This window comes from Tachyglossus aculeatus, unplaced genomic scaffold (assembly GCF_015852505.1).
Source record: "Tachyglossus aculeatus isolate mTacAcu1 unplaced genomic scaffold, mTacAcu1.pri scaffold_152_arrow_ctg1, whole genome shotgun sequence".
Taxonomy (NCBI): Eukaryota; Metazoa; Chordata; class Mammalia; order Monotremata; family Tachyglossidae; genus Tachyglossus; species Tachyglossus aculeatus.
In genome coordinates, this window is record NW_024044875.1 from 118972 (window position 1) to 191060 (window position 72089).

The following is a 72089-nucleotide window of genomic DNA, read 5'->3' on the forward strand; positions in this document are numbered from 1 at the left end:
TAGTCCATCTGTCAATTGTATTTATTGTGTCTTTACTGTATGCAGAGCACTGTACTAAGCACTTGGGAGAGTACAATATAACAATGCAGCAGACACATTCCCTTTCCACAATGATTTTATGGTATAGAGGTGGGGAATAAGGGAATGCCCGGGGAGGGAGGGGGGTGGGAAATAGAATCCGTTTCCTCTGACTCCCAAGCCCGTGCTCTTTCCACTAATCCACATTAGTTATTGAGCACTTAATTTATGACAAACACGCTGCTAAGCACTTGGGAGTATTAACTAAGGTGAGGTGGGAGAACAGGTTGGGTAGGTAAGAGGGAAAGGAATGATGGAGTGGCTCAAATCACAAGTCAAGAATTTCTGCTGGATTTGGAGGTGCGTGGATCACCATTTAAGGAGGAGGGGGGAATGCATGCAGAAAGATGCTATGAAAAGATTATCTGGGCAGAAGATTTATGCAATTACTGGAGAGATTGAACAATTTCAGACTAAGTAGAAAACTGATCCAGTATTCTAGCTGGGGTACGGCTAGTGTCCAGACCTGGGTGGTGGCCATTTGGATGGAGAGTAAGGGGTGGATCTAGGAAATATTAGGGAGGAAAAACCTACTGGATATGCCAATGGCCGGGATGCGAAAGCTGAAGAGGAGGGAGAAACCAAATATAATGTCAGGGTTGTATTCTTCTGAGACAGGAAGGAAGGGGCTGTTGTCAACTGTGCTGGGAAATCTAGGTGGAGGACATGATTTGGGAGGGAAGATGAGGAGTTCGGTTTCTTCTTTTTTTAATGGTATTTGTTAAGCCCTTACTAAGTGCCCGGAACTGTACTAAGCACTGGGGTAGACATAAACTAATCATATTGGACACGGTTCATGGGCCATAAGGGGATCCGTCTTAATCCCCATTTTACAGGTTAGGGAACACCTGTAAAAGAGATGTGAAGTGACTTGGGAGGGGGACTGTGTCCTACCTCATAAAGTTGAATCAACTCCAGTGCTTAGAACAGTGCTTGACATATAGTAAGCACTTAACAAAATCCAGTTTTTAAAAAAGAGCAGGATTTGAGGAAGGCTCTGAAGGCAGGGAGAACAGATATTTGTGGGGGAGGAGTTCTAGGCAGGTAAAATAGGAAGCAGAAGCAGTGTAAAAACACGGGCCTGGGAGTCAAAGGACCTGGATTCTAATCCTGACTCCACCATTTGCTTAGTTTGTGACTTTGAACGTCACTCAGTTTTTCTGTGCCTCTGTTTCTTCACCTATACAATGGGGATTCAATACCTGTTCTCCCTCCTACTTAGATTATGGGCCCCTCGTGGGACACGGACTGTGTCCAACCTAGTTTTCCTGTACTGATCACAGTTCCTGGCACAAGGTGAGCACTTAACACATACCACAATGATTATTATTGCTTGGTTTCTCCTCCTAGACGTAGGGTTAAGTCCTCTGCTCCCTAAACTGATCTCCTTGTCCCTATAAAGAGAAGTAACTGCTGTGCACTCAGAAGGTGGAGAATAAATATCATTGTAGTAGAAATAATACTGTCATTATTGATCCGTCCTGGATTTTCCACCCAGGTATTATAAGGGTTTGTCACTCTCGTTCCACATCCCGGAAACCCTCCCAGGCCCTCTCTCTATCTACCACTTTCACCCTGATGCTAAATTGGTTTCTGCTACTCTCTTTACTTTCCTTTGCCCTCCCTCTCTGCCCTGGAATTTCCTCACCCTTAAGAATAATAATAATAATAGTTAAGTGCTGAAGCAGCGTGGTTTAGTGGCAAGAGTCCGGGCTTGGGAGTCAGAGGTCGTGGCTTCCAATCCCGGCTCTGCCATTTTTCAGCTGTGTGACTTCGGGAAAGTCACTTCATTTCTCTGTGCCTGTGTGACCTCATCTGTAAAATGGGAATGAAGACTGTGAGTTCCGCGTGGGGCAACCTGATTACTTTGTATCTACCCCAGCGCTTAGAACAGTTCTTGGCACATAGTAAGCGCTTAACAAATACCATCATTATTATTAGTATATACCAAACACTGTTCTAAGGTCTGGGGTAGAGACAAGTTAACCAGTTTGGACACAATCCCTGTCCCCCACGGGGCTCACACTCTTAATCTTCAGTTTTTACAGATGAGGTAACTGAAGCACAGAGAAGTGAAGTGACTTGCCCAAGGTCACACAGCAGACATGTTTTGAAACTGGGATTAGAACCTATGATCTTCTGACTCCCAGGCCCGTGCTCTATCGACTACACCATGCAGCGTCTCTTGTATATATTCCATACCACCACTCTCCCCAATTTCAAAGCCTTATTTAAGGACACATCTCCTCCAAAAGGCCTAGCCCGATTAAGCCCTCTTTCACCTGATCTCCTCTCTGTTCTGATTCACCCTTGCACTTGTATTTTCTCCCTGTATTCACCTCACCTTGAGCCCCCCAAGAATTATGCTCACAACCATAATGTATTCATTCATATGAATGTCTGCCTCCTTCTAAAGAGTGTAAGCTCCTTGTGGCAAAGAAATGTGTCTGTTTGCTGTTATATTGTACTCTCCCCAGTGTAGTACAGTGCTACCCCCAGTACAGTACAGTGCTCTGCACACAGTAAGTGATCAATAAATACGATGGACTGGCTGATTGACCTGTATTGTACTCTCCCAAGAGCTTACTACAGTGCTCTGCACACAGTAAGTTCTCAATAAATACCACTGATTGATTGATAGATCGATCATCTAGACTGTAAGCTCATCTTTAGCCACCCTATTTCCATATCTGTTTCCTGACTGATAATCTCGATTCTACTTCAGTACTTAGCACTGCTGAAGAGTAAGTGGTTAATAAATACAATAACCAACTGAACGGTTGCTTTTCTGGTCCTCTCGGTTCTTCTAGCATGTTTCCCTCTGTCTCTTATCCCCAGACCATCTTTCCTAGTGCTCCCTGGTCTCTGGTTCATTGCTTTCTTGCACTTGAGAAGCCACATGGTCTAGTGGATAGAGCATGAGTCTAAGAAACAGAGGACCTAGGTTATAATCCTATCTCTACCAGTTGTCTGTTGTGTGACCTTGGGCAAGCTGCTTAACTTCTTTGGGACTTAGCTCATCCATAAAACGGGGATTAAATTTGGATGCCTCATTTAGGAACAGCTTGTATCTGCCCCAGAGCTTACTACAGTTCCTGGCACATAGTAAGAGCTTGACAAATGCCATAAACATCCCCTACCATAAAATACCCAAAAAACAAAACAAAAAACCTCATAAAACACTGCAGGCTCACTGTGGGCAGAGATCATCCCTACCCACTCTTTATTGTTGTAGTCTCCCAAGCACTTAGGACAGTTCTCTTCACACAGTAGGCAGTCAACCCAAACTAGCTCTCTTCCTCCCTTCAAAGCCCTACTGAGAGCTCACCTCCTCCAGGAGGCCTTCCCAGACTGAGCCCCCACTTTTTCCTCTCCTCCTCCTCCTCCCCTCCATATCACCACCCCTCCCTACCCCCTTCTCCTCCCCACAGCACTTGTATATATTTGTACATATTTATTGCTTTATTTATTTTATTTGTACATGTTTATTATATTTATTTTATTAATAATGTGTATATAACTATAATTGTATTTATTCTGATGGTATTGACACCTGTCTACTTGTTTTGTTTTGTTGTCTGTCTCCCCCTTCTAGACTGTGAGCCCGTTGTTGGATAGGGACCGCCTCTATACGTTGCTGATTTGTACTTCCCAAGCTCTTAGTATGGTGCTCTGCACACAGTAGGCACTCAATAAATACGATTGAATGAATGAATGAATGAATTGAATAAATGTCTTGCTGGATCTATTGATCGAGCAAGGCAGAGAAGCTTGGGGGTTGGGGGGAGATTTGTGCAGCAAGCAGTGATGCCAGGATCGATTTTCCTCCTCTTTCTCCTGATTCCCTGGACCCAGTTAACTATCTCTTCTCCCAACCCCTGCAATATCAAGACTCACTGCATCTATCCCAGATTTGGAGGGGGCAATCTCCACTGTTCTAGGATGCCTCCTTCTGCTCATCAATGTATTGGAGTTCCTGAAGAAGCTGGAAAAACGTCTTCATGAGGACGAATTTACCAGGACACTTTGCCAAGAAGTCTCCATTTTTCCCTAAAGAAAAGCTACCATTGTGTCACGGGAGGAGTTGAGTACCCCGGTGTCTCCAGTGCTTTTTTGCTCTGTGTCTCCCGAGGCTCCACATGGATTAATTGTTCTTCCCCATGAGATTTCCTTCTGGGGTCTGCTAATCAAACCAATGAGCTGATGTAATGGCCTAATGTCAAAGAGCAGAATTGTTCCAGTCCCAGCTCTGCCTTTTGTTGCCTTGGTGACCTTGAACAACTCACTGTATGTCTCTGGATCTCCATTTCTATCAATCAATGGTATTTATTATTATTATCCTTATTAATAATTACGATAATAATAATATTTGTTAAGCTTTCCCTACGTTCCAGGCACTGAATAATAATAATAGTAATAATAATAATGTTCGGTAAATATTTATAATGTGCCAGGCAGTGTTCTAACCACTAAGGTAGATAAAAGCTAATCAAGTTGGACCCAGTCCCTGTCCCACATAGGGCTCATAGTCTTAACCCCCATATTACAGATGAGGGAACCGAAGTCCATAGAAGTGAAATGACTTGCCCAAGGTCATACAGCAGACAAATGGCAGAGTCGGATTAGAACCTGGGTCCTTCTGACTTCCGGGCCAGGCTCTAGGGACAAGGCCACACTGTTTCTCATTTTATTAATAATAATAATGGAATTTGTTAAGAGCCTACTTTGTGCCAGGCACTGTTCTCAGTACTAGGGTAGATACAAGGTAATCAGGATCGACAAAGTCCCAGTCCCATACAGGGCTCACAGTCTTAATCCTCTTTTTACAGATGAGGGAACTAAGGCACAGATAAGTTAAGTAATTTACCCAACGTCATACAGCAGACTAGTGATGGAGCTGGGATTAGAACCCAGGTTCTTCTGGCTCCCAGGCCCATGCTCTTTTTCCACTAGACCATGCTACCTTTCATGCTACATGGGCTTGGGAGTCACAAGGACCTATGTTTTCTCTGCCGACACCTTACACACATCCTGCCTCTAACCTATAATGTCCTCTACTTTCATATATGAAAAAAGATCACTCTCCCCACCTTCAAAGCCTTATTAAAATCACATCTCCTTCAGGAGGCCTTTCCTGGCTAAGCCCTCATTTCCCTTACTCCCTTTCCCTTCTACATCCCTCTTGCACTTCTATTTGCACTCTTGGTTTACCCTACCCTCAGCCCCAGAGCATTTTTGTACCAATCTGATTTTTATTTCAATGTCGGTCTCCCCCTCAAGACTGTAAGCTTATTTTGGAGAAGGAACGTGCCTACAAACTCTATTATATTGTACTCTCTCAAGCACGTAGTAGAGTGTTCTGTAACTAGTAAGAATTCAATAAATGCCATTGATTGATTGATTAATTATCTGCATCCCCCTTCAGACTGTGAGCTTCTTGTGGACAGGGAATGCATCTACCAACTGTTATACCATACTCCCTCAAGCACTTAGTACAGTGTTCTGCACCCAGTAAGTGCTGCATAAAGAACATTGATTAAGTGATTTCTTTGCCTTCCCTGGTGGCCAGTCTTCCCTTTCTCATCTCTCATTTCCCCTCCCCTGACTTCCTTGACTATGGTGGCCTTTTGTCCTATTTCCTACTGAAAAGTGTGAGTCCCATGCGGTCATCATTATTATCATCAATGGTATTTATTGAGTACTTACTGTGTGCAGAGCACTGTATGAAGTAATTAGAAGAGTACAATACAACAGAATTGTCAGATATGCGCCCTGCCTTTAGTGAGTTTACAGTCTATAGGGGGAGACATCTCTTCAAATTCCATGGAGTAGTCTGCCATTAGGTCATTCTGGTATATGTATCTGTAGATTTTTCTTGGTAAAGATACGGAAGTGGTTTACCATTGCCTTATTCCATGTAGTAAAAACTTGAGTCTCTGCCGTTGTCTTTGATCAACATTTTGATCACTTGGTCATCTGCCTTTGACTCTTTCCCACGTCACTGCTGTCTAGCACAGGCGAAACGACTTTGACACTTTGGCTTAGACCTTGCCCTATGTGGCATAGCTCTGCGCTTCATCAGCATACACAAACTCTCCTGCCACGATAAGATGTCGATTCATAGGAGAGATGGGAGAGACATATTTTAATTAATCAATTAATAGTATTTATTGGGTGCTTACCGTGTGCAGAGCACTGTATTAAGAGCTTAGGAGAGTACAATACAACGGACTTGGTAGACACATTCCCTGCCAATAATGAACTTACGGTCTAGATAGGGAGACAGGAATTAATTAATTATTTAATCAATCAGTCAATGGTATTTGTTGAGCACTAACTGTGTGCAGAGCAGATGATGAAGTTCTAGGAAGAGTACGATACAACAGTGTTGGTAATAACAATAATAATTATAATGATTATGGTATTTGTTAAATGCTTACTATGTGCCAAGCACTGTTCTAAACAGTGGGGTAGATATAAGAAAATCAGGTTGTCCCATATAAGGTTCACAGTCTTAATCCCCATTTTACACATGAGGTAACTGAGGCACAGAGAAGTTAAGTGGCTTGCCCAAGGTCACACAGCAGACAAGTGGCAGAGCTGGGATTAGAACCCACATCCTCTGTCTCTCAAGTCCGTGCTATTTCCACTGAGCCATGCTTCCTTCCCAACTCCCTGCCCACAACTAGCTTACAATCTAGAAACCATTTTAGAGTCTAGAGTCTAGCCCCTACCTGGTGTGGAGACAATGGTGAGGGAGATGGAGCTGTCCTAATGGGGATGGGCAAGGAAGAGGACCTGGCAGATTGGAGAGGGAGACTGTAAGCTACTAGACCAAGGAAGACTGTTTCTTACTGAGCACCCCATCATCGTGTGACCTTGGGCACACTACTTAACATATCTGTGTCTCAGTTACCTCAACTGTAAAATGAGTATTAAGACTTTGAGCCCCACGTGGGACACACTGATTACTTATATTTACCCCAGCACGTAGAACTGTGCTGGGTGCATAGTAAGTAGATGTAGATGTATTGCTGAATTATACTTTCCCAAGTGCTTAGTACTGTGCTCTGCACACAATAAGCCCTCAATAAATTCATTCATTCATGCACCCATTCATTCATTCATTCATTCAATCGTATTTATTGAGCGCTTACTGTGGGCAGAGCACTGTACTAAGCGCTTGGGAAGTACAAGTTGGCAACATAGAGAGACGGTCCCAACCCAACAGCGGGCTCACAGTCTTGAAGGCAGAGACAGACAACAAAACAAAACATGTGGTCAGGTGTCAAGTCAACAGAATAAATAGAATAAATAGAATAAATAGAATAAATAAAATTAAAGCTAGATACACATCAATGACAAAATAAATAGAATAGTAAATATGTACAAGTAAATAAATAGGGTAATAAATCTGTACAAACACATATACAGGTGCTGTGGGGAAGTTAAGGAGGTAGGGAGGAGGGGATGGAGAGGGGGAGAAGAAAAAGGGGCCTCAGTCTGGGAAGGCTTCCTGGAGGAGGTGAGCTCTCAGTAGGGCTTTGAAGGGAGGAAGCGAGCTAGCTTGGCGGATGTGCGGATGGAGGGCATTCCAGGCCAAGGTGAGGATGTGGGCCGGGGGTCGATGGCGGAGCAGGCGAGAACAAGGCACAGTGAGGAGGTTAGCGGCAGAGGAACGGAGGGTGCTGACTGGGCTATAGAAGGAGAGAAGGGAGGTGAGGTAGGAGGGGGTGAAGTGATGGAGAGCCTTGAAGCCGAGAGTGAGTTTTTGCCTGATGCATAGGTTGACTGGTAGCCACTGGAGATTTTTGAGGAGGGGAGTAACATGACCAGAGCTTTTCTGGACAAAGATGATACGGGCAGCAGCGTGAAGTATAGGCTGACGTGGGGAGAGACAGGAAGATGGGAGATCAGAGAGGCGGCTTATGCAGTAATCCAGCGGGATAGGATGAGAGATTGAACCAGCAAATCGAATGAATGAATAAATATGTGTATGTGTGTTTCTGGATCTATGTGCAAATTTGTTGGTGTTTTTGTGTGTCTGTGCAAACATATGAATATATTTGTGTGGTTAATAGGAGGTGTTTACCTATGAGTGAATGCATCTCTGAGATCATGTGTTTAGAGCAATGTGAGTATGAGTTGGCGTTGTGTTCATCTATGTAGGATTGTGAGCAGAGGAGGAAGTGAAGAAGTATGCAACTGCGAGTGTTTATCTGTATTCACAGAAGATTATATCAGTGAATGTTTTTGTATATATGAGTTAAGGTTGTGCCTTAATGGAAGGGAGGCAGAGCACTCTAGCAGAAAGGACCCAGGACTCTTTTTTTAATGGTATTTGTTAAATGTTTACTATGTGCCAAGCACTGCACTAAACTCTAGATTAGATGCAAGATAGTCAGGTAGGACACAATCCCCATTTTACAGACGAGGGAAGTGAGATCCAAAGAAGATAAATGATTTTCCCAAGTTCAATCAATCAATCAATCAATCAATCGTATTTATTGAGCGCTTACTGTGTGCAGAGCACTGTACTAAGCGCTTGGGAAGTACAAGTTGACATCATATAGAGACAGTCCCTACCCAATAGCGGGCGTTCACACAGCAGACAAGTGGGGGAGCCGGGATTAAAGCTCAGGTCCTTCTGACTGCCAGGCCCATGTTCTATCCACTGAGACATGCTGGTTCTAATCCCAGCCCTGCCACTGACATAGTATATGACTTCAGGAGAGTCACAACCTCTGGAGTGTAGGTTTCTGCATTCTTAAAAAGGAGATTAGGTTCAAACATTTAATACAGTGCTTTGCACCCAGTAACTGCTCAGTAAATACCATTGAATGAATATACCTATTCTCTGCAACTCTTAGATCGTGAACCCTGAGTGGGGCAGGCAATGTGTCCAATCTGATTACCCAGCACCAACCCCAGCTGTTGGATAAGTGCTTTGGCATGGAGGAAGCACTGAATAAATAATTATTTATCTGTGTTAATGTCAATCTTCCCTTTTAGGCTGTAAACTCTTCGTGGACAGGGAACATGTCAACTGAGTCTTTTGTATTGTACTCTCCAAAGCACCTAATACTGTGTTCTGCATAAAGTAAGCACTCAATAAATGCCATTGATTGATTGATATACTAGAGTTTTGCATTCGAGAACACAGGTGAGCATGTGGGACTTCAGCTATCCCTGATGGGTCTATGGATTTGCAGATACCCATTTGCTAATACACCTTTGTGTAAGCCACAGTCATACATAACATTCCCTAAAATGTGTACTATCACAGAGCCATTGTGATGTGCACAAAAATGATCATTTCAGAAATGCAGAAGCAGCATGACCTAGCGGAAACAACACATACCTAGGAGTCAGAAGACCTGGATTCTAATCCCGGCTCTGACAAATGCTTGTTGTATGGCCTTGGGAAAGTCACTTCACTTCTCTGTGCCTCAGCCCTCCTCTTCTCCCTCTTACTTGGACTGCGATCCTCATGTAGTACAGGGACTGTGTCCAACCTGATTAGCTTGTACCTACCCTTGTGCTTGGAACAGTGTTTGACACAGAGTAAGTGCTTAACAAAGCCCATAAAAATGTATTTACTGAGCAGGTCACCAAGAGACTATGACCTCAGATACCATTCTACAACTCTAAACCTCCTTAGATCCCTGTAAATTCTGAATGCTGATTTTGGGGAGCAGAAGCCAAGACAGACGAAGTCTGGGTGCTGAAACCAGAAGTGTTTTTTTTTATTTCTTTCATATTCCTTTCTGTAGAGAGGAAAGGAATTTCTTTCCGTAGAGAGGAAAACAGTGACGAAGAGGAAAACAGTGACGACAGTGATATGGGGCAAGCTGGTGGATAAAGCCTTAGCCCGGCCCTTGGTGGCCGGCATCCTCAGCACGGCCCAGAAGATGTGGATGTACGAGGTGACGATGGAGACAAAGGAGAAAGGAGAGTCTTTTAGACTGTGAGCCCACTGTTGGGTAGGGACTGTCTCTATATGTTGCCAATTTGTACTTCCCAAGCGCTTAGTACAGTGCTCTGCACATAGTAAGTGCTCAATAAATACGATTGATGATGAGAATAACGTGGCTCAGTGGAAATAGCTTGGGAGTCAGAGCCACTTGTCAGCTGTGTGACTTTGGGCAAGTTACTTAACTTCTCTGAGACTCAGTTACCTCATCTGTAAAATGGGGATTAATGGGGTGAGCCCCATGTGGTGTAAACTCGGTGTTGGCAGGGAATGTGTCTGTTTATTGTTATGTTGTAATTTATCAAGCTCTTAGTACAGTGCTATGCACACAGAAAGCACTCAATAAATAGGATTGAATGAATTTTTAAATGAATGACAAGAACTGTGTCCAACCTAATTACATTGTATCTACTCCAGCACTTAGAAACAGTGCTTAGCATATAGTAAGCACTTAGCAAATACCATAATAATTGTCATTATTACTATTACTTCTCTATTTTTGTGTTTCACCAGTTCTCCTCTCCCCCATTTTATACTTAAATTCTGAGTCCCTTGAGGGCCGGAGCCACGTCTAATTCCCACCTGAATACTCTCTCCCAGTCTTTTATAATGCAGTGCACAAAGTAAGCACCTAATAAATACTATTACTATGACTACTAGCATTATTCCAATGCAGTGCTTTGGCACAGAGTAATGGCTTATTAGCAATGCCAATAGTAATAGTCTTTATGATAATTGTCACCATTGTTGAAGTTACTATGTATCCTGAAAAATGTCTTTGTTTTCCTTCAGAATCTGTTATCCCTTCGTTTTAATTCACTCTCTTCAAGGATGCAACCAGGTAGTTGGTTATCTATGCTGATTCCTCAGGCTATGAGTCCTTAATAAGATTCAAGGGCCAGGATACGGGTTTAGACATGAAAAAAATGAAGGTTTCTACAGAATGGCCTAGAGGATAGAGAATGGGCCTGGGAGCCAGAAGGTCATGGGTTCTAATAATACTTCCACCGCTTGTCCGCTGTGTGACCTTGGGCTACTCACGTAACTTCTCTGTGCTTCAGATAACTCATCTTTAAAATGGGGATTGAGACTGTGAGCCCTACATGAAACAGGGGCTGTATCTAACCCGATTTGCTTGTCTCCACCTCAGTGCTTGGTGTAGTACCTGGCACCTAGTAAGTACTTAACAAATACAATAATTATTATTACTTTTATTATTGCACACATGAGTACTTCTGATCTCAGCCCTTTTCCTCCCCACATATTAGAATGCTGTGTGGACTAGAGAAGCAGCATGGCTGAGTGGAACAGATCAGAGGATTTGGTTTCTAATTCTGGCTCTTCTTAATTCCTTGCTGTGTAACCTTGGGCAAGTCCCTTCACTTCCCTGTACCTCAAAATGGGGATTCAATTCCTGTTCTCCCTCCTACTCCATGCTCCTGTTTCCCACACGGCTAGACTCTCCAGAAACTCTCCGAGGGAAGTGGAATTATGTGTCCCTTGCTCCCATGGGAATCAATTAATCTGTCATATTTATCAAGTGCTTACTGTGTGCAGAGGACTGTACTAAGCACTTGGGAGAGGATAATAGAATATAATTAGTGGACACATTCCCTGACTACAACAAACTTACAGTCTATAGGGAAGAAAGTGCTCTCTCTTTGCAGCATTGTACATCTCCCCAAAATGGCCCTCAGGAGCTGCTACCAAGATCCCTGAATCAATCAATCAATCTATCTATCACTTGTAGTAAGCACTTGGGAGAGTTCAATGCAACAGAATTGGCAGACAAATTCCCTGCCCACAATGAGCTTATAGTCTAGAGGGGAAGACAGACATTAATAGAAATGAATAAATTACTGAAATGTGCGTAGGTTCAGTGGGTCTGAGGGTGGGGTGAATATCAAGTGCTTAAAGGGTACAGATCCAAGTGATGAGTGACACAGAGGGGAGAGGGTATTGGGGACAAGAGTTAGTCATCATTATTGGAACACCTCTTTCCCTCTCCTCAGGGACAGGAACTGTATCTAATTCCCATCTATGTGTTATCTCCCATGGTTCATTATAGTGCTCTTCACACAGTAAGTGTTTATTAAACACTGTGTGAAGAGCAGTAAGTGTTTAATAAATATTATTACTACTATTAAAAGAGGGCTTTATCGGGGAAGACCTTCTTGAGGAGATGTGCTTTTAATAAGGCTTTGAGAGTGGGTAAAATGATTTCGGTTGACTATGAAGAGGGAGGGTGTTCCAGTCCAGAGACAGGGCATGGGCAGGGGGTCAGCGGTGAAAAAGATCAGATCGAAATACAATAAGTAAATTGGCCTTATTGATGTCAACAGGCTCCACGGTCACCTCAATGCGCGCTCAACAACTGTTCATTAGTTAATAATAATGATAGTATTTGTTAAGCGCTTACAATGTGCCAAGCACTGTTCTAAGCCCTGGGGTAGATATGAGGTAATCAGGTTGTCCCACGTGGGATTTACAATATTAATCCCTATTTGACAGATGAGATAACTGAGGTACAGAGAAGTGAAGTGACTTGCCCAAGGTCACACATCAGACAAGTGGCAGAACCGGGAATAGGACCCACGACCACTGACTCCCATGACCGTGCTCTTGCCATTAATCTATACTGTTTCTCATGTGGTATTTTCTAAACAGTATGTGCCAAAAACTAACCACTGGGGTAGATGCACTATCATCAGATCAGGCACAGTCTCTGTCGCTGGAATTTTTTAAATGATATTTGTTTAGCGCTTACTATGTGTCAAACACTGTTCAAAGTGCTGGGATAGATACAAGTCAATTAGGTTGGACACAGTCCCTGTCCCACATGGAGCTTATTTTCCCATTGTACACTCATTCTGGATCTACCCTGGTTTCACAGTTTCCTACTGAGTGCTGGGGTAGATACAAGATAACCAGGTTGGACAGAGTCCATGTCCCATTTGGGGCTCACAGACTTAATTCCCGTTTTAGAGATGAGGAAGCTGAAGTTGAGATGTTAAGTGACTTGCCCAATGTCAGTATTGCTTGGTTTTTTTTAATTTAATGGTATTTGTTAAGTACTTACTGTGTGCTAGGCACTGTACTAAGCACTGGGGTAGAAACAAAATAATCGGATTGGACACATTACATGTCCCACATGGGACTCCACTTAATCTCCACTTTACAGATAAGGTAACTGAGGCACAGATTATGTTAAGTGACTTGGCCTAGTGGAAAGAGCACAGACTTAGGAGTCAGAGGATCTGCGTTCTAATGATGGCTCTGCTTTAGATCATGTTCTAATCATGGCTCTAATCACACCTGCTGTGTGACCTAGGCCAAGTCCCTCAACTTCTCTGTGCTTCAATTCCCTCTTCAGGAAAATGTCCCCCTTGCAGGACAGGGACTGTACCCAACCTAACTGATTTATATCTAACCCTGAGCTTAGAAGAGTATTTGACATATAGTAAGAGCTAAACAAATGCCATAAAAGAAATCTGTTTTTCCTCCTACTTAGACTGTGAGCCCTATGTGAGGACCCGATTATCTTATATCTATACGCAGTGCTTAGAACACTGTTTGGCATACAGTCAGAGTTTAACAAATTCCACAATTATTATTAAGAGGTGGAGCAGATCACCAGGAGGAAAACGTCCAGTGCCTCCAGAGCTCGGAGAGAGATGTGGAACACTCCTGAATTCCAAGGAGGCAAGGGATTAATTCAGGGCACACTGAAACAGACCACTATTCTGTAGTGAATGCCCAGGTATTGAATGTCCATTTTACAGTTGAGAAAACTGAGGCACAGAAAAATGAAGTGATTTGTCCAAGTTTACAAAGCAAACAAGTGACCGAGCCAGGATTAGAACCCAGGTCCTCTGACTCCCAGGCCCGGGCTCTTTCCCAGTCTTCCAGACCTCACTGCTTCTCAAAAGTTACTTAAAAGAAGTTGCTGAGCATCAAAGCTCTGCTCATCTTAAAACAGCTACAGTAGATGGAAGATATGAGGAGAATGGACAGTAGAAGAATTTCCAAAGTATTGCCAGGTGGAGAGTTAAAATTGAGAAACTGAGAACAAGGAGGGCAGAAAAAATATTTTAAGGATATGGGAAACCAAGCTTCAGAAAATATCGCATCCCAACTGAAAACTGGGATTCTGTTGCTAAAGATACACCAGAACAGAATCTTGCAATCAAGAAAGAAGTTGCTCCCTTCAAACCAACCTTTGTAAGGCATTGGAAACAAGGGAGCAAAGGAGAAAATAGTGCCAGGCCCTGCAAGCACTAAGCATGATAACGCATTCAGAAAAACTTTTTTGTGCGTACAATGTGGACTGTGGAATTTACATTGTCCTTTTCAGTTAAATGAGCACTTGCAGATACATTTTACCATCAGTGGTGCCTGCATTCAAGGAGGTAACACGCAGTGATAGAAGATAGTAGTAGGAGCTGTAATAATAATAATGATATTTGTTAAGCACTTACTATGTGCCAAACACTGTACTATGCCCTAGGATAGATACAAGATAATCAGTTCCTACGTGGGGCTCACCGTCTAAGTAGGAGGGAGAATAGGTATTGTATCTCCATTTTGCAGAAGAGGGAACTGAAGCACAGAGAAATTAAGTTGCTTACTCAAAGGAACCCAGCAGACTTGTGGCAGAACCAGGATGAGAACCCAGGTCCTCTCACTTCCAGGCCCATACTCTTTCCATGAGACCACACTGTGTTGTAGTAGTAGAAATGGTCTTTATTCATCTCTAATCTTGGATCACCCTCCCAGGATCACACTTGGAGAGTTTCCAGTATTCTACTAGTCCCAGCTATGGGAGGGAGAGTCACGCAGAGGCCTACCCATTCCATTCCTAGCTTAGGAAATGGCTAGCGAGTGAAAGGCAATCGGCTACAAGTCAAAACTCACCTGTGCTGGGCAGCAGCGGCATGAGAGAGAGACGAGGGTGGGGACGCAGGTTTACTGCATGGAAGAAGGCAATGATAAACCACTTCCATATTTTTAACAAGAAAACTGGATGAATACACTCAAAGAATGATTGCAGATGGAGAGTGGGGCATTCTGGGAGAGATATGTCCATGGAGTCGCTATGGGTCAGAGAACACTCAACAGCATAAAACGAGACAAGACAATCTTGGTTCTCCCACTTGTCTACTGTTTGACCTTGAGCAAGTCATTTAATTTCTCTGGGGCTCATTTACCTCATCTTGAAAATAGTGATTATGACCACGATACCCAGGTTTGACATGGACTGTGTCTAACCTGGTTATCCCCAGGTTTGACATGGACTGTGTCTAACCTGGTTAACCTCTGTCTACTGTAGTGTTAGGTCCAGTGCCTGGCACATTCATTCATTCATTCAATCGCATTTATTGAGCGCTTACTGTGTGCAGAGCACTGAACGAAGAGCTTGGGAAGTACAAGTCGGCAACATATAGAGATGGTCCCTACCCAACAACGGGCTCACAGTCTAGAAGGGGGAAACAAACAACAATACAAAACATGTTGTCAGGTGTCAAAATCGTCAGAATAAATAGAATTATAGCTATAATGCCCATCATTAACAAAATAGTGTAGTAAATATGTACAAGTAAAATAAATAGAATAATAAATCTGTACATATATATATATATAAATAATATATATACATTATATATATAATAGATATATATATATATGCTGTGGGGAGGGGAAGGAGGTGGGGGGCATTGGGGAGGAGGAGAGGAAAAAGGGTCCTTTGTCTGGGAAGGCCTCCTGGAAGAGGTGATCTCTTGGTAGGGCTTTGAAGAGAGGAAGAGAGATAGCATGACGGATGTGTGGAGGGAGGGTATTCCAGGCCAGAGGAAGGACGTGGGCCAAGGGTCGACAGCAGAACAGCCGAGAACAAGGTACAGTGAGGATGTTAGCGGCAGAGGAGCGGAGGATGCGGGCTGGGCTGTAGAAGGAGAGAAGGGAGGTGAGGTAGGAGGTGGTGAGGTGATGGAGAGCCTTGAAGATGAGAGAAGGAGTTTTTGCTTGATTCGTAGGTTGACAGGCAGCCACTGGAGATTTTTGAGGAGGGGAGTAACATGCCCAGAGCGTTTCTCTACAAAGATAATCCGGGCAGCAAAGTGAAGTATGGACTGAAGGAGGAGAGACAGGAGGATGGGAGACCAGAGAGGAGGCTAATGCAGTAATCCAGTTGGGATAGGATGAGAGATTGATCCAGCAAGGCAGCGGTTTGGATGGAGAGGAAAGGGCGGATATTGGCGATGTTGTGGAGGTGAGACTGGCAGGTTTTGGTGACGGATTGGATGTGTGGGGTGAACGAGAGAGCGGAGTCGAGGATCACACTAAGTTTGCGGGCTTGTGAGACGGGAAGGATGGTAGCGCCGTCTACAGGGACGGGAAAGTCAGGGAGATGACAGGGTTTAGGAGGGAAGATAAGGAGTTCAGTTATGGACATATTAAATTTTAGATGGCAGGCAGACAACCAGATGGAGATATCCTGAAGGCAGTAGGAGAATCAAGCCTGGAGGAAGGGAAAAGCAGCATGGGCAGAGATGTAGATTTGGGTGTCAGCATAGAGGTGATAGTTGAAGCCGTGGGAGCAAATGAGTTCACCAAGGGAGTGAGTGTAGATAGAGAACAGAAGGGGACCAAGAACTGACCCCTGAGGAACACCTACAGTAAGAAGATGGGAGACGGGGGATGAGCCCGCAAAGGAGACTTAGACTGAACGGCCGGAGACATAAGAGGAGAACCAGGAGAGGACGGAGTCTGTAAAGCCAAGGTTGGATAGCGTGTTGAGGAGAAGGAGGTGGTCCACAGTGTCAAAGGCAGCTGAGAGGTCGAGGAGGATTAGGTTAGAGTAGGAGCCATTGGATCTGTCAGGAAGGAGGTCATTGGTAAATTTTGAGAGTGTAGTTTCGGTGGAGTGTACGGAACGGAAGCCAGATTGGAGAAGGTCAAGGAGAGTTGGCATTGAGGAATTCGATGCAGCGAGTGTAGACGACTCGTTCTAGGAGTTTAAAAAGGAAGGGTAGGAGTGCGATAGGGCGATAACTAGAAGGGGAGATGGGGTCAAGAGAGGGCTTTTTAGGATGGGAGAGATGTGGGTATGTTTGAAGGCAGAGCGGAAGGAACCAGTGGAGAGTGAGTGGTTTAAGATGGAAGTTAGCGAGAGGAGGACGGAAGGGGCTAGAGTTTTCATAAGATAAGAGGGAATGGGGTCAGAAGCACAGGTGGCTGGGGTAGCACTGGAGAGGAGGGAGGAAATCTCATCTGAAGATACTGCTGGAAAGGATGGGAGAGTAGTGGAGAGGTTTGAGGGGTGGGATGGAGAAGGGGGAGGGGTGACTTTGGGGAACTCAGTCCTCATGGAGTGAATTTTACTAATGAGGTAGGAGGCCAGATCGTTGGAAGTGAGGGGTGCAGGAAGGGGAGGAACAAGGGACCTGAGAAGGGAGTTAAATATTTGGAACAGCTGACAGGGATGATGGGTGTGGGTGTCAATAAGGGAGGAAAAATAGTTTTGCCTGGTAGAGGAGAGGGCAGAGTTAAGGCAGGAAAGGATAAACCTTAAGTGAACAAGGTTGGCTTGGTGTTTAGGCTTTCGCCAGTAGCGTTCAGCAGCTCGAACATAAGAGAGAAGTAGGCGGACATTGGCAGTGATCCAAGGCTGTGGGTTACTTGTGCGAGAGCGGCGAAGGGAAGGGGAGCCAGTGAGTTGAGTTGAGTAGAGAGGGTGGAGTTGAGAACACTAATCTGGTAATCAGGAGTGTGTAGAGAGAATAGGGAGGCGAGGTGGGGTGTGATACTCTGAGAAAGATCGATGAAGCCGAGAAAGCCGAGGTCTGTGGTGTAATAATATAGATTTACAGGGGGGAGGAGTGTGAGTGAGGAGGCAGGTGAGAAGGTTATGATCAGAGAGATTGATTTCAAAGTTGGTGAAGGTGGAGATAGTGCAGCAGTAGGAGATGAAGTGGTCGAGGGTGTGACCACGTTGGTGAGTGGCCGAGGTGGGGTGCAGCAGGAGGTTAGCAGTGTCAAGGAGATATAGAAGCCAGACGGCAGAGGAGTCACCAGGGACATCTATGTGGATGTTGAAGTCTCCGAGGATCAGAGTGAGCATGGAAAAGGAGAGATGGAAGGTAAGAAAGGGGTCAAAATCGTTACTAACATGTTGAAGGTGGGGCCAGAGTTCGGTAGATGATGGCTACAAGAATCTGGAGGGGGTGGTTGAGGTGAATAATTTGGGCTTCAAAGGAGGGGAAGGAAAGGGAAGGGGGAGGAGGTATAGTGCGAAAGCGACATTAGGGTGCGAGAATGAAGCCAATACCTCCTCCTTTTCTGGTGAGTCTGGGGGAATGGGAGAAGAAGAGACCTCCGCTGGAGAGAGCAGCAGAACAGACCGTGTCATCGGGGTCAGCCATGTTTCGGTTAGGGCGAGTGAGGGTGAGTAGGAGAAGAGTGCTGGAAAGGAACAGGTCAAGGATGAAAGGGAGCCTACCTATAATGGAGCAGGGATTCAAAAGGCCACACTTGGCAGCAGCTGTAGAAGGAGGGGTGGGAGGGGGAAAGGTGCGAGGGGTAGGGAGGGTTTGGATTGGAATGAATTGTCGGGGTCCTGAGAGGGGAGGGGGTAAGAGGGGTGGCGATGAGAAAGGAGACCGGGGATGGGGCGGGGGCGGGAAGGAGGGAAGGGAGGATTTGCGGTGGTATAGGGGGATTCTGGAGTGGGGTTTGGGGAAGGGGTGGGGCGGGCAAAAGGGAGGGAAAGAGCTGGGTGGGAGAGGGGAAGGGGAAGGTGAATACTGGGAAGGGCAGATGGGAGCAGGGGAATTGACAGTTTATGGTGAGGTCACCAAGGTAAATGACAACACAGCGAACAGTTAACAATTAACATGCAGTAGTAATAATGCAGTAGCAGTAATTAAAGTAGTTGACGATGACATCACAGAGAGCCGTGAACAGTTAACATTCGATGGCGGAGATGAAGTGAGCAGATGATGATATCGCACAGAGCCGTTAACAATTAACATTCGATGGCAATAGTAAAATAAGAAGATGATGACATCACAGAGAGCAATTAAAATAGTAAGCACTTAACAAATACCAATAAAAAAAACTCGAACAGTACTTGTAATACACATTACTACTTGCAATTCACATTACTAAAGCACTAGAAAAAATGCAACAAAAGCACATGGTGTTTTCCCTGCCCACAAGCAACTTACAGTCAAATAGGTGAAGAGTCAAGTATCGATCTTCCCTGTTAGTTGACTGATCTAAAATAGTGTTCTGAAGACTACTGCTTCTTGCCAGCAGTATCTTAAAGAAACCTTTAGAAAAGGGATACCAAATGCAGAGGTGCAATGCCTAAGAAGTAGGAGGAGAGGGGATGATTCCTTCTGGGGCTGACTAATTGAACCGGAGAAATGAGGACATCAAAGAGGGAGATTTGTGAGTCACTTCTACAAAGCCAGCACCATAAAGCCACCATCTCCCCTTAAGCGGACTACTAATAACTGTGGTATTTTTTAAGTGCTTACTCTGTGCCAGGCACTGTACTAAGCACTGGGGTGTATACAAGCAAATCGGGTTGGACACCGTCCCTGTCCCATTTGAGTCTCAGTCTCAATCCCAATTTTACAGATGAGTTAACTGAAGCACAGGGGGTTAAGTTACTTGTCCAAGGACACACAGCAGACAAGTGGCAGAGCCAGGCATAAAACCCATCATCATCATCATCATCAATAGTATTTATTGAGTGCTTACTGTGTGCAGAGCACTGTACTAAGCGCTTGGGAAGTACAAATTGGCAACATATAGAGACAGTCCCTGCCCAACAGTGGGCTCACAGTCTAAAAGGGGAAGACAGAGAACAAAACCAAACATACTAACAAAATAAATAGAATAGATATGTACAAGTAAAATAAATAAATAAATAGAGTAATAAATATGTACAAACATATATACATATATACAGGTGCTGTGGGGAAGGGAAGGAGGTAAAATGGGGGAGATGGAGAGGGGGACGAGGGGGAGAGGAGGGAAGGGGCTCAGTCTGGGAAGGCCTCCTGGAGGAGGTGAGCTCTCAGTAGGGCCTTGAAGGGAGGAAGAGAGCTAGCTTGGCGGATGGGCAGAGGGAGGGCATTTCAGGCCCGGGGGATGACGTGGGCCGGGGGTCAATGGCGGGACAGGCGAGAGCGAGGTACGGTGAGGAGATTAGCGGCGAAGGAGCAGAGGGTGCGGGCTGGGCTATAGAAGGAGAGAAGGGAGGTGAGGTACGAGGGGGCGAGGTGATGGAGAGCCTTGAAGCCGAGGGTGAGGAGTTTCTGCCTGATGCGCAGATTGATTGGTAGCCACTGGAGATTTTTGAGGAGGGGAGTAATATGCCCAGAGCGTTTCTGGACAAAGATAATCCGGGCAGCAGCATGAAGTATGGATTGAAGTGGGACCTTGAAGTGGGACCCATGACCTTACTCCCATGCCTATGCTCTATCCACTACGCCCTACCGCTTCTATTAGCTGTGTTCCATCTGGGAGGAGATGGTCACGCAGTGGGAGGATCACATTTACTCGTGGGTAGGATGCCATTACTGCTACCCTGCTCATTCAAGCTCTCATCCTATCCCGTCTGGACTACTGCATCAGCCTTCTCTCTGATCTCCCATCCTCGTGTCTCTCTCCACTTCAATCCATACTTCATGCTGCTGCCCGGATTATCCTTGTCCAGAAACGCTCTGGGCATATTACTCCCCTCCTCAAAAATCTCCAGTGGCTACCAATCAATCTGCGCATCAGGCAGAAACTCCTCACCCTGGGCTTCAAGGCTCTCCATCTCTTCGCCCCCTCCTACCTCACCTCCCTTCTCTCCTTCTACAGCCCAGCCCGCACCCTCCGCTCCTCCGCCGCTAATCTCCTCACCGTACCTCGCTCTCGCCTGTCCCGCCATCGACCCCCGGCCCACGTCATCCCCCGGGCCTGGAATGCCCTCCCTCTGCCCATCCGCCAAGGTAGCTCTCTTCCTCCCTTCAAGGCCCTGCTGAGAGCTCACCTCCTCCAGGAGGCCTTCCCAGACTGAGCCCCTTCTTTCCTCTCCCCCTCGTCCCCCTCTCCATCCCCCCATCTTACCTCCTTCCCGTCCCCACAGCACCTGTATATATGTATATATGTTTGTACATATTTATTACTCTATTTATTGATTTATTTATTTATTTTATTTGTACATTTCTATTCTATTTATTTTATTTTGTTAGTATGTTTGGTTTTGTTCTCTGTCTCCCCCTTTTAGACTGTGAGCCCACTGTTGGGTAGGGACTGTCTCTATATGTTGCCAATTTGTACTTCCCAAGCGCTTAGTACAGTGCTCTGCACATAGTAAACGCTCAATAAATACGATTGATGATGATGCCACCTGCATGCCAACCTCTTTTCCTGACCGCCCCCGCGATGTTAGTTGACATAGACGTGGCTTTCTTCCAGTTCAGATGATGGTCGTGGCTACGTTACTGAGAAAGCAACTCGTTTTATCCCTCCTGACATTATCCCATGAAGCCAAGTCATCTGCCCCGGAAAAAGATCTTTGGAGTCCCATTCAGAGGGAGAGTTGGCAAATAGCCCGGGGGTACAGAGGCAGCAGTGGATAGTGGGAATCAGGAGGCCTGGGTTCTAGTCCCAGCTCTATCCTCCACCTCTCCCTCTGGGAGGCTTCACCATTTCTACATCTCGGTGGCCTGAAATGTCTCAAGGATACAATCGCTTTTACCTACCCAAAAGGGTGATCATAATAATAACAAAACAGCAGTAATAATCATAATAGTATTCAAAATTTACTATATGCCACGCCCTGTGGTGGATACCGAATAAATCAGATTGCACGCAATCAATCAATCAATGTTATTTATTGGGTGTTTATCGTGTACAGAGTAATCGGTTAATCCATCAATGATATTTATTGAGCATTTACTGGATTAACCAATTAATCGATGGATTAACCGACTACCGTATACAGAGCAGTCAATCAATCAGTGGCATTTATTAAGTCTGTGGGCTGGGTTAGAGTAAGATTAGCGTGGGTCCAGCACTGTGGAGACACAAAGAACAATACCACGGCAGTATAATGGATTAGGGAGTCCAACTTGGTGGAGGTACCCAGGATAATCACCCCTGTATTCTATCGGTTGACTCCTTTGCACTACCCAACCCCCTGAAAATGAGCTTCAGTGGTGGCGAATCAAAATGAACTAATGACCTGGGAGACAAATCAATTAATTATATTTATTGAGCACTTACTGTGGACAAGGAGGGTAAGTGAATGAGACTAAGTGAATGAGACTGGGGTCAGTGTGGAATGACAGGAGGGAACGTGCCCGAGGGGAGAATAGTACTAGCAGTAAGCAGCAGCATGGCTTAATGGATAGAGCAAGGGCCTGAGAGCCAGAAGACCATAGGTTCTAATCACGACTCTGTACTTGACTTTGGGTAAGTCACTTCACTTCTCTGTGCCTCAGTTCCCTCATCTGTAAAATAGGGGTTAAGACCGTGAGTTGTATGTGGGACAGGGACTTTGTCCAACCCCATTATCTTGTATCTACCCCAGTGCTCAGAACAGTACCTGGAATATACAAGACTCTTAACAAATACAACATATGTTAATAGCAACAGCAGTGGTTGCAATAGTAGTAATAGCATTTATTGAATGGTACTTATGTTCCTATGATGTGCTAGGCACTGTATTAAGCCCTGGGGTAGATAGAAGATGATCACTTTAGATACAGTCCATGTCCCACAAGGGATTCACAGTCTTAATCAACATGGGGCACAACAAAGCAGCATGATCTAGTGGAAAGGTCCCAGGCCTGGGAGTCAGTGGACCTGTATTCTAATTCCGGCTCCACCACTTGTCAGTCAGTAAGTGAATCAGTCAGTTAATTGCATTTATTGTAAGCTTACTGCATGCAGAGCACTGTACTAAGCATTTGGTAGAGAACAGTATGATAGATCCATTCCCTGCCTACAACGAACTTATATTTTGTGTTACCTTGGGCAAATCACTTAATTTCTTGGTGCCTCAGTTACCTCACCTGTTAAATGGGGATTAAGACTGTGAGCCCTATTTGGGGCGTGGACTGTGTCCAACCTGATTTGCTTGTATCTACCCCATTACTGAGTACAGTGCCTGGCACATAGTAAGGAATGAAGCGTGATGATAACAAATTATGAAAATGTGTATGTATTTTGCCTCTGGGAATGATCTAAGCCAAATGGGAGATGTGCAGAGACTTCTCTCTTGTGCAAAATTTACCCTTTAAGAATTTTCCCATTGTGACCTTGATGTCCCTGTTCCTCAGGCTGTAGATGTGGGGGTTCAGGGTGGGAGGGCACCATCGTGTAGAACACGGACACCAGAAGGTCCATAACTGAGGGGAAGTCCAAGTGCGCCTTAAGGTAGGCAAAGAATCCCATGGATAAGAATATAGTGATGACGACGAGGTGGGGCATGCAGGAGGAACAGGCTTCGTTGCCGGCATCTTCAGCACGGTCATCATGATATGGACTTAGGAGACAGATGCCAATGCAACAGCAGAAGTCGAAAGCCACATTGACGCAGATGGGTACCACCTCTCTGAGGAGGTCAGGAGAGCAGGAGATGGTGAGTAACGTCGGGATGACACAGAAAAACTGGCCTACAAGGTTGGACCCACAGAAGGAGAAGGAGAAGGTGCTGGCTGTGTTTAACGCATCGGACAGCCCCCCCCCCCCTCCCCGCCCCACTCAACCATGAAGTGGCGGACATCTTCACACAGGCCCCTCAATTCATAACGACCTCATAGCACAGGTGTGGCAGATGGCCACGTAGCAGTCGTAGGACATCACTGTGAGGATGACCAGTTCTGTAGACACTGATGAAAGAGCCAAAAAAAACCTGGAGGACACAGCCCAGGAAAGAGATGGATCTGTCATTAGTCAAGGAGTTGTGGATGGATTTAAGGATGGTGACAGAGAGGAGAAAGAGTTCGAGGACGGACAGATTCCTGGGGAAGAAGTACATGGAGGTGTGGAGGCGCTGGTCGAGGGTGGTGATGGCGACGATGAGGAGATTCCTCGTCAGGGCCGCCAGGAAGAGGAGGAGGAACAGCACGGCATGGACCAGCTGTAGCTCCCGAACCTCTGAGAACCCCAGGAGCAGGTATTCTGTCACTGTGGTGACATTGGTCATCTCTTAGGGTGTCTGATTCATTAGCTGTGTTCAGAGAGAAGTAGGAAAGAAAATGAACCAACACTAGTTATATATTGTGTATGGATATGAGTGTTGTGTGGTACCAAGAATCAAATATCAAGACTGGAATCAAAGATGAAAGGTCCTGAAATGTGGTGTATGATAACAGCCACAAAGCTTATGCCATCAATCAGTCAATCAATCTGAGTGATTTCTGGTTGCAGGGCACTGTACTAAACACTTGAGAGAGTACAATACAGCGGAGGTGGCAGACATGTTCCTTTCCCACAAGGCGCTTACAGTCCAGAGAAGGAGAAAGAGATTAATATACATAAATAATTTGCAATATATAATTTACATATCTCAAACAATCAGTTGTATTCACTGAGCACTTACTTTGTGCAGAGCACCATACTAAGTCCTTGGGAGAGTACAGTATAACAAAGTTGGTAGAAATAGTGCCTGCTCACAATGAGCTTACAGTTTAGAGAGGGAGACAGACAATAGCATAACAAAAAATTTGCAGATATTGCAAACACTACGGGGCTGAAGGAAGGGTGAACAAAGGGAGCAAATCAAAGTACAAGGGTGGCGTAGAAGAGAGTGGATGGAGAGGACAGGAGGGCTTAGTTGGGGAAGGCCTTTCGGAGGAGATGTAGTTTTAATAAGGCTTTGAAGTTGGGGAGAGTGATCGTCTGTCGGATATGAAGAGGAAGGGTGTTCCAGGCCAGAGGCAGGATGTGAGCAAGAGGTTGGCGAAGAGATAGACGAGACTGAGGTACAATAAGTAGGTTGGCACCAGGGGAGCGAAATTCATTCATTCATTCATTCATTCACTCATTCAATAGTATTTACTGAGTTCTTACTGTGTGCAGAGCACTGTACCAAGGGCTTGAAAAGTACAATTCCACAATAAAGAGAGACAATCCCTGCCTACAATGACCTTACAGTCTAGAAGGGGGGAGACTGACATCCAAACAAGTAAACAGGCATCAATAAATAGCATCAATATAAATAAATGGAATAATAGATATATACACATTAAAATAGGTACGTAGGCAGAGAATTATAGATATGCACAAGTGCTGTGGGGCGGGGGGTAGAGCAAATAGCGAGTCGGGGTGATTGGGAGGGGAGAGGGAACTAAGGAAAAGGGATACTTAGTCTGGGAAGGCCTCTTGGAGGAGTGAGCCTTCAGTAGAGCTTTGAAGGGGGGAGTGTGGTTAGCAGATTTGAGGAGGGAGGGCTTTCCAGGCCAGTGGTAGGACGTGGGCTAGGGGTCGATGGAGGGACAGGCAAGAACAAGGCACATTGAGAAGGTTAGCACCAGAGGAGTGGAATATGCAGGCCGGGTTGTAGAAGGAGAGAAGCGAGGTCAGGTAGGAGGGGGCAAGGTGATAGAGAGCTTTGAAGCTAATAGTCAGGAGTTTTTGCTTGATACGGAGGTTGATGGACAACGACGGGAGATTTTTGAGGAGGGGGTGACATGCCCAGAACGTTTCTGTAGAAAGATAATCTGGGCAGTAGAGTGAAGCATAGACTGAAGTGGGGAGAGACAGGAAGTTGTGAGGTCAGAAAGGAGGGTGATTCAGTGATCCAGTCGGGATAGGATGAGTGACTGCATTAACGTGGTAGCGGTTTGGATGGAGAGGAAAGGGCAGAAATTGGCGATGTTGTGAAGGTGAGACAAACAGGCCTGGTGACAGGTTGGATATGTGGGATGAATGAGAGATCGGAGTCAAGGATGATTCCAAGGTTGTGGGCTTGTGAGATGGGATGGATGGTAGTGCCGTCCTCAGTGATGGGAAAGTCAGGGAGAGGACAAGGTTTAGGATGGAAAATAAGGAGCTCTGTTTTGGACATGTTGAGTTTTAGGTGGCGGGAGGACATCTAAGTAGAGATGTACTGAAGGCAGGAGTACATGGGAGCCTGGAGGGTGGGAGAGAGAACAGGGGAGGAGAAATAGATTTGGGTATCACCCACGTAGAGCCATGGGAGCGAATGAGTTCACCAAGGAAGTAAGTATAGATGGAGAATAGAAGGGGACCAAGAACTGACCCCTGAGGAACCCCTACAGTTAGTGGATGGGAGGGAGAGGAGGAGCCAGTGAAGGAGACTGAGAATGAATGGCCAGAGAGATAAGAGCAGAACCTGGAGAAGATGTAGTCAGTGAAGCCACAGTTGGATAACATGTTGAGAAGGGGATGGTTGACAGTGTAAAAGCAAGCTGAGAGGTCGAGGAGGATTAGGATGGAGAACGAGTCGTTGGATTTGTCAAGAAGGAAGTCATTGGTGATCTTTGACCTTTGAAATCTTCCAAGCACTTAGTAATCTGCCCACAGTAAGAATTCAGTAAATACCATTAGTTGATTGATTCTTGTAACTATATAGAACATGAAAAAAATGATTTGTCTTGTCAGTTTAGCAGGGAAGGTGTCTGCTAATTCTGGTGTACTCTCTCAAGTGCTTAGTACAGTGTGCTTCACATAGTAAGTGATCAATAAATATGATAATAATAACTATAATAATTGAGGTGTTAAGCGCTTACTATTTGCCGAGCATTATTTTAAGCACTGGGATAGGTACAAGGTGATAAAGTTGTCCCACCGTGGGGCTCACTGTTTTAATCCCCATTTTACAGATGAGGTAACTGGGGCAGAGAGAAGTTAAGTGGCTTGCCACGGTCACACAGCAGACAAGTGGCAGAGCCGGGATTAGAACCCATGTCCTCTCACTCCCGAACCCTTGATCTTTCCACTGAGCTACACTGATTCTCTAATGATTCTTTAATCGATTCCCTAATCAGTATGATTGATTGATTGATTAATGTTATGTGTCTTATGCAGGTCGCACACTGTGACACAGTGAAATCACATCACTGAAGACTCTGCAGACAGAGAGAACGTCACCATTAAAAGCCCCGATTACAATTCCCTCACTCTACTACAGCCATTACTTTCCTGCTCCATGGCAACTGTGAACGAGACATTGCTTTAGGACCATTGTGCATGGATCTCTCTTCCTGTTGCAGAAACAAATATCGCCTCCAAAAGAGAGGACCTAACATACTAGTCTGGTTTGCACCTGCTGTGTGCAGAGCACAGCACTAAGTGAAGGAAAAGAATATATAGGTGGGAATTAGGTCTCTGTCTCTAAAGCATATGAGCAGGGAGAGAGAACTGGGGACAGACACGTAAGGAGACTCAAAATCAGGAAAACACTAAAGCATGTTGAAAACCAGTGTCAATTAGTGGAAAGAGCCCAGGCCAGGTAGTCAGAGGAATCAATCAATAAATTAACCATATTTATTGAGCGCTTACTCTGTGTGGAGCACTGTATTAAGCACTTGGGAGCATACAATGCAACAATATAACAGACAAATTCCCTGCCTGCAGAGAGCTTAGCGACTAGAGGAATTAGGTTCCAATTCCAGCTCCTCCACTTACCTGATCTGTGACCTTGGGCAAGTCACTAAACTTCTCTTTGCCTCAGTTTCCTCATCTGCAAGGTGGGGTTTCAATACCTGTTCTCCCTTCCGCATTGGACTCTGAATCCTATGTGTGATAGGGACTGTGCTCGGGACTGGTAATTTTGTATCTACCCCAAAGATTATTTCAGTGCTTGGCATATAGTAATTCCTAAACAAATATTACTGTTAGTATAATTATTATTATTCCTTTCAGGGGTCTCCCAAATGCTTAGCACTCTGCAAACAGTAAATGCCCAATAAATACCATGGATTGATTGATTATTTATTTTAATCTTTGTCTCTTCCTCTAGACTAGAAGTTCGTCATGAACAAGGGAATACGTCCTCCGACTCTGCTGTACTCTGCCAAATGCTCAGTATAGTGTTCTGCACAGAGTAAGAGCTCAATAAATTCCATCAATTGATTGCTGAGTCTGGAAAATTATGGGGATCAATCCAACCAAATTCTGAGTTAATTAATTAATTATGGTTTTTGTTAAGCACTCACTATTTGCCAGGCACTAAGCGCTGGGGTGGAGTCAAGCAAATCGAGTTGGACACAGTTTCTGTCCCATGTGGGGCTCCCAGTCTCAATCCCCATTTTACAGATAAAGTAACTGAGGCCCAGAGAAGTGAAGTGACTTACCCAGCATACAAGTGGCAGGGCAGACATGAGAACCCATGAACGTCTGACTCCCAGACCCATGTTCTATCCACTATACTGTGATGGGAAAGGGGGAAAATTTATGCCAGCTCTCTGGCCTACTCCTAGTCCTTTCCCCTGTCCATGGACCCTATATCCTTTAGGAACGATTGGGAATCAGGATTCAGACAATCTGGTATCCCTGCCTCTTTGGTTTCTGGGGCTGTATCGTTCCTCAGGAGGCAGGGGAGGATCACAAATGGTACCTGCAAATAACCCGGGTTTCTGTGGTTCTTCCCCGATTTCTCCAGTGTTCCTCATACACCTTTGCCCGAGGGATCCCATTGGTCACCAAACCTGAGCAAAGTCAGAGAGCTTCCAAGGCCCGGAGACGACAGTAGCAGCAGCTGATACAAACTTTTAGCCTTTTATTAACAAATCACCAGAGTCCCCTGGGACCCTGGATTCTGCCCCATTTGAGTAGAGAGGATATTCCCATGATTCCATTCATGATGAAGCAAGTGTCCTCTTAGGTGCTAATTAGCAAGTACTGGAAACAAATGGGAAGGGAGGAGACTGAGATCCCCAACAATCTCAGTTTCCATTTTATATAAAAGCCCCCCGGGCTTCCCTCCCCACCGCTTCCCCCCACTGTTTTCACCTAGTCATGATTTGAGGCTCTAACAAGCTCTCCCTCTCAAGGTGACACCTCTGGAGATCGGGGAGGCCTCCAGAGACACCGGTGATAATGTTCACCTGGATAGAGCTGCACAATGGATAGGGATCATATCTACCAACTCTCTCATATATCACTGCTCCGACCTCTCACCCACATCCTGCCTCTGACCTGGAACGCTCTCCCTCCTCATATCCGACAGACAACTAGTCTTCCCACTTTCAAAGCCTTCCTGAAGGCACATCTCCTCCAAGAGGCCTTCTCTGACTAAGTCCTCCTTTCTTCTTCTCCCACTCCCTTCTGCATCACCCTGACTTATTCTCTTTATTCATCCCCTCTCTAGCCACACAAAACCTATGTAAAGACATATAATTTATTTGCTTATATTAATCTATGTCTCCCCCTCTAGACTGCAAGATCACGGTGGGCAGGGAACATGTCCATTTATTGTTACACTGTACTCTCCCAAGCACTTATTACAGTATTCTGCACACAGTCAGCACTCAATACATACCATTGATTGATAAGGACAGGGTAGGAGAAGAGGGGCAGAGTGGGCAGCAGCACCTGGAATCCCAGGAGAGGAAGACGTTAGTATATATATTCAGTCTTGATTAATTGATTAACCCCTTCACTAGCCTATCTACAGAGCCGAAAAGCAACCATTATCCCCACCTTCAAAGTCTTAGTAAAACCTCATCTCCTCCATGAGGCTTTCCCAGACTAAGAATTTCCTCTTCTGTCACTATCTTCTCTGTCACCCTTGCACTTGGATTCACCCTTTATTCACCCCACCCCTCAGCCCCACAACACCCTTAGACTGTAAGCTCATTGTGGGCAGGGAATGTGTCTATTATATTATGTGTTGTTCTCTCCCAAGCTCTTCAGTACAGTGTTCTGCATAGTAAGCACTGAATAAATACAATTGACTGATTATGTACATATCTGTAATATATTTATTCATATTAGTAGCTGTCTCCCACGCTAGACTGTAAGCTCCTTGTGAACAGAGAATGTGTCTACTAAATCCGTTATATTGTACTCTGTTATACTGAGAGGCAGCGTGACTTAGTGGTTAGAACATGGGCCTGGGAGTCAGAAGGACCTGGGTTCTAATCCTGGCTCTGCCACAGGTATTCTGTGTGACCTTGGGCAGGTCAATTAAGTTCTCTGTGCCTCAGACACCTCATCTGTAAAATGGGGACCAATACTATGAGCCCCATGAGGGACAGGGACTGTGTCCAACCTGATTAACTCGTACCTATCCCATTGCTTGGAACAGTGTGTGACACATAGTACGCACTTAACAAGTACCATAATAAAAATAACGATTGTCATTATTATTACTCTCCCTAGTACAGTGCTCTGAACATCGTAAGTACTCAATAAATATGATTGATTGATTTATTGATTGAACCTCCATTTAACAGTTGAGGTAAATGAAGCACAGAAAAGTGAAGTGACTTGCAAAAAGTCACACAGCAGGCAAATAGTGGATCAGGGATTAGAACTCAGATCATTTGCCTTCCAGGCCCATCCTAGCAGCACTAGGCTATGCTGCTTTCCTTGTGCCTCTCAAATAGTCACCTGAGCACTTACGTACTCAGAGCCACTTACATACATGTACACACTCTCCTATTTCTTCACTCATTTATTGACTTACCTATCTTTCCATTCTCTTCTTGTCACCAGCTGTGCCTCTTTTTATCACCTCCTCACTGAAAACAACGTTGTGTCTTTCCGATAACTTCATTGGACTGTAAGCTCCTTGAGGATCATGTTTTTATTATCACTCTCCTATTCTCCTGTACTCTCCTAAGTGCTTAATACAGAGCTCTGAGCACCATAGGCCCCATATATATTGGGTGGATTGATTGGCAGCAAATGGGGAAGTGGAGCCTGGGTTACCCAAAGAACTTATAGTCCTCTTGACGGTAAGCTTGTTGTGGGCAGGGAATGTGTCTACCACCTCATTTATCAATCGATCAATTGTACAGAACACTGTTCTAAGCGCTTGGGAGATTACAATACAAAATAATTACCGGACACATTCCCTGTTTACAATGAGCTAGCAGTCTAGAAGTATAGGCAGACATGAATATGAATAAATAAGTCATTTATAACATATAGTTCAAAGATACATATCGTATCTTTCCCAGCAGTATCTCTAGAGGAGATTTCCTGCCTCTTCTCAACATCCACCAGCACGTCCAACCCCATTCCTTCGTGGTTTATCAAAACACTTGCCCCCTCCCTTCTTCCTTCCCTAAAAGCTATCTTCAACTGTTCTCTCTCCAATTGCTTCTTCCTCACTGCTTTCAAAGATGCCCCTGTTTCCCTTATCCTAAATAAAGCCTCTCTTGTCCCCATGGCTCTGCCCAGTTACCTCCCTATTCCCCTCCTACCATTTCTTTCCAAATTCCTTGAGCAAGTTACAGTGCTCTACACACAGTAAGCTCTCAATAAATACGATTGAATGAATGAATGACTTGTCTACAATGGCTATCTCAAATTCTTCTCCTCCAATTCTCTCCCTGACACCCTCCAATCTGGCTTCCATCCCCTTCACATATTTATTCATTCATTCATTCAATCGTATTTATTGAGTGCTTACTGTGGGTAGAGCACTGTACTAAGCGCTTGAGAAGTACAAGTCGGCAACATATAGAGACGGTCCCTACCCAACAACGGGCTCACAGTCTAGAAGGGAGAGACAGACAACAAAACAAAATATGTGGTCAGGTGTCAAGTCATCAGAATAAATAGAATTAAAGCTAGATGCACATCATTGACAAAATAAATAGAATAGTAAATATGTACAAATAAAATAAATAGAATAATAAATCTGTACAAATATATATAAGTGCTGTGGGGAGGGGAAGGAGGTAGGGCGGGAGGGATGGGGGTGTGGAGAGGAAAAAAGGGGCTCAGTCTGGGAAGGCCTCCTGGAGGAAGTGAGCTCTCAGTAGGGCTTAGAAGGGAGGAAGAAAGCTAGCTTGGCGGATGTGCGGAGGGAGGGCATTCCAGGCCAAGGGGAGGACGTGAGCCGGGGATCGATGGGGGGACAAGCGAGAACGAGGCACAGTGAAGAGGTTAGTGGCAGAGGAGTGGAGAGTGCTGGCTGGGCTGTAGAAGGAGAGAAGGGAGGTGAGGTAGGAGGGGGCGAGGTGATAGAAAGCCTTGAAGCCGAGAGTGAGGAGTTTTTGCTTGACTAGTAGCCACTGGAGATTTTTGAGGAGTGGAGTAACATGACCAGAGCGTTTCTACACAAAGATGATCCGGGCAGCAGCGTGAAGTATAGACTGAAGTGGGGAGAGACAGGAGATCAGAGAGGAGGCTAATGCAGTAATCCAGTCGGGATAGGATGAGTGATGGAACCAGCATGGTAGTCATTTGAATGGAGAGGAAAGGACGGATCTTGGCGATGTTGTGGAGGTGAGACCGGCAGGTTTTGGTGATGGATCGGATGTGAGGGGTGAACGAGAGAGCGGAGTCAAGGATGACACCAAGGTTGCGGACTTGTGAGCCGGGAAGGATGGTAGTGCCATCTACAGTGACGGGAAAGCCAGGGAGAGTGCAGGGTTTGGGAGGGAAGATAAGGAGTTCAGTCATGGACATATTTAGTTTTAGATGGCGGGCAGACATCCAGATGGAAATATCCTGAAGGCAGGAGGAGACACGAGCCTGAAGGGAGGGAGGGAGAGCAGGGGCAGAGATGTAGATTTGGGTGTCATCAGCGTAGAGATGATAGTTGAAGCCATGGGAGCGAATGAGTTCACCAAGTGAGTGAGTGAGTGAGTGAGTGTATATAGACAACCGAAGAGGACCAAGAACTGACCCTTGAGGAACCCCTACAGTAAGGGGATAGGAGGGGGAGGAGGAACCCACAAAAGAGACTGAGGATGAACGGCCGGAAAGATAAGAGGAGAACCAGGAGAGGACTGAGTCTGTGAAGCCAATGTTGGATAGCATGTTGAGGAGAAGGGGGTCGTCTACAGTGTCGAAGGCAGATGAGTGGTCGAGGAGGATTAGGATAGAGTAGGGGCCGTTGGATTTGGCAAGAAGGAGGTCATTGCTGACATCTGAGAGGGCAGTTTCAGTGGAATGTAGGGGACGGAAGCCAGATTGGAGGGGGTCGAGGACAGAGTTGGCATTGAGGAATTCGAGGCAGCGGGTGTAGACGACTCGTTCAAGGAGTTTGGAAAGGAATGGTAAGAGGGATGTGGGGTCAAGAGAGGGCAATTTTAGAATGGGGGAGACGTGGGCAGGTTTGAAGGCAGAGGGGAAGAAACCAGTCGAGAATGAGCGGTTGAGAAGGGAAGGGGTGAGAGATTTCATAAGATGAGAGGGAATGGGGTTAGAAGCACAGGTGGCTGGATTAGCACTTGAGAGGAGGGAGGAGATCTCATCTGAGGATACTGCTGGGAAGGATGTGAGAGTAACAGAGAGGGTTGAGAGCCGGGGGGTTGGAGAGGGTGGGGGGAGTGACTTTAGGGAGCTCAGACCTGATGGATTTAATTTTACTAATGAAGTAGGAGGCCAGATCGTTGAAGGTGAGGAATGGAGGAGGTGGAAGAACAGGGGGCCTGAGAAGAGAGTTAAATATAGGGAAGAGCCGACGGTGATGATGGGCATGGGTGTGAATAAGGGAGGAGAAATAGTTTTGTCTGGCAGAGGAGAGGGCACAGTTAAGGCAGGAAAGGATAAACGTGAAGTGAACAAGGTTGGCTTGGTGTTTAGACTTTTGCCAGCAGCGTTCAGCAGCTCGAGCATAAGAGCGAAGGAGGCGGACACTCCACAGAGACTAACCTCTCAAAGTTTACCAGTGATCTTCTTCTTGCCAAATCCAATGGCCTTTACTTCATCCTAATCTTCCTCGACCTGTAAGATCGTTGTGGGCTGGGAATGTGTCTGTTTATCAATCTATTGTACTCTCCCAAGCGCTTAGTACAGTGCTCGGCGCACAATAAGTGTTCAATAAATGCAATTGACTGACTGACTGACTTTAAGCTGACTTTGACACTGTCGACTATCCCCTTCACCTGGAAATATTATCCAACTGACACTGTCCTCTCCTGGTTCTCCGCCTATCTCTCTGGCCACTGATTCTCAGTGTCCTTCTCGAACTCCTCCTCTGGCTTCCACCCCCTAACTGTGGAGGTCCCTTAAGGTTCAGTTTTGTATCCCCTTCTATTCTCCAACTACACCCACTCCCTTGTAGAACTCATTTGCTCCCATGGCTTCAATTTCTGCCTCTATGCAGATGACATCCAAATCTACATCTCCAGCCCTGATGTCTCTCCATCTCTGCAGGCTCGCATTTCATCTTGCCTTCAAGACATCTCTACTTAGATGTCCACCCATCACCTCAAGTTTAGCATGTCCAAAGCAGAACTCCTTTCCATCCCTCCCAAACCCTTTTCTCTCCCTGACATTCCCATCACTGTTGTCAACATCACCATCCTTCTCATCTCACAAGCCCATAACCTTGGTGTTATCCTTGAACCCTCTCTCTCATTCAACCCACATATTCAATCTATCACTCAATCCTGTCGGTCGCACCTTCATACCATCAGTAAAATCAGCCCTTTCACCTCCATCCAAACTGCTACCACGTAAATACAATAACTCATCCTATTCCTCCTGGATTACTGCATCATCCTACTTGCTGACCTCCCAGCCTCCTGTCTCACCCAACTCGAGTCCATAATTCATTCTGATTCCCAGATCACCTTTCTATAAAAACGTTCAAGATATGTTTCCTTACTCCTCCGGAAACCCCAGTAGTTGCCCATCCACCTCCACATCAAACGAAAACTCCACACCATTGGCTTCAAAATATTCAATCACCTTTCCCCCTCCTACCTCACCTCGATGCTCTCCTACTACAGTCCAGCCTGCACACTTCACTCCTCCAATGCCAACCTGCTCTCTGTACCTCTGTCTCATTTTTCACATCGGCGAACCCTCATCCATGTCCTCCCTATGTCCTGGCTTCCCTTCCCTCATTAAACCCGACAATTATTCTCCCCACTTTCAATGCCTTATTGAGAGTGATTGCTGCTATTTTCCTCACCGTGCCTCGTTCTCGCCTGTCCCGCCGTCGACCCCCGGCCCACGCCATCCCCCTGGCCTGGAATGCCCTCCCTCTGCCCATCTGCCAAATTAGCTCTCTTTCTCCCTTCAAGGTCCTACTGAGAGCTCACCTCCTCCAGGAGGCCTTTCCAGACTGAGCCCTCTCCTTCCTCTCCCACTCGTCCCCCCTCCATCCCCCCCGTCTTACCTCCTTCCCTTCCCCACAGCACCTGTATATATGTTTGTACATATTTATTACTCTATTTATTTATTTATTTTACTTGTACTTATCTATTGTATTTATTTTATTTTGTTAACATGTTTGGTTTTGTTCTCTGTCTCCCCCTTCTAGATTGTGAGCCCACTGTTGGGTATGGACTGTCTCTATATGTTGATAACTTGTACTTCCCAAGCGCTTAGTACAGTGCTCTGCACACAGTAAGCGTTCAGTAAATACGATTGATTGAGTGATTGAGAGCACATCTCCTTGGAGAGGCCTTCCCTGACTAATGCCCTCTTTCCTCTTCTACAACTCCCTTCTGCATCGCCCTGAATCATTTCCTTTGTTCATCCTCCCTCCCAGCCTAACAGCACTTATGCCCATAACTATAATTAATTTATTTATATTAATGTCTCTCTCATGCCTCTAGACTGTAAGCTCATTGTGGACAGCAAAAACTCCTCACTATTGGCTTCAAAGCTCTCCATCACCTTGCCCCCTCTTACCTCACCTCCTTTCTCTCCTTCTACAGCCCAGCCCTCCCATTCTCCTCCTCTGTCGCTAACCTCCTCACTATGCCTCGTTCTCACCTGTCCCGCTGTCGACCTCTGGCCCACGTCCTGCCTCTGGCCTGGAATGCCCTTCCTCCTCATATCCGCCAAACTAGCAAATTTCCCCCTTTCAAAGCCCTACTGAAAGCTCATCTTCTCCAGGAGGCTTTCCCAGACTGAGCCCTGCTTTTCCTCTGCTCTCCCTCCACTCCCCATCGTCCCGAATCCTTCCCTGCCCAACAGCACGTGTGTATATATGTTCATATTTATTATTCTATTTATTTTATTAAGGATGTGTATATATCTACAATTCTATTTATTTATATTGACGTTATTGATGCCTGTCTACTTGTGTTGTTTTGTTTTGTGTCAGTCTCCCTCCTTCTAGACTGTGAGTCCATTGTTAGGTAGAAATTGTCCCTATTTGTTGCCAAATTGTACTTTCCAAGCACTTAGTACAGTGCTCAGCACACAGGAAGCGCTCAACAAATACAATTGAATGAATGACAGGGAATCAATTAAGCACTTGGCACAGTGCTCTGCACACAGTAAGTGATCAATAAATATGATTGAATGATGGCATTTATTAAGCACTTACTATGTGCAAAGCACTGATCTAAGAACTGGGGAGGTTAAAAGATGATCAGCTTGTCCCACGGGGGACTCACAGTCTTAATCCCCATTTTACAGATGAGGTAACCGAGGCACAGAGAAGTTAAATGACTTGTCCAAAGTCACACAGCTGACAATTGGCGGAGCTCGAATTAGAACCCATGACCTCTAACTCCAAAGCCCGTGTGCTTTCCACTGAGCCACTCTGCTTCTCTAATGAACGAAAAAAAATGATTGAATGAATCTGTTTATTGTTGTATTGTACTTCCCCAAGTGCTTAGTACAGTGCTCTGTACACAGAGCTAAATAAATTGGATTGAATATATATATACACACACAATACATCATAGATAATATAGTTGTGTTGTATTCTCCCAAACACTTAGTACAGTGTCCTGCACAGAGTATATACAGAGTATTAATACCTATTAAGCACCATTGATTTATTGATTGATTATGGGCAGGAAGCGTGTCTACCAACTCTGTTGTGTTGTACTCTCCCTAGCTCTTAGTATAGTGGTCTGCACAAAGTAAGCACACCATAAACACCATAAATTGATTTATTGTGGCAAAGGAACATGTCAACAACTATGTTGCATTTTACTCTCCCAAGTATTAGTTCAGTGTGTCCTGCACACAAAAGGGCACCTCCTCAAGAGTACAGTTCTCTCACTGGCATTGAGCCTGGTCCACTCCCAGGGGAGTCCTGGGGGTCAGTTTGGGCCATGGCCTTGATATATGAGGGTCCAGACAGTTCAGATCAACCCAGTGCTGAGGAGGCTAGACTTCGAGAGATTTAGAGTCACTTTCATGGAGCGTCAGACCAAAGTGGTATTGTCCCTGCTCTGAAAGATGTGAATTGATTATGATAATAACAGTAATAATGATAATATTTGTTAAAAACTTACCACTTATCAAGCACAGTTCTAAGTGCTGAGGTAGATACAAAAGTTAATCAGGTAGGCGCTATTCCCTTTGTTTTGTGGTATTGACAGTTGGTATTCACCTCATCTTCTGCTCCACAGCAAATATGTGCATGTCTATACAGTCAACATTATGAATTATTTATTTATATCAATATCTCTCTCCCTCTCTAGACTGTAAGCATGTTGTGGGCAGAGAACGTGTCTACCAACTCTGTTGTATTGAACTATTCCAAGCACTTAGTACGGTGCTCTGCATATGGTAAGTGCTCAATAAACACCAATGATGATGATGATGGTAAGCATTTACATCTGCCAAACACTGTAGAGCTGGAGTAAATACAAGATCATCAGGTTGGATCTAGGCCATTTCCCACATGGGGTTCACAGTCTTAATTCCCATGTTACAGGTGAGAGAACTGAGGCACAGAGAAAAAAAGTGATTTGCCCAAGATCATTCCACAGACAAATGGCGGGACTGGGATTAGAATCCAGGTCCTCTGACTCATTCATTCATTCATTAATTCATTCAATCATATGTATTAAGCACTTACTGTGTGCAGAGCACTGTACTAAGCACTTGGGAAAATACAATACAACAATAAAGAGTGGCAATCCCTGCTGACAATGAGCTCACAGTCTAGAAGGGGGGAGACAGGCATCAGTAATAATGAACAGATGTCAATACGAATAAATACAATTACGGATATATACATAAGTGCTATTCATTCATTCAATTGTATTTATTGAGTGCTTATTGTGTTCAGAGCACCGTACTATAGGGCTGGGAGAGGGGGGAAGAGCAAAGGGAGCAAGCTAGGGCAACACAGAAGGAAGTGGGAGAAGAGGAAAAGTAGGACAGTTTGAGAAGGTCTCTTTGAGGAGATATGCTTTCAGTAAGGCTTTGAAGGTGGGGGAGAGAATTTTTTAGCATATTTGAGGAGGGAGGGCGTTTCGGACCAGAGGTGGGCCGTAGGCCAGCGGTCGATGGTGTGACAGGCGAGATCGAGGCACACTGAGAAGGTTAGCACCAGCGAAGCCAAGTATGCGGGCTGGGATGTAGAAGGAGAGAAGCGAGGTGAGGTAGGAGGAGGCTAGGTGATGGAGTGTTTTAAAGCCAATGGTGAGGAGTTTTTATGTGATAAGGAGATGGATAGGCAGCCACCGGAGATTTTCAAGGAGTGGGGGGTGACATGTCTTGAACGTTTCTATAGAAAGATGATACAGGCAGCCAAGTGAAGTCTGGACTGGAGTAGGGAGAGGCAGGAGATTGGGAGGTCGGCAACGAAGCTGATGCAGTAATACAGTTGGGATAGTATTAGTGATTGTATTAACGTGGTAGCAGTTTGGATGGTGAGGAAAGGGCAGATATGAGCGATGTCTTGAAGGTGGGACCGAAAGGATTCAGTGACGGATTGAGTATGTGGGTTGAATGAGAGAGAGGAGTCAAGGATAATGCCAAGGTTATGGGTTTGTGAGATAGGAAGAATGGTGGTGCCATCTGCTGCGCCGGGAAAGTCTGGCAGTGGATAGGGTTTGGGTGAAAAGATAAAAAGCTCAGATTTGGATATGGCCTCTGTGTCCTCTGACTTCCAGTCCCATGCACTCCCCACTAGGCCACGCTGGTCCTCACAAGTAGCCCCACGTGGGACTCCCGGTCTAAGTAGGAGGGAGAACAAGTATTGAATCCCCATTTTACAGTTGAGGAAACTGAGGCACAGAGCAGTTTAGTGACTTGGCCGTGCTCACACTACAGGCAGGTGGCAGTGCTGGGTTTAGAACCCAGGACCTCCGGCATCCAGATCCACGCTCTTTCTACTAGACAAAAATTGTGCCTGTGCAAATATTCATTCAATCATTCCTTCAATCGTATTTGTTAAGTGCTTACTGTGTGCAGACTACCGTACAATGCTTGGAAAGTACAGTTCAGCAACAGAGACAGTTCTTACCCAACAATGGGCTCACAGTCTAGAAATATGAACCTCTAACAACACTAAAATTCTGTTTTGCCTCCTCCTTTCTCCTCTCCCTCTACCAGCAGACCACATCTCCACAACAGTGTCCAGTGGGGCTAATTGCCTTCATGTCCCCCCATGGGACTTTCCCCATGACTCCTGTCTCCAAAAGCCATATCAGGTCATTAAATATCACCAGTTTCCCTCAGATGCACTGAGACCTGATGAAACAGATTTGTGCGTCAGAGCGTTTCAGGTACACATTTGGGTATTATTGTGGGTCTCAGGGTGCTTCAGTGACAGCAGAAGAACTGAAACATTGACCACCTCTTTATGGATGGAGATTATCCCTCATGCTGGGTGATCTGACCCTGAAAATAAGTTCCTTCCACTCTCCACTTCTTTGTTCCCATGATGATCCTGAAGCACAGAGAGTGGCTAATACTTAACCAGGGTCTCCCAGAGAGTCAGCAAGAGAGCTGGGATCAGATCTGAGATAAACCTGTTCCATCAGTCTGTCAGTCAGCCTTCCACAGTGCCCTAGTCTCAGAAAAAATCAGCATTTCCCCATGGTAAGCATCAAGGAACTGTGATGAGTTTGTGAACACAAACAGATTCAGTGGCCATTGGTATAATTATCCTGTTGGTGTACAGTAGGAATGAATCTAAAATCTGTAATTCGGACTAAAATTTTTGTTTGTCTCCCCCATTAGACTGAAAGATCCTTGAGGGCAGGGAACATGTGGCTTGATATTTTAGATGATACTTGTGTTGTCTAATTACTGTCTCTCTTGTAGCACATTTAAAAACCTAGGAAGCAGGTGAGGTCAGTCAAATATTTCTTGAGCCTGAATTAGGCATTTGATTTTACCATGAAAAGGTCACTTGTTTCAATTTTGGTGATGCAGAATGTTGGGGACATTTTTCTGCTCGTTCCCACATAGTACATTTTATATTTGAGGAAGAATTTAAACTCCAAGGGCGTTTGTAGTTGAAATGTTGTTTGGCCTAGGGGATAGAGGATGGGCTTGGGAGGCAGAAGTACCTAGGTTTTAATTCCAGTTCTGTCACTTGTCTGTTGTGTGAACTTGGCAAGTCACTTAATTTCTCCATGCCTCATTTGTCTCATTTGTAAAATGGGGACTAATACTGTGAGCCTCAGGTGGGTCATAGACTGTGTCCAATTTGATTAGCTTGTTTCTACCCCAGTGCTTAGTACAGTGCCTGGCACATAGTAAGTACTTAACAAATACCATAAAAAATGGAAACTTGCAGGACTTTTCTCCCTGAGATGGTTAAATCAGAAAAATGTCTGTCTGTCTCCCTCTAGACTGCAAGCCTGTTGTGGGCGGGGATTATCTCTCTTTATTGCTGAATTGTACTTTCCAAGAGCTTAGTATAGTGCCCTGCACACAGTAAGCGTTCAATAAATACAATTGAATGAACGAATGAATGAATGAATGAATTTATTAAGCACTTCCATTGTGCCAGGCACTGTACTAAGCTCTGGGGTAAGGTCCTTGAGGTCAGGGAAATGTACCTTGCTTCTGTTCAACTCTTCCAAGCTCGTTGTAGGCAGGGACTTTGTCTACCAATCTTATTTTATTGTACCCTCCCAAGTGTTTAGTACAGTGTGCTGCACACAGTAAACATGATTGATTGATTGAGTGACGTTTGAAGGCCAGTGATTTACTGATTGATTAACATAATTTCAAAATTTTTGTTCCAATCTGATCCAAAATGGGCCCCTGCTGTATGTAGGAACGGAAAGGGGGAAAGTAGTCAAAGATAGAAAACTGATAAGGTTAACTATTTGTCATCCAGCAAGATATGGACAGAATAGTGGCAGTTTTGTAATGATAATCACATTTGTTATAATAATGGCATTTGTTAAACATTTCCTACGTGTCAAGCCCTGGACTAAGAACTAGGGTAGATACAAGATGATCAAAAACATGGAAAGAATAGAGATTTCTTGTGATGATAATAATAATCATATTTGTTATTATAGAATAATGGTATTTGTTAAGCATTTACTATGTGTTAAGCACTGTACTAAGTGATGGGATAGATATAGTAGGTAGCTGGGTTAGACAGTGCCAGAGAAGCAGTGTGGCTTAGTGGAAAGAGCCCAGACTTGGGAGTCGGAGGTCGTGGGTTCTAATCTCGCTTCTGCCACTTGTCAGTTGTGTGACTTTGGGCAAGTCACTTAACTTCCCTGGGCCTCGGTTCCCTCATCTGTAAAATGGTGGTGAAGCCCATGACCCCTACGTGGGACACCCTGATTACCTTGTATCTACTCCAGCGCTTAGAACAGTCCTTTGCACATAGTAAGTACTTAAGAAATGCCATCACTACTGCTAGACTGTGAGCCCGTGTTGGGTAGGGACCATCTCTATGTGTTGCCGATTTGGGCTTCCCAAGCGCTTAGTACAGTGCTCTGCAAACAGTAAGTGCTCAATAAATACGATTGAGTAAATGAATGAATGGAGAAACACCATGGTTTAGTGGATAGAGCATGGGCCTGAGAGTCAGAAGGACCATCGTTCTAATCCCAGCCCTGCCACTTGTCTGCTGTGTGACCCTGGGCAAGTGTCACCTGTTGCCTGGGGACGGGTTCGTTCAGGAATCGGTTTGATGAGAGAGACCGGGGATGGAGAGGCTGAGCTTTTTACAAAATCTATTCTGTGAGATGAATTGAATTATTGGATTATTTTGGACGCGGCTAAATGAACTTCCCTTTTGGGAGGAATGTGATTATTTAGCTTCCCTACCGGGAGGAATATAATTATGTGTTACTGGGAAGTGGTGAAACACCCAGGTGTTTAAACCTGGTAAGGCAGCTAACTCCCTCCCATGTGCACTTCCCATTCGGTATACGTACACTTAGGCGTTACCCACCCGTGGTGAAGCGCCTAGCTTCCAGCACCACAAGAGTTCAGCGGGACACTGAGCCATCCCATGGCTCCTCACTTGGTGCAGGCCGAGAGGGCATCCCAGTCTCTGGGCAGAGGTGACCCACAGCCGGTTGCTACAAGTCTTGATCCGCTGCACAGAAGGCCAGAGTCCTCAGGTATTCATCACTTGTGCTCCGAGGCTACTCCAGCTTCCGGCCTCAGTTTATCCAATCTCTGCCCTCCCCCTCTCCTCCATACCTAATCTGATTGGCATGGGCGCAAGGGACACCTTCTGAATTCCCAGCTTGGGCTATCAATCTAGCTGTTTTGGCTGTGGGGGCGGTATCCCACCCGCTCTTCTGAGTTCAGCCTCAATGTCTTGGGCAGTCACGAGACAGCATTTGATTTTGAGATGATGGGTACCCTGGGTTCAGCTTGGCACAGCAAGTCACTTCACTTCTTTGCACCTCAGTTACCACATCTGTAAAATAGGGATTAAGAATGTGAGCCCCATGTGAGACTTGGATTGTGACCTATCTTGTATCCACCCCAGTGCTAGTACAGCTCCTGGCACAAAGTAAGCACTTAATAAAAACAAAAAAAAAAAAAGAAATCAGATCGTACTGTTTAGACTCTGATTTTCTTGCATCTAGTCCAGCACTCAGTGCAGTGCCTGGAACATCTTAAATACTTTTCAAATTCCCCAGTTATTGCCATTACTCCCTCAAGTGCTTAGTGCCACACTCTGCACACAGTAAGCAATCAATAAATACCATTGATTGCTTGATTCAGGGAGGGGTCAGGAGGAAAGTTTGTCTTCCTGTAGCAACTTCCACAGTTCCCCCTTCCCACTTCCTCTACATGTGGAGCTAGCTGCGTGACACCCACAGCTCATTATAGGTAGATTTAGGTAGAAGAAACCTGTGTCCACCAGGCCCAAAAGAAGGTAATGCCTAATGGATAAAATGGCATTTGTTAAGCGCTTACTATGTGCCAGGCACTGTACACAGCGCTGAGGCACTGTACTAGATATCCTAGGCATCAACTCCTAGTATCAGGAGGCATTTTGTTATTATTTTAAAACTAGTACTTATCTATACTAGAAAGAAGTAGGTTTTCTAGGCCAACAGAATGGAAAAATCAAAATTCTTGGAGCTAGATGAAGGAAGTTCTATTTCGTGAATATTGAGCCAGAATAGTGGTACCTTTCTATGCTCCTTTTAAGTACGTGGTAATGCCTAGACCAAGAAACACGGCCTAGTGGAAAAAGCATGAACCTGGGAGTCAGAGGAGCTGGGTTCTAACCCTGCTACGAAAAATACCTTTTGTGTGACCTTGGACAAGTTACTTAATTTCGCTGTGCCTCATTTCCCTCATTTCCAAATGGGGATTCAATACCTGCTCTCCCTGCTACCTTGAGCCCCAGGTGGGACTTGATAATCTTGAATCTACAGTAGCACCAAGATTGTGCTTGGCAAATTATAAGCACTTCACAAATATCACAATTATTATTATTATTAGAGCTAGGACTCTGAGGCCAGAAGTACTACACTCTAGGAGACCAAGAAGAATAACTAGTTAATCAGGAGAGTTATGGGAAGGGGGAATTGAGAGCAAACTCTGTCGAAAACTCCTGTACTGTCTTGCAGTTTTTACCCACATGGGGACCTTTGTCACAACTGTTTTCAGACATTCAATAAACTATGTGTTCTTGTTGTGTCACAAAACAGAAGTTTCCTCCAAACTTTCCTTTCACTCAGATGGCCAATGGCAGCCCGGTGATGGAATTCCTGCTCCTCGGTTTCTCAGAGGTCCGGGAGCTGTAGCTTGTCGATGCCACGCTGTTTCTCTTAGTCTACCTGGTGGCCCTGACAGGGAATCTCCTCATCATCCCCGTCACCACCCTCGAACGGCACCTCCACACCCCCATGTACTTCTTCCTCATGAACCTTTCCGTCCTCGACCTCTGTCTCATCTCCGTCACCGTCCCCAAATCTTTCTTCAATTCAGTGATCAACAGCAACTCCATTTCTTACCAGGGCTGAGTACTGCGAGTGTTTTTCTTCATTTCAGCTGTTGTCTCTGAGGTGGCCCTGCTCACAGAGATGTCCTATGACAGCTATGCTGCCACCCGCCACCCCTTGTGTTGAGGTCGTCATGAATACAGGGGTTTGTGGGAAGATGGCAGCTACCTCCTGGCTCAGTGGGGGTCTCTCCGGCCTCATGCACATGGCTGCCACCTTCTCTGAATCTTTCTCTGGGCCCACCATAATCCACCAGTTCTTCTGTGACGTCCCCCAGCTTCTGAAGCTCTCTGGTCCCCAAGAAAACATACGTGAATATTCACTCATTGTCCTCTGCCGGTTTATTCACCATCTGTTTCGCATGCATAACTGCCTCGTACGTCTGCATCTTCTCAGACGTGCTGAGGTTGCCATCAGGAGAGGGCCGGTCCGAAGCTTTCTCCACCTGCCTGCCCTATCTTATCATCGTGACTTTCTTCTTCTTCACGGGTTTTTCTGAATATCTAATTCAATCCTCCAATTGCCCATCAGGTCGAGACTTGCATCTGTCCATTTTCTATTCCACGGTGCCCCCAGCTCTGAACCCTGTCATCTACAGCTTGAGGAATCAGGCTATGAAAGCTGCTCTAGGGAGGATGTCATGCCTGGAATAATAATGATAACTGTTGCACTTGTTAAGCACTTACTGTGTGCCAGGCACTGTACTAAGTGCAAGGGTGGATACAAGCAAATTGGGTTGGATATAGTTCCTGTCCCACTTGGGGCTCGCAGTCTCAATCCCTATTTTACAGATGATGTAACTGAGGCACAGACAAATGAATGGACTTGCCCAAGGTCTTACAGTAAACAAGTGGCAGAGCTGGATTAGAACCCATGACCTTCTGACTCCCCATCCCGTGCTCAATCCACTACATCATGCTGCTTCTCGTAATGGTTCTCTAACAGATAATGACCATTTCTTCTGAAATAGGTCAATCATCTGTCCTGAGAGCTGAAAATTCTCTTGCCCCAAGGTGAGGCGAATTGATATATCTCCCCTACTACTTTGTTGGCAAAAGAGTCTATCTCCCTCTCCTCATACACTATCCTGTCCCTATTCCCTGTTCTCTTCCTGCCCAGCTGTCCTCTAGGTTGTAAACTCTTTGAGGGCAGGGATCATGTCAATCAACTCTCTTGTACTGTACTTTTCCCAAAACTTGGTGCAGTGCTTGGAACACAGTAAGTGCTCAGTAAATACCGTTGACTGATTGATTATTTTTGTTGGCGATTTTTAGACTTGTTGAGGGATTATTTAATTAATGATTGACTGAAATAATGATTGATCATTTCCCCTATCAGGAATTTATTTCAATGTTCATCTCCCTCTCTAGACTGTAAGCTCTTTGTGGGTGGTGATTGCATTTACTCCACTCTTGTACTCCCCCAAGTGCTTGGTACAGTGCTCTGCACACAGTAAGTACTCAATAAATACCATTGATTGATTAACTAATATCTGTAGACTGTAAGCTCATTGCAGACAGGGAATGTGTTTACCAACTCTCTGGTACTGTAGTTTTCCAAGTTCTTAGTACAGTGCGTTGTGCATAGTAAGCACTCAATAAAATATCACTGATTGATAACAACTGGTCTCCCTGATGTTTGTAACATCTAACCCCTTGACCCACGCCCAGACCATTTCACCTTTCAAAAACACTTGCTTTTCTACTCCTCCCTTATTGAATCCTTTCACCTTTCACTCTCAATGGCTATTGTTCTAGTCTCGAGAAGCAGCATAGCCTAGGGGAAGGAGCCTGGGCCTCGGAGAGGACTGCTGTTCCAGTCCCAGCTCTATCACCTGTATGCTATGTGACCTGGAAGAAGCCACTTTATTTTTCTGGGCCTCAGTCCCTCATCTGTAAAAGGGGGAATCAATACCTAGCTCCCTTCTATTTAGTATGTGAGACCATTGAGGGACCTGATGATTTTGTATCTACACCAGTGCTTAAACATAGTGAATACTTGACAAATGTAATTATTTTTTCAGACTTCTTTCAGGGTTGGAAGTGCTGTGATGATGAAGATGAAGATGATGATGATAGGAATTTGGCGATGGGGAGATTTGGAGGGATCAGAGGCGCTGCTGGATGAAATCATTAGGAGCAAAGAAATTATCAAATTTTTAAAAGTGCAAGGGCTCCAGACGTTCATATAAAGAGAGTTACACTCCTCTACAGAGGGACATATAGAAATGGCATATCAAGGAGCACCAGCAGTTCATTCCCAAGAATAACATCCTTACTTCACCAATCCTTTCTTCTCTGGTACTTTATTAAAATTGTATTTGTTAAGCAATTACTATGTGTCAAGCACTGTTCTAAACATTGAGTTAGACACAAGTTATTCGTGTCGAACACAATCACTGCCCAACAAGGGGCTCACAGTCTAAGTATTGAATTTTACAGTTGATGAAACTGAGGCCCAGAGAATTGAAGTGACTTGCCCGAGGTCACACAGCAGACAAGTGAAAAAGCAGGGATTAGACCCCAAGTCCTCTGCCTCTATTCCCCTCTATTCAATCCCTTGAGCTCACTGGCTACTTCTTAATTCTGCATTGTAGCACAGCCCATAGCACCCTTTTCAAAGGAGACAGTTTGTTCATCTTGTAATCTGAAAGTCCTGAATTTGAGTTGCAGATTGTGGTGGACGCTGCTTCGTTTTAATGGTATTTGTTATGTGCCAGGTACTGTATTAAATTCTGGGGTAGATACAAATTAGTCCAATTGGACATACTCCATGTCCCACCTGGGGCTCACAGTTTCACTCCCTCTTTCAAAGATGAGGTACCTGAGGCAGAGAGAAATTAAGTGACTTGCCCAAGGCCACACAGCAGGCAAGTGGAAGAGCTGGGATCAGAACCCAGGTCCTTCTGACTTCCAGTTGTGTGCTCTCTCCACTAGGCCATGTTGCTACCTCAGGAAGGGTCCTATGGAAAAAAAGCCGATCCTGGGAAGAACATAGGTTCCTCACGGAGTTGGAACCTTGTCTTCCTAAAACGGGCCTCCTACAACGTGGCAAGCTTGGAGTTACTGCTTAGCAGCAAGAAGGAACTGGCCATGGCATAACCGCTGACCATAAACATATTCACATTCAGGAGGGTGATATTGTTCCTGAAGGAACTTCCCATAAACAGTGACAGTATGAAGTCCGTGCAGTAGAAGGTCACGAAGCAGCTGACCAGCAACAGGATGATCAGGGTTGCACTCGTCTCCGGGCATTTCCGAGGGGGTGGGCGCTAGCTGTGGAAATGCCGGACCTTCTGGCTATGTCAGAAGAGGAGGAGGACCCTGTAGCCCATGATTCCCAAGGAGAGGACGTTGAGGAGTGCCATAAGGAAAAGAACAGACCTATGAGGCTACCGACAGGCTAGATGGAACAGTAATCATCACTGAATCTGGGCTCGAGAATGGTCACGTTGGGAGATGCAATGGTGTTGAATAGGAGGTTGATGTCCACGATCGAGTTGAGGAGCCATAGGAGGATAAAGATTGGGAGGATATTCTTTCTGACCCGGGCTTTGAGCTGGGTCCAGAGAGAGGAACTGTCGATGATGATCATGGCCTGGACCGTACTCAGGAGACAGGTGGTGCAGATGGAAGGACCTCTGGTCACCCGGTACACATAGGCGAACGTCTTACATCCAATGTCCATCTTCAGGAGCCTCAGACGCTGAGCTGATGATGACACAGTGACCATTCTGGTAAGGACCGTCACAGTGTGGGCCAGATGGACAATGACCAGGTCCGTGGCCTTCAGCTTGGGTTCCAGGAGGATCGTGGAAATGTGGAGACTGATGAGGAGAGAGTTTCCCATGACCCCCAATCCGGTCTGGAAGAAAAAGCAGATGCCCTGGACCACATCATTGGAGAAAGTCAGCATTCTCACTTCTCGGGGTTGGGAGGTAGAGTCTATATTATAGCTATTATTATTATTATATAATTATAATTATAATAATAGCTATAATTCTATTTGTTCTGACGATTTTGACACCTGTCTACATGTTTTGTTTTGTTGTCTAACTCCTCATTCTAGACTGTGAAGCCGTTGTTGGGTAGGGACTGTCTCTATATGTTGCTGACTTGTACTTCCCAAGAGCTTAGTACAGTGCTCTGCACATAGTAAGCGCTCAATAAATATGACTGAATGAATAAATGAATGAATAAAGAGGATCCGAATATGTAAAGGAAAGTAAGAGATGCTGTGCAATGTTTATTAGGAAAAATCTGACAGAATCCAGAACCCAACAGAACCCCGGGCATGGGCCAAAGCAATAGCAACTATCCCTTAATCGATCATATTTACTAAGTGCTTACTGTGTGCAGAGAACTGTACTAAGCATTTAGGAGAGTAATAATAATAATAATAATAATAATAATAATAATAATAATAATAATAATAATAATAGTATTTGTTAAGCGCTTACTGTATGCTAAGTACTCTTTAAAGCACTGGGATAGATTCAAGGTAATCAAGTTGTCTCACATGGGACTCACAGTCTTAATCCCCATTTTGTAGATGAGATAACTGAGGCATAGAGAAGTTAAGTGGCTTGCCCAAAGTCACACAGCAGACAACTGGCAGAGCCGGGATTAGAACCCACAACCTATGACTCCCAAACCCGTGCTCTTTCCACTAAGCCACGCAGAGTTGATAGACATGGCCCCTACCCACTACGAGCTTACAGTCTACAAACTGTAGGTATCCAACTTCATCCTTGTAATAATAATAATAATAGTATTTGTTAAGCATTTACTACATGCCAAGCACTGTTCTAATTTAAAAAGTGCAAGAGCTCCAGACCTTCATATGAAGAGATTTACACTCCTTTATGGAGGGACATACAGAAATGGCACATCAAGGAGACCCAGAATTTCATTCTCAAGAGTGACAGCCTTACTTCACCAATCCTTTCTCCTCCATTACTTTATCAAAATTGTATTTGTTATGCACTTATTATGTGTTCTAAGCATTGGGTTAGTTACAAGGCTCAGTGGAAAGAGCCCGGGCTTGGGAGTCAGAGGTCGTGGGTTGTAATCCAGGCTCCTGCACTGATCAGCTGTGTGACTCTGGGCAAGTCACTTCACTTCTCTGGGCCTCAGTTCCCTCATGTGGAAAATGGGGATGAGGACTGTGAGCCCCACGTGGGACAACCTAATGACCTTGTATCTACCTCAGCGCTTAGAACAGTGCTTGGCACATAGTAAGTGCTTAACAAATACCATAATTAATTACTTAATTAAGTTTATCAAGTCGGACACAATCTCTGCCCCTAAAAGGGCTCACAGTCTACGTACTGAATTTTACAGTTGATGAAACTGAGGCCCAGAGAATTGAAGTGACTTGCCCAAGGTCACACTGCAGACAAGTGGTAAAGCAGGGATTAGAACCCAAATCCTCTGATTCTATTCCCCTCTATTCAATCCCTTGAGCTCACTCGCTCCTCCTTAATTATGCACTGTAGCACGGACCTTAGCTTCCTTATCATAGGAGACAGTGCGTTCATCTTACAATCTGAAAGTCCTGCATTTGAGTTGCAGATTGTGGTGGGTGCTGTTTCTTTTTAATGGTATTAGTTAAGTGCTTACTATGTGCCAGGTACAGTACTAAGTGCTGGAGTAGACACAAATTAATCAAGTTGGACATAGTCCATGACCCACATGAGGCTCACAGTCTTACTCCTTACTTTCAGACGATATACCTGAGGCACAGAGAAAAGTTAGATGACTTGCCCAAGGCCACACAGCAGGCAAGTGGCAGAGCTCGGATTAGAACCCAGGTGTGTGCTGTCCACTACGCCATGCTGCTACCTCAAGAAGGATCCCTCAGTGTAAACTATGAACCTGGGAAGACTATAGGATCCTCACGGAGATGGAGCCTTGTCTTCCTGAAATGGGCCTCCCAGAAATTGGCAAACTTGGAGTTACTGCTTAGCAGCAAGAAGGAGCTGACCATGGCATAACCGCTGACCACAAACATTCGAATTCAGGTGGGTGACGTTGTTCCTAAGGGAACTCCCCAGAAACAGTGACATATTCATTCATTCATTCAATCGTATTTATTGAGCGCTTACTGTGAGCAGAACACTGTACTAAGCGCTTGGGAAGTACAAGTTTGCAACAAATAGAGATGGTAAGTCCATGCAGTAGATGGCCACGAAGCAGCTGACCAGCAACAGCACGGTCTGGGTTGCTCTCGTCTCTGGGGATTTCTGAGGAGGTGATCGCTGGCCTTGGAGATGCTGGACCTTCTGGCTGTGTCAGAAGAGGAGGACGACCATGTAGCCACTGGAGCTTTCCATGATTCCCAAGGAGAGGAGGTCGCAGAGTGACATAAAGAAGAGGAACAGCCCTAAAAGGCTGCTGACGGGCTTGATAGAACAGTAGTCATCACTGAATCTGGGCTCGCGGCTGATAACGTTGGGAGATGCAATGGTGTCGAACAGGAGGTTGATGTCCACGATCGAGTTGAGAAGCTCCAGTAGGATAAAGATTGGGAAGATTGTCTTTTGTACCCGGGCTTTGAGCTGGGCCCAGAGAGAGGAACTGGGACTGATGATCACGACCTGGACCGTACTCATGAAGCCGGTGGTGCAGATGGAGAGGCCTCTGGTCACCCGGTACATAGCGGCGAACGTCTGACATCCAACATCCGTCTGCAGGAGCCGTAGATGCTGAGTTGATGCTGACACAGTGACCACTCTGGTAAGGAGCATTACGGTGTGGACCAGGACCAGGTGGACGATGACCAGGTCCATGGGGTCCCAGGAGGGTCGTAGAAACGTGGAGAGTGATGAGGAGGACGTTTTCCAAGACTCTCACTCCGGTCTGGAAGAGAAAGCAGCTTCTTAGGACTACATCATGGGAGAAAGTCAGCATACACTTCTCGGAGTTGTTATTTATAATCTGAAGAGGAACAGAATATGTAAAGGAAAGTAAGAGACACTGTGCAATGGTCACTAGGAAAAATCTGACAGAACTCAGAACCCAACAGAACTCAAGACATAGAGACAAAACAATTCCAACTATCCCTCAATCGATCGATATTTACTGAGTGCTTTCTGTGTGCAGAGAACTGTACTAAGCCTTTGGAAGGCTAATAATAATAATAAAAATAATTGTATCCGTTAAGCACTTAGTATGTGCTAAGCACTGTACTAAGTGCTGGGGTAGATACAAGGTAATCAGGTTCTCCCATATGGGGCTCACAGTCTTAATCCCCATTTTACAGATGAGATAACTGAGGCATAGAGAAGTTAAGTGGCTTGCCCAAGGTCACACAGTAGACAAGTGGCAGAGCCTGGATTAGAACCCACAATCCCTGACTCCCACGACCGTGCTCTTTACACTAAGCCATGCAGAGTTGATAGACATGACCCCTACCCACAAGGAGCTTACAGTCTACAAACTGTAGGCATCCAACTTCATCCTTGTAATAATAATAATGATAATAATAATAATAGCATTTGTTAAGCACTTACTACATGCCAAGCACTGTTCTAAGTGCTGAAATAGATACAACATAATCAAGTTGGACACAGTCCTTGTTCCATATTGGTTTCACAGTCTAGGAAGTAGGATTTAATTTCCATTTTGCATGTGAGGAAAGCGAGACACAGTTTAGTGAAATAATAATAATAATAATAATAATAATAATAATGGCATTTGTTAAGCGCTTACTATGTGCCAAGCACTGTTCTAAGCACTAGGCGGATACAAGGTAATCAGATTGTTCCACATGGGGCTCACAGTCTTAATCCCTATTTTACAGATGAGGTAACAGAAGCACAAAAAAATTAAGTGAGTTGCCCAAAATCACAGAGTTAACAAGTGGCAGAGCCGGGATTAGAACCCATGACCTCTGACTCATTCATTCATTCATTCATTCAATCGTATTTATTGAGCAGAGCACTGTACTAAGCACTTGAGAAGTACAAGTTGGCAACATATAGAGATGGTCCCTACCTAACAATGGGCTCACAGTCTATTGGCCCGTGCTCGTTCTACTGAGCCACGCTGAAATGACTTTGCCAAGAATCAACACATGAGACATGTGGCAGAACCAGGGTTAGAACTCAGCTCCTCTAACTCCCAGTATAATGCTCTTTCCATTAGCCCACGCTGCTTCTTATCTTGTCCCAAACAGCGTACATCATCTTCCCCACAAAACTCTATCCCAAAATTTCTCATCACTGTAGGCAAGATCACCATCGTCCCTGTCTCATATAACCACAAACTTGGGTTTATTCTCGACTCATCTCCTTCATTCAAACAACATATTCAGTCTGTCATCAAATCCTGTCAGCTCAACCTTCACAACATCTGTAGAATTTGCCCTTTACTCTCTGAATAAACTGCTACCACACTGATGCAAGCACTTTTCCTATCCCACTTCGACTACTGCATCAGCCTCCTTGCTGACCTCCCTGCCTCCGGTTTCTTCTTCAAGTTCAGACTTCACTTCACTTCCTGCCTTGTTTTTCTACAAAATAGAAGAGTCCACATCTCCCCACTCCTCAAGTGGTTGGCCATCCCTAGCAGCGAGGCTCAGTGGAAAAAGCACGGGTTTTGGAGTTAGAGGTCATGGGTTCAAATTCCAGCTCCACCAACTGTCAGCTGTGTGACTTCGGGCAAGTCACTTAACTTCTCTGTGCCTCAGTTACCTCATCTGTTAAATGGGGACTAAAACTGTGAGCCCCCGTGGGACAACCTGATCACCATGTAAACTCCCCAGCGCTTAGAACAGCGCTTTGCGCATAGTAAGTGCTTAACAAATGCCACTATTATTATTATTGTTATTATTGTTATTATTATTATTATTATTATTATTATTATTATTATTATTATTAATCCCGGCTCCACTGCTTGTTAGCTGTGTGACATTTGGCAATTCACTTCACTTCTCTTTACCTCAGTTACCTCATCTGTAAAATGGGGATTAAGACTGTGAGCCTCACATGGGTTGTGGGAAACCTAATAACTTTGTATCTTTCCCAGCGCTTAGAACAGTGCTTGGTACATAGTAAGCGTTTAAGAAATACCATCATGGTTATTATGATTATTAAAATATATTTGCCATTGACTTTAAGGCACTCCAATAGCTCTACCCCTCCTACCTTTCCTTGCTGGTTTATTACAACCCAACATGCACATTTTGTTTCTCTAACGAAAGTTATGTTAGAATGCAGGTCTGGGAGTCAGAAGAACCTGGGTACTAGTCCTGAGTCTGCCACTTGTTTGCTGTGTGATCTGGGGCAAATCACTTAACTTATATGTGTGTCAGTTACCTCATCTGTAAAATCCGGATTAAGACCTTGAGCACCATGTGGGACATGGACTGTGTCCAACCTCATTACCTAGTATCTACTCCAGCACTTAGAACAATGCCTGGCCCATAGTAAGGGCTTAACAAGTACCATAAAAAACAAAATAAAAACAAAAAAACCCCACTCACTGTAGTTCATTCCTTGCCCATGTCCTCTTTCTGGTCTGGAACACCCTCTCCGTTTACATCCAACATACTACCACTCTCCCCAGCTTTAAAGACATTTTAAAACACCCATCTCCTTCAAAAGGCCTTCACAAACTAAGCCCCAAGTTTTTCTTTAATGGTATTTGGTAAGCACTTGTTATGTTCCAGACACAGTTCTAAGCAATGGGGTAGATACAAAGTCCATGTCCCACATGGGCCTCACAGACCTATTCCCCATTTTCATTCATTCAATCGTATTTATTGAGCTCTTACCGTGTGCAGAATACTATACTAAGGTCTTGGGGAGTACAAGTCGGCAATATATAGAGATGGTCCCTACTGAACAACGGGCTCACAGTTTAGAAGGGGGAGACAGACAACAAAACAAAACAGATGCGGAAATTGAGGCCCATAGAAGAGATGTGATTTACCTAAGGTCATAAAGCAGACAAGTGATGGAGCTGTAATTAGAACCCCGGCCCTTCTGAATCCCAGGTCCCTGCTCTACCCACTAGGTTATGCTGCTTCTCTCTTCTGTTCCCTTTAAGCACTCCCTCCTACCATTGCTTTCGACACTGTCAACCACCCCTTTCTCCTGGAAACATTATCCAACCTCACCTTCACTGACAATGTCCCCTCCTGGTTCCCCTCTTATCTCACTGGCCGCTCACTCTCGTCTCCTTCATGGGCTCCTCCTCTGCCTCCCATCTCCTAACTATGGGGGTCCCTCTAGGTTCAGTTCTGGGTCCCCTTCTATCCTTCATCTACACCAACTCTCTTGGAGAACTCAATCGCTCCCATGGCTTCGAATACAACCCTTATGCAGATGATGTCCAAATCTACATTTCCAGCCCTGATCTCCCTCCCTCTCTGCAGTTTTGCATTTTCTCCTCCCTTCAAGAGAGCCCTACTTGGATGATTTCCCATCACCTCAAGGTTAACATGTCCAAAACAGAACTTCTCACCTTCCCTCCCAAACTCTGTCCTCCCCTTGACATTCCCATCCTTTCTGTCTCACAAGCCTATATCCTTGGTATTATCATTCATTCATTCAATCATATTTATTGAACACTTACTGTGTGCAGAGCACTGTACAAACTGATTAGGATAATAAAATACAACAATGAACAGACACATTCACGGCCCTCTACAGTCTAGAGGGGGAAACCCTAATATATACATAAATATATTTAATATAATAAATAAATTACAGATATATACAATGATAGAGACAGGAATTCATCCCATCCTCAGCCCCACAACGCTTATGTCTCTATCTTTATCACCTGCCATTTGTCTTATCTGGAATTTATTTCAATGTCTGCCTCCCCTGTTAACTATAAGCTTCCAGTGGACAGGGAATGCGTCTTATGACTCCATTGTATTTTTCTCTTCCAAATGCTCAATACAGTGCTTTGTGCTCAGTAACAGTAAATAATTATGATGGTATTTGTTGAGTGCTTACTTTGTGCTATGCACTGTTATAAGTACTGGGGTAGAGTCAAGGTAAACAGTTTGTCCCACATGGGACTCACAATGAAGCAGCGTGGCTCAGTGGAAAGAGAACGGGCTTTGGAGTCAGAGGTCATGGGTTCAAATCCCTGCTCCGCCAATTGTCAGCTATGTGACTTTGGGCAAGTCACTTAACTTCTCTGGGCCTCAGTTTCCTCATCTGTAAAATGGGGATTAATACTGTGAGCCCCACGTGGAACAACCTGATCACCTTGTAACCTCCCCAGCGCTTAGAACAGTGCTTTGCATATAGTAAGCACTTAATAAATGCCATTATTATTATTATTATTATTATTATCATTATTATTACAATCTTAATCCCCATTTTACAGATGAGGTAACTGAGCCACAGAGAACTTAAGTGACTTAGGGTTGCAAAGAAGACAGGTGCCAGAGCCAGGATTAGAACCCAGGTCCTTCTGACTCCCAGGTCCATACTCTATCCACTAGGCCACGCTGATTCTCTACAGCAGAGTGGATAGACATGTTCCCTGACCACAAGGACCTTGCATTACACAATGGGCGATAGACATTTATGAATCAATCAGTGGTGTTCATTGAGTGCTTACTTAATGCAGAGTACTGAACTAAGCACTTGGGAGAGTACAGTATAACAGAGTTGGTAGATGTGTTCCCTGCCCACAAGGAGCTTACAATCTAGAGGGGTAGACAGACATTAATCAGTCATTCAATGGTACTTATTGAGCACTTACTGTGTAGAAAGCACTGCGCTAAGCTTTTGGGAATGTACAACAAAATGAAGTTGTATTCTATTCTACACACTGCCTCAAATTGTTACAATTGGAGGAGGAATGGTGGAAATAGAGTAGCAGTATTTATTTAGCACCAATTGGGTAACATTCACTGTACTAAGTCCTAGGGAAAGTAGTAATATCATTATTATTATTACTATTATTATATTTGTTATGCAGTTACTATGTGCCGAGTACTGTTCTAATCACTGGGATGGATACAAGGTTATCTAGTTGGACACACACCCTGTCCCGCATGGGATTTACAGTCTAGTTGGGAGTAAGTAGGACTTAATCCCCATTTTATTGATTCATTCCTTCATTCCTTAATTCATTTAATTGTATGTGTTGAGTGTTTGATGTACTAAGCAGTTGGGAGAGTACAGTAGAAAAGGCACATTCCCTACCCAACACATTCCCTGCCCAACACGAGCTTATGGTCTAGAGGTGGAGACAGACATTAATATAAATAAGTTACAGGTGAGGAAACTGAGAGAGAGAGGGGATCAGTTCCCAGAAATGAACTTGCCAGAGAAAATCCTACTCAGGGCGGCCTTCATTTCCCGGCTTCTCAGGCAGTCGATGAGGGGGCTCAGGGTAGGGGGTGCCACCGTGTAGAACACGGACACCAGCAGATCCAGCGCTGAGGGGGAGTCAGAGGGAGGCTTTTAATATGCAAAACCGACAGTGAAGACAAAAACAGTAGTTATGGAGAGGTGAAGCAGGCAGATGGAGAAGGCTTTGGCCCGGCCCTCAGTGAATGGAAGCATCAGCAGGATGGAGAATTTGCGGACGTAAGAGGTGACAATAGTGACAATGAACAGTGAACCAAAGAGTACTAAAGGCCACGCTGACGTCGATGACAAGGTGTGTTTTGGAGCAAGAAATATTCACATAAGAATTGCTGGACAGTGTTGGACACGCAGAAGCTTAACATGAACGTCCTGGTGGAGTTTATCACCTCAAACAGGACCCGGCTGAGGCAGGAGGCGGCCACCATCTTCCCACAGGCCCATCTGTTCATAATGATGTCAAAGTGCAAGGGGCGGCAGATTCATTCAATCGTATTTATAAAGTGCTTACTGTGCGTAGAGCACTGTACTAAGCGCTTGGGAAGTACAAGTCGGTAACATATAGAGACAGTTTCTACGCAACAACGGGCTCACAGTCTAGAAGAAGACGGGCTCAGTCTAGAAGGCAGAAGGCAGCGTAGCTGTCATATGACATCGCCATGAGGACACACATTTCTGAACCTATGAAATAAAGTACACACAGGACTTGTGTCACACAGCCACAATAATAGATTTAGCGTTGGTCAGTCAGGGAGGTTGTGATGGACTTGGGGATGGTGAAGGAGATGAGGCAGAGGCCGATACAGGATAGGTTCCTGAGGAAGAAGTACAAGACCCTACTGAGAGCTCACCTACTCCAGGAGGCCTTCCCAGACTGAGCTCCCTCCTTCCTCTCCCCCATTCCCCCTCTCATCCCCCCCCCGCCTTACCATCTTCCATTCCCCACAGAACGTGTATATATGTATATATGTTTGTACGTATTTATTACTCTATTCATTTATTCATTTTACTTGTACATATCTATTCTATTTATTTTATTTTGTTAATATGTTTTGTTTTGTACTCTGTCTCCCCCTTCTAGACTGTGAGCCCACTGTTGGGTAGGGACCGTCTCTATATGTTGCCAACTTGTACTTCCCAAGCGCTTAGTACAGTGCTCTGCACACAGTAAGTGCTCAATAAATACTATTGATTGATTGATTGATTGATTGATTGGGGTGTGGAGGTGCCGGTCAAAGGCAGTGATGGCGACGATGAGGAGATTCCCCGTCAGGGCCGCCAGGTATATCAGGAGGAACAGTGAGGTGTGGGCCAGCTACAGCTCCCAGACCTCCTAGAACCCTGTGAGGATGAATCCTGTCAGTGTGGTGAGGTTAGCCATTTGGCCTATGATCTTTCTGAGGGTACCAAGAAAGATTGTGAAACATCCGGAGCAAACATAGTCAGAGGATGATTTTATTGGTCTTCAAGTTAGCATAGGGTCCCCTCCTTGATCCCTGATGCTCATCCTACGCTGTCAAACCAGGAACCCCTCCTCTCTCTGGTCTGGAACTCCTTCCCCCTCTACATACGCCAGACCATCACTCTCCCCACCCTCAAAGCCTTATTAAGGTCACATTTCCTACAAGAGGCCTTCACCGATTAAGTCCTCTTTTCCCCAGTTCCCACTCCCTTCTGTGTCATCTATGCGAGTAGATCTGTGATCTTTGGACATCTGATATCCTCCTCACCCTCAGCTCCACATCACCTATGTATATATCTATATATTATGCATTATAAATTATTTATATTAATGTCTTGCTCCCCCTCTAGACTATAGGCTCCTATGGGCCTGGGAGCCAGAGGACCTGAATTCTCATCCCAGCTCCAGCACTTGCCTGCTGTGTGACTTAGGCAAGGCACATAACATTTCTGTGCCTCAGTTTCCTCAAATACATAATGCAATGCTTGTTCTCCCTTCTACTGAGCCTGTGAGCCCCATGTGGGACCTGATTATCTTGTATCTACCCCAGTGCTTAGAACAGTGCTTGAGACATAACTTAATGTATGCCTCAACTTATCAAATACTATTTTTAAAAGACGAATGGATCTGCATTATGCATTGCCTTTTCTTTCTCTGACAAGAATCGATATCATTTTTTTGTCTCACTCTAACTCTTCTGAAATATTTCTTATTTGTTCATTACTGTTATTCTGCATTCCTGCCATTCCAGGCAAGTATTTTGTCCCATCATATTGATATTTCAATGTGGATTTTTTTTTTGGGGGGGGGTGTTTGACCCATAGTTATGAAACAAGCAAATAAGACAAAGACTACTGTATTAAGTGAGAATATAGCAGCATGGTCCAATGGATAAAGTATGGGCCTAGGAGTCAGAAGACTGGGTTCTAATTTTGGCTCTGCTTGTCTGCTGCAAGATCCTGGGCAAGTCACTTCACTTCTCTGTGCCTCAGTTATGTCATCTGTAAAATGAGGATTTAGACTCTGAGCCCTATGTGGGACAGGGTCTGTGTCAAACCCGATTATCTCGTATCTACCCCAATGCTTAGTACTGTACCTGATACATAGTAAGCACCATCTCCACTTACAGAACACTGTTACAAGCACCTGGGAGAGTACAACAAACTTTGAGGAAGACAGAAAGAGAAAGGTCAGAGACAGAAACAGTACGAGATGAAGAAATAGGCATTTGGAAACACACAGTCACCAAGAAAGGCAAGGAAATGTGGCAGAGAAGGGGTCAGAGAAACAGAGTTAGAGAAAGAACCACCAGGAAGCAATCAATCCAATAACGGTATTTATCGAGTGCTTACTATGTGCACTCAATAAACAATAAATTATAATAAGAAGAAATTCTGCACTCAATTAGTAATAAATAAGCACTTGGGGGTAGAGGTACTGAGTTCATAGATGGTCACCTACAAAGGCAAAGTCAGTCAGATGGAGAAATAGAAAGAGAGAGGAAGGAGGAAGGACATGAGCAAGACAAGGCAAGGAGAGGGAGAGAAAGAGGAAGAGAGGAAGAAGCAAGAGGAAAAGAGGGGGAAAGAGCAGGAGAGAGAGAGATAGAGGGCAATAGGATAAAAGGGGAAACAAGAAGAAAAGAGAGGAGTGAGAGAAGAAAGCAGTTACTGACAAGATATCTATCTGTAACTTTCTGTACACTAAATCAATATATTAATTGAGCACTTACCGTGTGTAGGAGCACTGTACTAAGCACTTAGGAGAGTTCAATCAGTCAATCTACGGCACTTTTTGAACGCTTACTATCTGCAGACCACTATACTAAGTGCTCCCCTTTATTTAAACTCACAGGGGAACCTTTGGGATGAAGGCTTTAGACTCTATAATGCATTATAATCTATAATAATAATAATAATCTATAACCCCTCAGACCGTAAGATCACTGTGGACAGGGAACGTGTCTACCCACTCTGTTGTATTGTACCACACCCCAAGCGCTTAGTTCAGTGCAAGCTCATGCTCAATAAATACCATTGATTGAGTGATTGAGGGTGCCAATCCCTGCTGGTCCCAAATTTTCACATTTCCATTAGTCTTCCAGCTGTACCTGGCTCTACTGAGATGCTCCAGTGTAGACGTATAATTTCCTGCTCCCTCTCTCTTCCTGTACTAAGGCTGAAATACTTTCCTGTCGACCCTGGCATCTCCTCTGACAAAACACCAGATGTTCCTTGGAGGATTCCCAGAGGGCATCTCCCGGGAGTTCTGCCTTGGAGTGGCATTTCTTGGAAGTCATTCATTCATTCATTCATTCATTCAATCGTATTTATTGAGCGCTTACTGTGTGCAGAGCACTGTACTAAGGGCTTGGGAAGTACAAGTTGGGAACATATAGAGATGGTCCCTACCAAACAGTGGGCTCACAGTCTAGAAGGGGGAGACAGAGAACAAAACAAAACATATTAACAGAATAAAATAAATAGAATAAATATGTACAAGTAAAATAAATCAATAGAGTAATAAATACGTACAAACATATATACATATATACAGGTGCTGTGGGGAAGGGAAGGAGGTACCGCAGGGGGGATGGAGAGGAGGAGAAGGGGGAGAGGAAGGAGAGGGCTCAGTCTGGGAAGGCCTCCAGTTAGAGAACAGAAGCATAATTTTCTGGGAGAGAGACTTTGAGGAGGTTTAGGGGGTTGAAAAACAGAATCAATTAGAGGTATTTGTTGAACATTTACTGAGTGCGGAGCACTGTAATAAGTGTTTGGGAAAATACACTGGAGTAATGTAATGTAATGATGACACTTATTAAACGCTTACTATGTGCAAAGCACTGGTCTAAGCGCTGAGAAGGTTACAAGGTGATCAGGTTGTCCCACGTGAGGCTCACAGTCTTCATCCCCATTTTACAGATGAGGTAAAGCAGGCATAGAGAAGTTAAGTGATTTGCCCAAAGTCACACCGCTGACAATTGATGGAGTCGGGATTTGAACCCATGACCTCTGACTCCAAAGTCTGGGCTCTTTTGCACTGAGCCACGCTGGAGTGGGTAGGCAGGATCGCTGCACACATAGAGCTTACAGGTGTAGTCATTGAAACACTGAGATTGTGATTCCCCCCCCCACCCCTTCTTTTCTATTTGTCCTAGATCTGCTCTGGGATAAGGAGAAGAGCTTCCAAATTGTTTTATGGATAATTTAATGTAAATGAATTTAATTTGATTTTCCCATATTTTAGTCTTATAAAGTTTTAAATTAGTCCATCCAATCTTTAGTAACAATAATAATAATAATAATAACAATAATGGTACTTGTTAAGTGTTTACTTTGTGCCAAACACTGTTCTAAGCGCTGGGGGAGATACAAGTTTATCAGGCTGTCCAAAGTGAGGTTCGCAGGTTTAGTCCCCATTTTACAGATGAGGTAACTGAAGCACAGAGAAGGTAAGTGACTTGCCCAAAGTCACACAGCTGACAAGTGGCAGAGCCGGGATTAGAACCCATGACCTCATGCTCTGAAGCCCGTGCTCTTTCCACTAAGCCACACTGCTCCTGGGGACCCTGAAGTCCTGTAGAAAAGAGGTCCAGACCGCCTGGGGGCCTCCATGTTGGGACCTGCCGAATGTAATACTAGGTCATGATACTCTTTAGACTGTAAGCTCATTGAAGGCAGGGAATGTGTCTATTAATTGTTGTGTTGTGCTCTCCCAATCACTAAGTACAGTGCTCTGCACACGGAAAACACTCAATAAATGCCATCATTCGATATATAATAACGATAATAATAATGCATTATTATTATATTATTCAATTCTATTGATGTTTGTGCTTCTCTTTAGACTGTAAGCTCATTGTGGGCAAGGAATGTGCCCACCAATTCTATTATATTGCACTCTCCCGAGTGCTTAGTACAGTACTTTGCACACAGTAAGTGCTCAATAAATTTGATTTGACCGATTGACTGATCTCTCCTATGAATTGTGGCAGGAGAACTTGTGTATGCTGATGAAGCTTACAGCTATTCCTTGTACGGTTCCCATAATGAAAAGGTCTAAGCTGAAGAGTTAACAAAGTCAATTCACCTGTGCTGGGCAGTAGGGCCCTGGGAAAGAGTCAAAGGTGAACGATCGAGTGATCAAAATGTTGATCAAAAACAACAGCAGAGAGTCGTTTTTTTATGGTGCAGAAGAAGTCAATGAAAAACCTCTTCTATTTCTTTACCATGAATATGTATACACATGCCAGAACGACTTTATGATAGAGGTTGGGATGTTCTGGAGAGGGTGTGTCCATGGAGTTGCTCTGGATAAGATATAATTCGACAGCATTTGAAGAAGAAGAAGATTGGCTGATATGTTTTCAGCCTCCTGTCTCACCTGCTTACCTTTGCTGGACACTTTGGGATTGAGCTTCATTTCATTTGAGGCTTGCGAGAGGCTGAAGTAATATGATCTCTCCTACCTTTTACTTCACCAGTATTCATTCATTCATTTGAGTATATTCACTGAGTGCTTACTACTGCTACTACTTCTATTTCTACTACTACTAATAAAGGGTACTTGTTAGGCACTTACTATGTGTCAGACATTGTACTAAGTCCCAGTGCCTCATGCGGCTCACAGTCTTAATCTCCGTTTGAAGTCATTGAGGCACAGAGAATTGAAGTGACTTCCCCAAGGTCACACAGCAGACAAATGGCAGAGCAGGGATTAGAGCCCAGGTCCTCCTGATTCTCAGGCTTGTGCTCTATATACAATAAACAGACACATTCCCTGCCCAAGGAGAGCTTATTAATACTACTACTACTAATAATAATATACTCAGAAGTGGCAAATAGAGAAGCAGTGAGGACTAGTGGGTAGACAATGTGCCTGAGAGTCAGAATGACGTGGGTGCTAATACCAGCTCTGCCACGTGTCTGCTATGTGACCCTGGGCATGTCACTTCATTTCTCCTTGCCTCAGTTACCTCATCTGTAAAATGGGGATTAAGACTGGGAGCCCCATGTGGGACAGGGTCTCTGTCCAACCCGATTTACTTGTATCCATCCCAGAACGTAGTATATAATAAGCACTTAACAAATGTCATTATTATTAGTAGTAGTGTTATTATTAGTAATAACAATAGTAATAATAACAATAAATGTTGTCAATGCAAAAACTACCCCATGCAGGACAGGGACTGTGTCCAATCTGATTAGCTTGTATTTACCCCAAAGCTGAGTACAGTGCCGGTCACATAGTAAATGTTTACCAAATTATATTAAAAAAAAAAGAAAACCCAAAACTAGTTCCACACAAAAGAAAGGGAAGAGGAATTCAGGAAAAGAATCACTCCTCAATAATCCTTACCGGGAGAAGGTTATTTAGCAGAGGTATTAAAGTCTCTAAAGGTAGAGAGAGAACTAACTGATCAATTTTATTTATTGAGTGCTTTCTATGTGGATAGCACTGCAGGAAACACTTGGGAGAGCAGAACAGAGTTAGTAGACACATTCCCTGCCCACAAGGAACTCACATTCTAGAGGGGGAGACAGACATTAACATAATATAAATGGATTACAGATATGTACATAAGTGCTGTGGCTGAGGATGGGGGGATATCAAGTGCTTAAAGGAGGTAGTTCTAAGTGCATAGGCAACACAAAATGGAAAGGGAGTAGTGGAGAAGAGGGCATAATTGGTGGAGGCCTCTTGGAAGAGATGTGATTTTAATTAGAGAAGAGTTGGGAAAGATGAAGCGGGAGCAAGGTTGATGGAATAAGAGGCCCTCAACTATCTGGGTGCTCAACACCTGTTCTCCCTCTTATTTAGAGTGTTAGCCCCATGTGGGACCCTAGTGCTTGGTACAATGCTTGGCACATAATAAGCACTTAACAAATATTATTCATCGAGCATACTGCTTCCCAGTAGACACTCAAGAAATTCGACTGATTGATAGATTGATATTATTTGCCTTCAAGTCAGAAACTGCCAGAGCTGCTTCATTCTCTCCCCCTCACTCCTCTCACACCTCTCACCCCAGATCCCCTCAGTTTGTGAGTTTGGGCTGGGAGATTTAGAGAGCTGACGTCACCTCCTCTCTCCCCTGGTGACTATGTTTCCACTGCAATGTCCCCTGGGTCTTTATAGAGATGCATTCTGGGCTGACTCCAGGGGATTTCAGCACCCTTGTCCCTGAAGGCTTCTGGAGGACAAATTCCAAGGTTTGCCCCATGTACCATTAGGCCCTTGCCCATGCAGAGACGTAGAGGTTGTCCTTCTGATAGGTGACCTATTCAGATTGGGTCCAGAGAATCCCAGCATTTACTCAGCAGCAGCGAGAGAGGTGACTGAAGTATCTCCAATTTGGTCACTACGATCACTCCCTTCCTTCCTCTGCTCAATCCCCGCAGAGCTGTTCATTACTCCATGTACTCTTGGCAGAGGGAGAACAGGACTTCAGGAAAGAGAAAGATGGAATCTGGATTTTCCAGCAGGTTAGACTGAGGCCACAGATATGGGTATGAGACCCAATTAATCTAATCATAGTTTTGCCACTGACAGACTGGGTGACCTTGAGCAAGTCACATCCACTCTGCCCCTCTATTTCCTGATTTGTAAAATGGGAATGACACCTACGTGCCCTACCTTTTAGACTGGGTGTCCCAAGAACAACAGGAATGGTGTCTGATATAATAATAATTGTAATATTCGCCAAGTGTTTACTATGTGTCTGGCACTGTACTAAGCAGTGAGGTAGTTAAAACGTAACTGGGGTAGTGTCCCGAGGTGACCCTTGGGTACTGGCCATCTCAAGGTCAAAAGCTATCTCGTGACCACCTGAGCCAGCAGGCGGAACTCGGAAGTGAGGGTGGGATACCGCCCCCACGACCAAATCTGCTAGATTGACAGCCCAAGCTGGGAATACAGAAGGTGTCCCTCGCCCCCGTGCCAATCAAATTAGGTATGGAGGAGGCGGGGAGGGCAGAGATTGGATAGACTGAGGCCGGAAGCTGGAATGGCCTAGGGGCACAGGCAATAAATACCTGTCGCCTCTGACCTTCGGGGTCAGAACACCAGGACACGCAGGAGCAGCCGCCGCTGCAGCAGCAGCAGCAGCAGCAGCAGCAGCCCACGTGTCTCTCCCTGCCCAGAAGGCCAGATGCCCGCTCCACAACTAGAACCAACACACTGAGGCAAGGGCCGCGGGATGGGTGAGTGTCTCGTGGGTGGGACCCAGGTATCCCGCTGCTGATGGGAATTATGAGTGGATTCCTCCCGTGTAGGGAGAGCACATTGTGAGAGCTAGCCGCCCACCACGTGCGCGGGTAATGTAATGAATTCTTCCCATGTGGGAAAGTAAGTGGATTCTTCCCGAGTGGGAAGAGCACATGGGTGAGAGTTAGCCAACTCACCCACGCGCGATTAACGGATGATTGTGTTCCTCCCGTGTAGGGAAGCTCCAATATTGCTAATTGGTTATATTCCTCCCGAAAGGGAAGCTCAATCCATTGCGCCTAAACAAATTCATAAATTCAATTAACCTTGCAGAATAAATTTCATATAAAACTTAGGCTTTCCGTCCCCGGCCTCTCGCTCTCTCTCTCCTCGCCGATCACTGAACGAACCCGTCCCCGGACGACGGGTGACATAAATGGCGACGAGGGTGGGATCGGCGATAGGCGACAGAGAGCCGAGAGGGCTTTTTGAATTCCTCGCGGATCAGGGATGGAAAACCCCAAAATGGGACAGCCGCTGGGTGGAGAAGCACTGGGAGGACCAGGCCAATTTGGTGAGGGAATTTTGTGATTGGCGGGAGGCTACCCAAATCAGGAAAAGGAAAGGAAAGACCGCCCTCCTCGGTCTCCTAGCAACGGCGCTGCAGGCCGCCGCCCAGGACCGCCGGCGGTGGCGGCTGGAGAGGGCCGCCCTAGAGGCAAAACTAAAGGAAAGTGAGACGAAGTGCCTCTTACTGCAGACAGCGGCCGAGGTAAAAATGCAGCAGGCGATCTTTTAGAGCAGAAATTGGCACCGCGGGTGGCTAAGGAATTAAAAGCACAGAGGAAACTTCCCGTAACTGAGCAGGAGATCAAGCGGGTCATGTACTCCGAGCTGGGTGGGAAGAAGTCCTCTGGGGAGGAGAAGGGGGGTCCCGATCCTCTACCACAACTGGAACTAGCCTCTTCCCCTTGGGATTGGGAGGTGCCCCCGCAGAACCCTGAGGGGCAGCCCAAGCCCCTCTATGCTATTATCAAGGAAAAGCAGAATCCTGAGGGAAAGGTCACCACCTAAACTACTCACTTCACAGCCACTGAACTCAGGCAGCTCTCTAAGGAGTTTTCCCGGGACCCCGGGGAGCCGGTGATAGGCTGGTTGGCCAGGGTATGGAAGGGAGTGGCAGCCCAGTTGGACCTAAGCCCAAATGAAAGCAGCCGCCTCGATTTGGGCCCAGGGCTGGATGTGACCCACACTCACACTCAAGGTCATACCCTCTGGACCCTCGCGGTACACTGGGCTCGGACAGTCCCCCGGAGTGAACAGGGAAGGGCCGGAACCCTCTGCTGGACCGACCCAGCTACATTAAACCAGCTTCTCCTGGTGCTTGGAATTGAACAACTCCTGGATGAGAGGGAGAAAACTCAGGAACCAAGCCCCTGGTCCCTCCCCGCCCAAGAGGGCCTACTTCGTGCAATAGTAATGGGTGTACCCCCAGGGCCGGAGCGCGGGCTGGCCCACCGTTTGAGGGATAGGGCCACTGGGGTACAAACTTGGAGCACTTTGGCCAACGTGGTCAACAGTGACTGGTCCCTATTCCAGTCCCTTAATATGCCGATTACCCGGCGTGTAGCAGCCATGATTAAGAAAGGCCTGGGGTTCAGGAGGGCAAAGCCGGTTCCAACTAATAGTAAAAGGGATACCCACCGACCCCCACAGCGGGTCGGCTCAGGAAGGTTGGGCCCAGGAGAACGGGTGATCATATGGAGGGAGTTAAGGGAGCGGGGATTTCCTATGGACGAGCTGGATGGGCTGCCCATACATATCCTGAAGCTGCTCACTCAGGAAGGTAGACCAACGGCCCCAACCACCACGGAGCGGGGAAATTAGAAGGGGAATCCTGCGGGCCCGGCCGTTGGACGGCGGCCGCGGCCCTCTCGCAACCTGGGTGCCCGCCCCCGTCATATGACCGTCCCAGTAAATGATCGTCGGAAAGTCTTACCGGTAGACACCAGGGCACGGGTTTCTATGATGAGGAAGGATGCTTGGCAAGGAGGCCAACCATGAATTACAGGAAATAATTCCATAATTGGGGTTACTGGGAAACGGGGGACCATTCCCGTCACCCGAGCACCCAGCTACTCAAGAAATTTGCAAGCTAAAGCGTGGGGGTAGAAAACTTAACCACTTTGCCTTCAGGGCGAGAGCTATCAGATGGGAGATCAAAAGGGAATTCCTTTGAGGGAAGGCACCTCCCTCTAGCAAAGGGTTGCCTCCCTCCTAGTGAATGGCTGCCTTCCTCAGTCTAAGGCACTTCCCCATAGAAACTACAATGGCGGTCATTAGGAATGAATTGGGAGTGAACTTGTCATTGTTCTCCCAGCCTAGGAACAACTGGAGGGGTGGTGATTTAATCATTATATCTGAAATGCCATTGCCATAAATTTCTCTAACTTAGTAAACGGTAAAAGCAGATCAAATACAAAATTCATCTTGATATATTTGAAATGATAAATGAATCTGACTGGGCAAACCTGTGCAGCTAATCCCAATAAGGGCTGCCCACTAACTTTGGTAGAGGCTTGGAGATCCTCCAAGACCTAGACCCTTCTCTTTTGCAGACATCACGCCTGGCAGAGGGGGAATGACGACACATCACTCTGTGAAACTGCTTGGCCTGCTCGTCACTTAACTTGTTAAATATTAGAACACGCAAAGTCCAGATTTAATTGCTGCATATTACAAATTATATGTATTAGAACTGGGGTTTGTTCGTCTTTGCTTGTTAAATTGGTTCAGATGGTCTTTAATATAAAATCTCCATTTTTCAGGGTTGACAATGCAAGTTCTGCATGCTGTCTCTGCTATAGCCTAGCTAATGGGCAAAAAGCAGCTGTATGTTATTCGGTATCATACATATGTACAGATCTGGATGTCTACTTTGTCTTTGCGATTGTTTCCTTTTAAGGGACTGAAAAAGTTTAGTCATCATATCCCGAGGATTTGGAAAGCAACAGAAGAATAATTGGAAAATTTGTTAAAATTGTTAGTAGTTTTTAAGAATGAGTTAAGAATAACTGTTTAATGTTATTAGGAAAAAGCTATTATTTCAAACTTTATCAATCATATCTGGCTATATGATGCTCCTGGGTACATCTCTGCCTCACAATTCTATGGTCAGGATTGCCTGACTTCCAGACAGGCCCAGCAAAGGACTCATCACTGAACTGCCTCCCAGAGAACCGTTGTGCTAGTAAGGGAAGGGGTTGTTATCTGTCCCAGCGTTACACTGCTGTATCTGTGGATAGCGGCCACTTCAACCATCCCTGGCCCTTTTCCTCAGTGCAGTGCCTCAAAATCATGGTGGGCCACCGACCACCTTCCATACCTCCATACCTCCTACTCGCACGCCTTGAGGGCGGGGAGCCGCCTTCTGTTGCCCCTGGCCATGGGATAGGAAACGTCCTCTACCCCAACTCATGGATCTGCTTTTCTGGTTCCCGTGGCAAGCCAAGGAGGTTATCAGCCCATGCGGTCAGGGGAGGGACAGCGCCGGAAGGCACGGCTTCCAGTGCAACCCCACCACTATGCGACCTGGAGGGGATAAAGGAAGAGGTGGGGTCAGGTGGGCACGGATGGCGAGGGCCAAGGGGTGGTATGTCCCGAGGTGACCCTTGGGTACCGGCCATCTCAAGGTCAAAAGCTATCTCGTGACCACCTGAGCCAGCAGGCGGAACTCGGAAGTGAGGGTGGGATACCGCCCCCACGACCAAATCTGCTAGATTGACAGCCCAAGCTGGGAATACAGAAGGTGTCCCTCGCCCCCGTGCCAATCAAATTAGGTACGGAGGAGGGGGGAGGGCAGAGATTGGATAGACTGAGGCCGGAAGCTGGAATGGCCTAGGGGCACAGGCAATAAATACCTGTCACCTCTGACCTTCGGGGTCAGAACACCAGGACACGCAGCAGCAGGAGCAGCCGCTGCAGCAGCAGCAGCAGCCCATGTGTCTCTTCCTCCCAGTAAGGCCAGATGCCCGCTCTACAACTAGAACCAACACACTGAGGCAAGGGCCGCGGGATGGGTGAGTGTCTCGTGGGTGGGACCCAGGTATCCCGCTGCTGATGGGAATTATGAGTGGATTCCTCCCATGTAGGGAGAGCACATTGTGAGAGCTAGCCGCCCACCATGTGCACGGGTAATGTAATGAATTCTTCCCATGTGGGAAAGTAAGTGGATTCTTCCCGAGTGGGAAGTGCACAAGGGTGAGAGTTAGCCAACTCACCCACGCGCGATTAACGGATGATTGTGTTCCTCCCGTGTAGGGAAGCTCTAATATTGCTAATTGATTATATTCCTCCCAAAAGGGAAGCTCAATCCATTGCGCCTAAACGAATACAAAAATTCAATTAACCTTGCAGAATAAATTTCATATAAAACTTAGGCTTTCCGTCCCCGGCCTCTCGCTCTCTCTCTCCTCGCCGATCACTGAACGAACCCATCCCCGGACGACGGGTGACAGGTAGATTCAGTGTAATTGGGTTGGACACAGTCCCTGTCCCACATGGGGCTCACAGTCTTAATCTTCATTTTACAGATGAAGGAATTGAGGTACAGAGAGGTGAAATGACTTGCCCGAGGTCACACAGAAGTCACACGCAGTCCCTGGCCTGGAATGCCCTCCCTCTGCACATCTGCCAAGCTAGCTCTCTTCCTCCCTTCAAAGCCCTACTGAGAGCTCACCTCCTCCAGGAGGCCTTCCCAGACTGAGCCCCCTCCTTCCTCTCCCCCTCCTCCCCCTTCTGATCCCCCCCGCCTTACCTCCTTCCCCTCCCCACAACACCTGTTTATACGTATATATGTTTGTACATGTTTATTACTCTATTTATTTTACTTGTACATATTTATTCTAGTTTATTTTGTTAAGATGTTTTGTTTTATTGTCTTTCTCCCCCTTCTAGACTGTGAGCCAGCTGTTGGGTAGGGACCGTCTCTATATGTTGCCAACTTGTACCTCCCAAGCGCTTAGTACAGTGCTCTGCACACAGTAGGTGCTCAATAAATAGGATTGAATGAATGAATGAAGTGGAAGAACTGGGATTAGAAAGCAGATTCTTCTGACTCCTTAGCCCATGCTCTATCCACTAGGCCATACTTCTTCCCTTATCATCTTACCTCTCCCCAGCACTTATCACAGTCCTGGGCACCTTTGTGTGCCTACCCTATATGATAACCACCAAAATCCTCCCCACTGTCTATTCCAAAAAGATTGATTTCTCTGAACATTTGGACCAGGGACTGTGTCCAATCAGTATCTACCCCAGTGTTTAGTACAGTGCTTGGCACAAAGTATGTGCTTAACAAATACCACCACGTTAGGCTTTTTTCCCCTGGTTGCATGATTGTAATTCCTGAGGAGATTCCAAAAAGCCACGGACTATTAGAAATGGCCACGTGAGTTAGGCTGGTACTTCTTCCAGTCCAGTATTCTGTCTTCTATAGTGGTGACAGATTATGGTTGTCCTCTAGAGCCATTCACTCATTCAGTCATATTTATTGAGCGCTTACGGTGTGCAGAGTACTGTACGAAGTGCTTAGCACTATACTAAGCGCTGTAACACCAATCAATCATCTATGATATTTATCGAGTATGTCCTGTTTGTATAGCTCTGTACAAAGTGCTTGAGAGTGTACAATATAATAGAGGTAGCAGACATGATCCACAGTGTGGCCTAGAGGAATCAGGCTTGGGAATCAGAGGTTGTGGGTCCTAATCCTAACTCCACCACTTGTCAGCTGTGTGACCTTGGGCAAGTCACTTAACTTCTCTGTACCTCATTTATCTCATCTGTAAAATGGGTATGAAGCCAGTGAGCCCCACGTGGGACAACCTGATTACTTTGTATCTACCCCAGCACTTAGAACAGTGCTTAGCACATAGTAAGCACTTAACAAATATCAACATTATTATCATTATTATGATCCCTGTCCACAAGGAGCTTACAATTTAGAGAAATTAGTTAGTCAATCAATCGTATTTATTGAGCACTTCCTGTGTGCAGAGCTCTGTACTAAGCACTTGGGAGAGTATAATACGATGGAGTAGGTCAATAAGGAGCTTGCAGTTTAGAGGTGGGGGTTAGAGTTAGTGCTCACTACAATGGTCTGCATACAGTAAGCACTCAATAAGTATCATTGATTGATTATAGTTACATCCATAATCTTTCCAACCAGCTTTCTGTCCCAGAGGATGACCATTATTGTAGTTTCCTATTGTACAGCCTGGCTTCCTACTGGTCAGAATAGACATTAGACTGGAAGCTCATTGTGGGCAGGGAACTTGTCCACCAAGTTTTGCTGTATTGTCTTCCCCCTGTGCTTAGTACAGTGCTCTACACACAGTAAGCACTCCATGAATACCTTTGACTGTCTAATTCTTCTAGACTGTAAGCTCCTTGTCAATTGATTGATTGATCGATTGATCTCCGAAGCACTTAATGCCATACTCCACACTCATTCAACACTCTATAAAAACCAATAATCCATTGATTCATTCATTCATTCAATCGCTGAAGCCTAGCTGGGGAAGCATCAGTCAGTGGCATTTATTGAGCACTTACAGTGTGCAGAGCTCTATACTAAGATCTTGGAGGAGTACCAGAGTTCTAGACACATTTTCTGCCCATAGTACACTGTAATCAATCAATTAATAGTATTTATTGAGCACTTACTATGTGCAGAGTGCTATACTAAGTACTGGGGAGAGTACAATACAACAG

General features: G+C 45.3%; 3 protein-coding genes across 3 annotated transcripts; all 3 read right to left on the reverse strand.

The window, feature by feature from the left end:
- Window positions 1–13635: 13635 nt before the first annotated feature.
- Window positions 13636–24263, reverse strand: LOC119923176 (olfactory receptor 14I1-like). Its single transcript, XM_038742686.1, has 2 exons — window positions 23984–24263; window positions 13636–13706 (listed from the first exon to the last, which is right to left on the reverse strand). Exons 1-2 carry the CDS (start codon window positions 24261–24263, stop codon window positions 13636–13638), a joined length of 351 nt encoding a protein of 116 aa, XP_038598614.1.
- A 20363-nt stretch (window positions 24264–44626) lies between these two features.
- Window positions 44627–48222, reverse strand: LOC119923180 (putative vomeronasal receptor-like protein 4). The gene is made up of 4 exons (XM_038742689.1): window positions 47733–48222; window positions 47600–47630; window positions 47352–47516; window positions 44627–44708 (listed from the first exon to the last, which is right to left on the reverse strand). Exons 1-4 carry the CDS (start codon window positions 48220–48222, stop codon window positions 44627–44629), a joined length of 768 nt encoding a protein of 255 aa, XP_038598617.1.
- A 2377-nt stretch (window positions 48223–50599) lies between these two features.
- LOC119923181 (putative vomeronasal receptor-like protein 4) lies at window positions 50600–51097 on the reverse strand. Its single transcript, XM_038742690.1, has one exon. The coding sequence runs from the start codon at window positions 51095–51097 to the stop codon at window positions 50600–50602; it is 498 nt and encodes a 165-aa protein (XP_038598618.1).
- Window positions 51098–72089: the final 20992 nt, after the last annotated feature.

What these genes read in the sequence shown, in the direction of transcription:
- LOC119923176 (XM_038742686.1), bottom strand. Translation starts at nt 24,263, where the DNA reads ATGACCAATGTCACCACAGTGACAGAATACCTGCTCCTGGGGTTCTCA. An exon ending in CAGATCCATCTCTTTCCTGG is followed by an intron (nt 13,707 to 23,983) that starts GCTGTGTCCTCC and finishes CGAGCTCTGGAG; the next exon opens with GCACTGGACGTTTTCCTCCT.
- LOC119923180 (XM_038742689.1), bottom strand. Translation starts at nt 48,222, where the DNA reads ATGCTGACTTTCTCCAATGATGTGGTCCAGGGCATCTGCTTTTTCTTC. An exon ending in CATTCTCGAGCCCAGATTCA is followed by an intron (nt 47,631 to 47,732) that starts GTGATGATTACT and finishes CATGGGCTACAG; the next exon opens with GGTCCTCCTCCTCTTCTGAC. An exon ending in AACTCCAAGCTTGCCACGTT is followed by an intron (nt 44,709 to 47,351) that starts GTAGGAGGCCCG and finishes TGGCAACCTCAG; the next exon opens with CACGTCTGAGAAGATGCAGA.
- LOC119923181 (XM_038742690.1), bottom strand. Translation starts at nt 51,097, where the DNA reads ATGGACCTGGTCATCGTCCACCTGGTCCTGGTCCACACCGTAATGCTC.